Genomic DNA, 72,089 nt, shown 5'->3' on the forward strand with positions numbered 1-72,089 from the left:
ATGTTCTTTATTTGGTCATTTCCTAAATCAGCTTTTAATAAAAGCTAAGGATGTAATCGTAAATTGTATTCTGTGAAGGTATGAAGAATCTTCAACACAGAAAACAAAACCATAAAGTTTTCCCTGGTAGTGGAATGTGGGTCTTGAGATGTGCTTATATGTGCTTATATGCATTTAGTACAGTTCAGTTAAACATTCAAAGGAAAATGGAATGGATTTTACACTGTAGTTAATGCCATTTGTTTGCCATGCCCCTTGTGTATATCTAATTTGTAACCTATAGCTGCATTAAGCTGCTGGATGAGTATTCAGAAAGCTTAATTCTGTCCACATTCATCCAAGATGTGCTTTTTGCCTAATTACATGCCAGACATCTACTTACGGAATTCAAAACAATTATACATTATCTCAACAATCATTAGTAATTACTATGTATCAATGCCCATGTAGGATACAAGTGGAATTAGACATGGTTCCCATACTCATGGAGCTTGTGAATCAAACTATGGCATATTATTATTACCCGATATCAATTCTCATAGTCATTTTTATTACCATGTATCTATTCTATTAATTATATCTTACCCAGGCTTGGTGCCAGTAGCACAGTGGTTACAGCACCAGACACATACTTGGAGGCTGGCGAGTTCAAACCCATCCCAGGCCTGCTAATGAACAATGACAATGGCAACAACAAAAAATAGGCATTGTGGCGGGCATCTGTAGTCCTAGCTACTTAGGAGGCTGAGGTAAGAGAATCGCTTAAGCCCAAGAGTTTGAAGTTGTTGTGAGCTGTGATGCCATAGAACTCTACCAAGGGTGACAAAGTGAGACTCTGTCTCAAAAAAAAAAAATTATATCTTACCCAGTTTCCACAGTATGAAATGTATATTATCACATATATTTACTTCAGTATATGAAGACATTTTCTGACATGACATATTACATATTCCAAGAAGCTCTGTTTTAAATTCAAAGGATATGAGAGAGTGCTGGTATATAGCATTCTTGATGTTATCCATGAAATAGGTAACTAAAGGTAAAATATAGAAGGTAAAAAATCTTCATTAGCTCTATGAAGAAGGAGATCTTTTATTTCATGGTTGGCATATGGATATTCTCTAGCATGAGAAAATATGATGGGAAGGGTACTCAGATGAACAAAAAGAACACATTGAAAATACACTGGAAGAGCATAGACATCATCTGCCAAGTCTTTCAAGTTTTAGTTGGATCTAGTTCACGTTCTTGAAGTTTTCTGACTTTATTAGAGCCAGTGGGATTTTCAGTTTGCATCTATACTTATAAATCTTATTTTAGAGCTTGACACTAATTAAATTTACCAAAATTTTCAAAAGTTTTTAAAGTGTCCATAATTTGAAAAAGAATTTGCTTTTTCCATCCACTGACTTGAAACAGCATGGTTGTATGCATGCAAGTATATAATTAAAATAAGTGGCTACCTAGATCATTCAGTGAGTTATACTACTGATGTAGAGCAAGAAAGTGACAAGAAAAGAATTAGACTGGATTAGTAAATACCTTAAATTTGGGTGCTAGTCTGCCTCAATTTAAATCCCAGGTTAGTCATTTCTTAGCTGGGTGACTTTGATCAAGTTACTTCATTATGTCTTAATTTCCTCATTTGTAAAATAAGGAAAACAAAGGATTCTATATTATAAGGTAGTAGTAAGGATTAAATTATATAGTTTATATAGTACAGTGCCTGGTGCACAGTATGAGTGTAATAAATAGTAGACATTACTATTACTCCCTCCAGGAGATATCTCATCATAAGCAAATAATTACTCATGTCATATGAGCCTTAATAATCCTCACTGCTCTTTTGGCCCATGGCTGTTCACATAGAGGCTTAGCTTGGAAATGGAGGCCCATTTTAACTCTGCAGTTCAACTTCCCCTGGTGTTAGCACCATGGCAGCTATGGCATTTTATACTGATGGAATAGCGATTTGTGGCAGTTCCTGTCTTCTTGATAGATTCCAACTGCTGTTGGAACATATGCTGCTGTGCATGTTAGAACAACAAACAAGCAAGATCTATTTTGATACAAAGCTTAGTGAACAGTGTGACTTTTTTATTTGACAATATAATAATATTTTACCTGAAGATTTTTCATCTTTCTCATTTCTGTCGCATGAAAACAGTTCATATAGATACAAGGAAGTGAGGAAATAACTGCGGAAATAGCTCTAAACCAAATCAAAATATATTTAGTAAACAACTACTATGCTAGGTGCTGTTGAGAATATATAGGTGTATAAGAATGGGCCCTTTATTTAGGGAGAAGGTGATCTGGTTAGAGAGATAAAAGATATGTGGATGCATAGAAACTTAAGCAACAAGTAATGAAGTCCCAGTGTCAGCTGCAACAGGGTAAACATTTCTAACACAGAGAAAAAAATTTTATCAGCTTAAAGGAACTATGTGGCTAGAGGAAAGAAAGAGAAAGATAAATAATCTTCAAATATGGGGTGTATTATCTGGGATTTTATTCAGGAACTATGTGGATCTAAACTAGAAATAAACCTTAAGGATAAGACTGTGAAGGACATTGCATGTCACAATAAAGAACATAAACTTTCTCACTATTATTGGGACCCACTGAAGGCTTTCTAGGAAAAGAGTAATAGGAAGAAAGTGAACATTTAGGAAAAAGCTACTTGAGCCACATTTGTAGGACTGATTAAAGAAGGAAAGGCAAGAATTACATTTATCAGTGTGGGAGTTATCAAAGAAATCTGAATCTGTTGGAAGAAAGGAAGATGAGAGAAGTTGCAATGGAAAAAAATCAAGATTTGTTGACTGACAGGATGAAGTTGGCAAACAAAAATAAGGAGATAAAATTCCTGGTGTTTTTGGAGGTTGGAAACTGTTGAAGCATTTCAAACAACTGTGGGAGCTAGAATATTTGGGCTGGTTTCTGTTTGTTTTGTTTTGTTTGAGGGTTTTCCTTTGTTTTGTTTTGTTTTGTTTCCTATGACAAAGATGATGAAAAGTTGAGTTGTAGTCATATTTGTTAGAAGCAATAATGTAGAAGTATAGAGTTCATGAGACAATAGAAGTTGAAGTTTGGAGAGTTATCCTTAGTGGTGGCATTTCAAAGCAAAAGAGTAGTGAAAGTACGCAAAGAAATAGAAGAATCTAGGTATGAAAACCAAATCTTGGGAGAAGCTAGCAGAGGAGTGATGCATTGTGGGTTGATAATATTCTCACATAATTAAACTTTTCTTGATTACCAGGAAACCCAAAATCAATTTTTGGCCAAAACAGAATATTTGCCCAAATAGCTAGTACATCTCTCTTCTTTCTAATCATTTCAGATTTCATTTTTAGGTTTATTTTAGTCCTCCTTCTTTTATTTGTGGCTCTCTATTTCAAATTGATACAAACATTTTCTGATGATAGGCAGGATATAAATAATAGATGGAGATAAACTGGTACCAGAAAATGATGTGAGGAGACAATTCAATGAAGGCGAATGTCTTTAATGCAGCAGAACTTCTGTAAGGTGACCACCCAAGGGACTGTAAAAACCTGGTCAACATATGGAGATGGTCAACACAAATAATTAGGCCTACTTTACTGATAACATACATGTGGTGCATGTCCAGATTATGAAAATTAGGTCAACTTAGGGAATTGGTTAATGTAGGGAGTTGGTCAACTACAGAAGTTCTACTGTAGTTTAAAATGCAGTAGATTCACAGAGTAAGCACTGAAAAATAGCCTTGCACTTGGCAATTAGGAAGTCATGTGACTTCAGCAATAAAGAAAATGTTGTAAACACTTAGGGTTGGGATGGGGCTGCCATAAAAAAGGAGCGAAATTTGCAAAAGGGAATCAAAAAAGATATGAATAAAACATTTTACAAAACATCGAAGATGGAAATATTTTAAGAGTTCTATGTTAAAAATCAGTTTTTTATAACATAAAATGCTCACACATCTTTCCACATTCGTGAAACAGGTATCTTGATCCCTAGCTGCATTTGCGGCAAGGCCTGCTATGAGAACACATTGAGAACTGGAGGCACAGGAGAACAACCAACCTTTTCTATCTGCTGCATATGTTCTCAAGATGAGCTGAATGGAAAAGTAGGCAGTCCACATCTACAAGACCCAAATGAACAGGTGGAACCCTATCTAGAGGAAACCTTCCTGCTTCTTCCAAACACTACTTCCTGCAGCTTTATCAGAAACAGAGAGGATGGTATTTAAAAGACATGTAACTAAACAAAACAAATTGTACAACAAAATCCTATTTTATTTTGGCCTCAGTAATAATCACCAAACTTTTGCTGCCTGTTCTTTGATAGATCTGCCTCAAAATGCATTTTTTAATCCTTTACTCACAGGGACCTGTTCCAGTCTATCCTCTCCCTGAGGCTTTCCCTGATAAAGATGACAAAGTCTCTGACCAACTCTATGACAATCAGTGACAACGATATTTATTGAATGCCTAATATCTTCCAGATACACCCATAGTCACTCTTTAATTCAATTGCCATAGCAACATCTTGAGATGAGTAATGTTTTTTTCCAATCCTAATGAGAGAAATAGTAAAGTTTAGAGGGGTGAAACACTTCACCCTGTTCACATACCTGGAAGAAGCACAGCCAAAATTATAACCCAGTACTGTCTTTTACAAAAAGCTATCATATCCCAATGAACCTCTTGTTTCAAAAAGTTCTTAAGTGAAACAGCTAGATTTACATTGGCAGTGGATTGTGCTTCTGTTATACTCGCAGTGCTTGGCACAGTGGCTGACACATGGAAATCTAGCTTAAGTATGTTTCTTTCCCTTACTCAATGCAAGCTTTTGTGTTTCTAAGACTCCCTTCCCTTATTTATTTTATTTTTGGAGGATTATCCTCTGCTTTTTTACACTCTTCCTTGTCTTTCTCTAGTTTATTCTCCCTGTCCATCTCCATAAACCACATCTTCATATCATACACATCTGCCATCCTCCATTCTGATAGTTTCTAATTCATGTCCCTCAGATGACTTCATTTCTACATTTTCAGTTCCACAGAGACTCTCTGAGCCTGGCTCAGATCCATGTCCTCTGTTTCCCTGGATCAGCTACTGTATTGCCTTACGGATTCTTTTCCTTGTACCTGCCCATGAAGAATAAAGTATTCATTCCCCAGGGTTTTATTTTTAATGTGTTGTTTTTCTCACTATATCCTTTCTTGGGACAAGTATTTTCTCTCATGGATTCACTGGCTATTATATGCTGATGTTTCTCAAATCTCCAGGTCTGATATCAACAACTTCCTTGTATTTCCCAATCCTATTTGCCAAATCATTACTAAAAATTTCAATCTGTATATCTTGTAAGTAAACATATGAAAAACTCAATTCATTAGCTTTGTCCAACAGATTTGATTTTTTTTGTCCTAATCTTTATAGCTCAGTAAAAGGATTAATATCAACATTTCAGGTGTGGAGATGTCAGGTCCATTTTCACTGGTTCTTGGTTCCCAGTACTGAAGAATGCTTACTAGTAGTGAGTCAATTGAGCAAATCAGCAGACCAAACAGATGCAAGCGGGCAAAGTGTCAAAGTTTATTAAAGCACAGTATATTCCAGAGAAAGAATAGTTCTAATCCCAAGAGTGGAGGAGACCTAGGGTTTAACAAGCTTTCTCTCCTTTATTCTGATTCCCCAATTCTATGTTATGTGGAGGCAGAATACTCATGGTTTTATTGGAAAGAGGTGGAGAACTCCTGTAATTCTAGAAGGTCACAGGGGTATTTGTAAACTGTCTTAGGGCTAACGGCTGTAATTTTTACTATGTTAATAAGTGTAGGTCAATTGAGGATACTATCACCTTACTTGTATGCATGCTCCAAAGACCCTCTTTTGTGGCTTTCGCCTTATCTCCAGTTTGTGGCTTCTCTACCTCTTTCTGGTTGATCAGACCTTGGAGATGCCCTTTCATGGACCAAACTTCTATTCAGTCCTTGGAAGGCCGCTTGACACATCATCCATTCCTTCTGAGAAGCCCTATGTGGTCAATTAATTCCTCTAATTATAGACAAAGCATTCTCTAGTATCATCTGCTCCTCTCCTACCTTATTCCTACTTAACATACTCATTTAACCAAGCCAAAACTCACCTTATCACTCCAGTAAGATCTGGCCCCTGCCTTCTTTTCAGCATATTGTCCTCTAATTACTCAGTGGAAGCTTGCTACTTTTTTATTCATCCATACATTTACCTGTTTGATAGATATGAATGGAATGTCTATCATGTACCAGGCACTGGTTTTTATTGTTTCTCTAACACTTGATGACTTTGTATATGATTCATTTTCTACCTGAATGACCTTCAGGATATAGGAAAACTGCGAGAATGTTGATTCTATTCTCAGAAATATGGAAGTTTTTAAGAGATTTAGTTTAGGAGTTCAGATGATACTTTCCAATGGACTGCATTAAATTTGATGTTCAATTTGAATATTGTTAAGAAGTGATGTCTTGATACTACTAATTGACTAAGTTTCTGTCAAAATAATGGAGCCACATTCTGTTGAATCTAGATATTTCAGCCATTTTATCAAATAAAGGTAATGAAGTCAGTATCCACAAAATGGGATTACATCATCAAGATTTATCTTAAGGATATTTTCACTTATTTCTTGTCACACAAAATTATTTCTGGTTAAAAATATCATTGTAAATATCTTCAAAATTTTCAATTTATGAATATGCCATCAGACGCTTTGTGTGCCAACATAGAAAAGTCAAAGAAATATCATGGATTTTGCTCTTCTGGAATTAGCATCTAAAATTAAAAAGTTTGCATTGGGGGATCTTTTCTGGGTCACTGATATCTTGGAGAATGTCCAAAATTATTATTCTCTCTTTTTAAAAATGCACATTTACATACAAAATTGTACACATAAATTTAGGAGAGATTATGAAAACCATATCTATATTTTGACTTTTTGATTGTCCATGGCTCTAGATTAAATACCCTTAGTGCAGATAAGTTAAATAATTCTATATTCCAATCAAACAAGTTTTATAAGCCTATTTTCCACATCTGGAAAATAGCATTATATGGCTTATTTTGCAAAGCGATTATGAGATAATGTGTACAAAGAATTTCTTCTGTTCTTATAGCAATATACAGATCTCATGCCCTTCCAACTTCTGAGGCTTCATCAATAGCATGGTACCTTCAAACGTTGATAATCTTAACTAAAGGTATTTATACTAATGCATTATGTAAACTTCATAAGAACCACATATCTTTAAAAATATATTTATAGCTGGGCACGGTGACTCAAGCCTGTAATCCCAGCACTCTGGGAGGCTGGGGCAGGTAGATTGCCTGAGATCATGAGTGCAAGACCAGCCTAAGGAAGAGCAAGACCTTGTCTAAAAATACAAGGATGTTGTGGAAGGTGCCTGTAGTCCCAGCTACTTGGGAGGCTGAGGCAAGAGGATCTCTTGAGCCCAAGAGTTTGAGGTTGCTGTGAGCTATGATACCACGGTACTCTACGAAGGGCAACAAAGCAAGACTCTGTCTTCAAAAAAAATTGAAAATTATACAATCAAGTCTTCCTAAAGAATAAGACAAGTGGTTCCAGGTTATGGATAAGATATGTTCATGAGAACACCTCTAGGTCAGATATATATGTAACTTGTATCCCTGATGAATAGTGCATATATGGTGATCATAATAATAACAATACTATAATGGCTTACATGCATTTATTGAAATCCTTCATTATTTCTATCTTTCTTTCTATTGCAATCACCTTTCTCTTTGCTGCAGGCTCACTTGGACTTGTAGTAGGCTTTCATTTTGGAAGCATGCTCAAAAAGGTAAACACAGGTTCACAAAATTGAATAAAATAGTTAAAATAAAAATGATGCTCTGCCAAATGACTATATATCAGGTTTTGTTACACACACAGGAGAAACCAGTTCACAAATTATTAATTCATTTAATTATAAATTATCCTTATGGGGAGCCTTGGGATCCTGTTAATAAGTACAGAATGTTGTAAGTTAGGTCATCTGTAACTCAGTTACCTGTACTGAGTTTTCCTGTACTGAAAAAGATAAGTTACTATGACCCAAACATAATTTTAACTATTTTAGAAAATCTCTTTCCGTATTGACTTTTTAAAATAATAAACACTAGGTTTCTTTAGATTTTGCAAGTAAAGTGCCATGATTCTTTTTAATTTTGAAATTTATCATGAAATGTTACATAATTCACTAACACAGTTTATGCTTTGTTCTGTTCTGATATTTATAAATACACCTTTACATCACATTGTATAGACCCTGCTTTGTAAACTTAACAACATGCTTTGGACAAAACAATTTAATAAGGACATAACCTGCTAACAGTACTATTCTTTTTTTCTTCTATTGTAAGAGTAAAGAAATTTTATCAAGTAATATAGATAACACTAATAAATATCACAGTAATATTTGAAGAACTTCCATATTTCCCCATAAAGGAATGTGATTTGGCAAAAGAGAGGGTCTTTTTCTTCAAGTCCTAGGTACATCACGAAACCGAATGATTCAAATGGAACATATGTCCTTTAATACTGAGGCAAACATAATATATTGATTATAGATTTTGACTTTGAATTTTCAGAAATTGTATAGTCCCATTTAGAATGATATCTTGTATTTTTCCACTCTCAAATGACCAAAATGTGATATAACAATGGTTCAGATAGATAGCAATGTATCAAAACCATATACAGTAGACCTTCCATAGTTGACCACCTACCTAGTTGACCTGATTTTCATAGAAAAGACATGCACCATATGTACATATCAGTACAGTAGGCCTAGTTTCTTATGTTGACCACCTCTGAATGTTTACCAGTTTGTTACAGTCCATTGGGTGGTCAACTTACAGAGTTCCTACTATATTTTGTTAACTAAAATAAAACAATATTTATACTTTGGAAAAAGGAAAGCTTTATTTCTCATAAATGGTAGCAACCTGTTGCATGGCCATTCCAACAGGTTGGGAAGCAGAGCCATGGACAGAATTCAAGCACACATACTTCAAAGAAGGTATAAAATAGAAAATACTGAGTGAGGTAGGCAAATATACATATTCAACAAGCTATAAGAGGAGTCATGAATATTTATGAAGGGAAGTCATTCACATGTAATTGTACCTTGCCTCCCTCATCCTGTCATGTCTGGGAATTCAGTTTTAAGGTGGTTCTGGGATCCTGTTGGCCAAGAGGAGTCAGTTCATTTAGCAGAGGGCTTAGGAAGTCCACAAGTTGATACTCATAAAAATATCATATCTTGCAATAAACATTTCTCAGTGTTGCACTGTATACTTGTTTCTAATTTTTTGTTAACAACTTATTGTGTACGTGTATATAATGTATATTCATGTGGTTATTAAAAGAGGTTTTTGGTGGTATTTTTGAATTTTGTTGATTTTTCAGTATAAACCTCTTTTATTGTTTCGGGTTAATTGAGAGTACAAAGAATTAGGTTACTCCAGGTGCAGTGGCTCACGCCTGTAATCACAGCACTGTGGGAGGCTGAGTTGGGAAGATTGCTTGAGCTCAGGAATTCAAGGCTTGTTTGAGCAAGAGTGAGACCCAGACTCATGAAAAAAATTGAAAAACCCAGCCAGGCACCGCGGCAAGTGCCTGTAATCCCAGTGGCTTCAGAGGCTGAGGCAGCAGGATGCCTACAGCCCGAGTCTGAGGTTGCAGTGAGCTAGGATGCCATTACACTCTGCTCAGGGCATAGGGAAGAAGAAGGAGAAGGAGAAGGAGAAGGAGAAGGAGAAGGAGAAGGAGAAGGAGAAGGAGAAGGAGAAGGAGAAGGAGAAGGAGAAGGAGAAGGAGAAGGAGAAGGAGAAGAAGAAGAAGAAGAAGAAGAAGAAGAAGAAGAAGAAGAAGAAGAAGAAGAAGAAGAAGAAGAAGAAGAAGAAGAAGAAGAAGAAAAGAAGAGGAAGAGGAAGGGGAAGGGGAAGGAAAAAAACAAGGAAAAACAGAAGAATTAGGTTACAGTGCATTTGTTAGGCAAACTCCCTCTTATAGAAAGGATTGGACCACAATAGCAAAAATCAATTCCTTGTAATAAACTTCTTAGCATGTGTTACAAAAAAAAAAAAAAAAAACTTCCCTCTTAGAATTGTGTCCCACCCCCAAGAGGTATGCCATATCCCCCTAACATTGTCAAGTGGGAGCACACCCATATCCCCTTCCCAGTTCCTAGTTCCCCTGTCCCTCATCTTGGATTAATGTGAGGTTTTCTCTCATGTGGGCATGTGTTAAATCATCTACTGCAAAAACATCATATTTATGTCATGTGTTATCTGTAAAATACCAATTATGAAGTCCATATAACACCAAATATAGATTATAACAACCCAGTGGTGGGTTGTCTATGTAGGTAGGAACTCAAGGCATATAAATTAGCCACTTTGAAAACCAAAATAGCTAACTCTAGTGGATGTAGTATAAGCCCAGAGAACTTTTCAAATTTTTTTCTTCTCTCAGAATCATATTCATCTGTTTCTTTCTCAATAACCAGGGGTTAAATGGAAACATACATGGTGAAGCTATAACATTTTAGATATCTCATTATTACATTATCCTTATATTCTTGGTGAAAATCCTGCTCAGTTATAGTGAATGACTTGTACGAGTTCCATTGTATTAAAAAGAGTAGCCTAGTAAACCACATCCAACAGCACTTCAAAAAGATTATACATTATAATCGAGCTAGATTTATTCCAAGGAAGCAGAATGGTTCAACATGCTCAAATCAATAAACATGATACCTCACATCAACAGAATAAGGACAAAAATAATTTCATCATTATAATAGATGCAGGAAAAGCATTTCATAAATGTCAACATCCTTCATGATGAAAATTCTTAGAACTTATAATTCAGTAAATTTGCAAGATACAAAACCATTATACAAAAATAGGTATCATTTCTATACAACAGCAATGAAATAGCGGAGAAAGAAATCTCCTTTACAATAGCTACCAACAATATAAACTAGCTATGAATCAACTTAAAGACATGTAATATCTCAATGAGAAAAACAATAATAAAATACTGAAAAGAAATTGAAAAGGACAAAAATATGCAAGGACAGCCTATGTTCATGGATTGGAAGAATTAACAATGCAGCCATACAACCCAAAGCAACCAACAATCCTATCAAAAGACTAATGCCATTTTTCAGTGAATTAGAAAAAAAAAATCTAAAATTCATATGGAACAAAAAAAAAAAACCCTAAATAGTCAATACAATAATAAACAAAAAGTGCAAAACTGTAGGCAGTAACTACCTGACTTCAACATTACAAGACTATAGTAACAAAAACAGCATTGTGCTAGTTTAAAAATAGACACATAGAGGTCGGCACATGTGGCTCAAAGGAGTAGGTCGCCGGCCCCATATACCACAGGTGGCAGGTTCAAACCCAGCCCCAGCCAAAAAACTGCAAAAAAAAGAAAGACACATAGATCAATGGAACAGAATAGAGAACCCCGAAATGATGCCAATATTTACAAGCAATTGATCACTGACAAACCCAACACATACATACATAGGGTAAAAAACATTCTTTTCAATAAATAGTACTGAGAAAACTTGATAGCTATATGCAGAAGAATAAAACTGGACCTCTATCTTTCACCATAAAAGATCAACTCAAGATGGGTTAAAGATTTAAATATGAGACCTGAAACTATAAAAATATTTGAAGAAAACCTACAAAAGGCCATGCACAGTGGCTCACATCTATAATGCTAACACTCTTGGAGGCTGAGGCAGGTGCATTGCTTGAGCTCACAAGTTCAAGAACAGCCTGAGCAAAAAGTGAGACCCCGTCTCCACTAAAAATAGAAAAACTGAGGGAAGAGGATCACTTGAGCCCAAGTTGGAGGTTGTTGTGATCTATGACGCCACAGCACTCTACCCAGGGTGATAGCTTGAGACTCTGTCTCAAGAAACAATAACAAAAACAAAAACAATAAAAGAAAAAAAACTTACAAAAAACTCTTTTGTGCATTGGTCTAGGCAAAGATTTGTCACTAAGATCTCAAAAGAACGGGTATCAAAAACAAAAATAAATGGCACTTAATTAAACTGAAAGCTTCTGCACAGCAAAAGGAGTAAACACCAGAGTGAATAGACAACCTTTAAACTGAGAGGAAATATTTTGCAAACTATTCATTTATCAGTAGACTAATATCCACCATATAGAAGGAATTTAAATAATTCAACAAAAAATCCCAAACAACCTCATTAAAAGGTGGACAAAGGACATTAATAAACACTATTCAAAAGAAGATACACACATGGACAACAGGCATTTGAAAAAAATACTGAATTCACTAAGCATCAAAGAGGTGTCATCTTATCTCAGTCAGAAAAGCTATTATTTATATATTTATTTTATTCATTTATTTTTACTTGTCAAGACATTTTTTCCTGTTACTATACTAAATAATGATTTTTCATTTTTTTTTATTTCAGATTAAATGAGGGTACAAACGATAAGATTACATTGTTTGCATTTGTTAGGTAAAGTCCAAGTTGTAGTTGAGTCCTTCACCCAGGGGGTGTGCTGTACACCCTCACAGTGTGCCCATTAGGTGAGAACTTACCAATTCCCCTCCTTTTTCCTCTCTCCCTCTCCCCCATTTGCATTTAATTATATTTTTCTCTTGTGTGGGCATGTGTTTCTTTATATTGGTATACTGGTATTGAGTACATTGGACATTGGATACCTGCTTTTCCATTCTTGTGATAACTTTACTAAGGAGAATGTTCTTCAACTCTATCCAGGTTAATACAAAAGATGTAAAGTTTCCATCTTTTCTTATGACTGAGTAGTATTCCACAGTATACATATACCACAATTTATTGATCAATTCATAGGTTGATGGGCACTTGGGTTCCTTCCACATCTTGGCAATTATGATTTAGCTGTGATAAAATTCTAGTGCAAATGTCCTTTGTAAAAGTGAAAAAAAATTATTTTTTTTTTACTTCTGAATAAATAACTAAAAATGGGATTGTGAAATCAAATGGAAGGTCTACTCTTAGTTCTTTGAGGATTCTTTATACTTCTTTCCAAAGAGGCTGCATTAGTTTGTTATCCCACCAACAGTGTAGAAGTGTTCCCTTCTCTCCACATCCATGCCAGCATCTGCAGCTTTAGGATTTTGTAATGTGGGCTATACTCAGTGGGGTTATGTGATATCTCAGGGTGGTTTGATTTGCATTTTTTTATGATTACAGACAATGAACATTTTTTATGTGTTTGATGGCCATTTGTCTTCATCGGAGAAGATTCTGTTCATGTCTCTTGCCCACTTATAAATAGGATTGTTTGCTTTTTTTCTTATTTTTTTTTATTAAATCATAACTGTATACATTGATATGATCATGGGGCATCATACACTCGCTTCATAAACCATTTGACACATTTTTATCACAGTGGTTAACATAGCCTTTCTGGCGTTATCTCAGTTACTGTGCCAAAACATTTACATTCTACATTTACCAAGTTTCGCAAATACCCCTGTAAGATGCACCACAGGTGTGATCCCACCGATCCCCCTCCCTCTACCCACCCCCCATTCCCACTTCCCCCTATTGTTAAGTTGTAGCTGGGTTATAGCTTTCATGTGAGAGTCCCAAATTAGTTTCATAGTAGGGCTGTGTACATTGGGAAGCCTTTTCTTCCATTCTTGGGATACTTTACTAAGAAGAATATGTTCCAGCTCCATCCATGTAAACATGAAAGAGGTAAAGTCTCCATCTTTCTTTAAGGATGCATAGTATTCCATGGTATACATATACCACAATTTATTAATCCATTCGTGGATCGATGGGCACTTGGGCTTTTTCCATGACTTAGCTATTATGAATTGGGCTGCAATAAACATTCTGGTACAAATATCTTTGTTATGTTGTGATTTTTGGTCTTCTGGGTATATGCCCAGCAGAGGAATTACAGGATTGAATGGCAGATCTATTTTTAGATCTCTGAGTGTTCTCCATATATCTTTCCAAAAGGAATGTATTAATTTGCATTCCCACCAGCAGTGCAGAAGTGTTCCCTTTTCTCCGCATCCACGCCAACATCTCTGGTCTTGAGATTTTGTGATATAGGCTAGTCTCATTGGAGTTAGATGATATCTCAAAGTAGTTTTGATTTGCATTTCTCTGATGATTAAAGATGATGAGCATTTTTTCATATGTCTGAAGGCCTTGCGCCTGTCTTCTTCAGAGAAGTTTCTCTTCAAATCCCTTGCCCAGCCTGCGATGGGATCCCTTGTTTTTTTCTTGCTGATGCGTTTGAGTTCTCTGTGGATTCTGGTTATTAAACCTTTGTCAGAGATATACCCTGCAAATATCTTCTCCCATTAAATAAAAACAAAACAGGAGGAATCACACTACCAGACCTCAGACTTTACTACAAATCGATAGTGATCAAAACAGCATGGTATTGGCACAAAAACAGAGAAGTAGATATCTGGAACAGAATAGAGAACCAAGAGATGAATCCAGCTACTTACCACTATTTGATTTTTGACAAGCCAATTAAAAACATTCAGTGGGGAAAAGATTCCCTATTTAACAAATGGTGCTGGCTGAACTGGCTGGCAACCTGCAGAAGACTGAAATTGGACCCACACCTTTCACCATTAACTAAGATAGACTCTCATTGGATTAAAGATTTAAACTTAAAACATGAAACTAAAATATAAAATACTAGAGGAGAATGCAGGGAAAAATACTAGAGGAGAATGCAGGGAAAACCCTTGAAGAAATTGGTCTGGGTGAGTATTTCATGAGGAGAACCCCCCGGGCAATTGAAGCAGCTTCAAAAATACACTACTGGGACTTGATCAAACTAAAAAGCTTCTGCACAGCTAAGAACACAGTAAGCAGAGCTTTTTTTCTTATTGATTACAGTTTTCTGTAGATTCTAGTTAACAGCCCTCTGTCAGATTTGTAGCATGCGAATATCTTCTCCCATTCTGAAGGCTGTTTGTTTTAGTTTGGTACCCTTACCTATGCAGAAGCTTTTTAGCTTGATCACATCCCATTTATTTATTTTTGGTGTTTATGCAATTCCTAAAGGGTTCTTCTTCATAAAATCTTTCCCAAGCCAATATCATTGAGAGTTATTCCCACACTTTTTTCTAGAGTTTTTATTGTTTTGTGTCTTAGATTTAAATCTATTATCTGGGGATAGGCAATTTTTGTAAATGGTGAGATGTTTGGGTCCAGTTCCAGTCTTCTACATGTGGCTAACCAGTTCTCACAGCATCATTTGTTAAACAGGGATTCTTTTCTCCAGTGTACGCTTTCATTTGATTTATCAAAAATGAGATGGCTATAAGCGGCTGGTTTCATTTCTAGGTTCTCTATTATATTCCCTAGAACTATGTCTCTCCTTCTTTGTTTTTATCACTGTACACATGTAGTATAACCTGAAGTCTGGAAAAGTGATGCCTCCAGATATGCTCTTATTTCTTAGAGATTCATTGGTTATTGGGCTTTTCTTTTCTAGTCCCATATGAAACAAAGCACTACTTTTTCAAGTTCTTCGAAGTGTAAGGATGGTGCTTTGATGAGGATTGCATTACATTTGTAGATCACTTTGAGTAGTATGGAAGTTTTAACAATGTTGATTCTTCCCAACCACAAGCATGGTATGTACCTTCATCCATTTGCTTATGTCTTCTGCTATATCTTTTCTCATGGTTTCATAGTTGTCTCTGCAGAGATTATTTATGTCCTTTGTTAGGTATGTTCCTAGGTATTTAAATTTTTTTGAAGATACTGTGAGGGTATTCTGTCTTTGATTTGATTCTCAGTTGCTACTTATTTGTGGACATCAATTATATACCCTGAGGCATTACTCTATTCCTTGATCACTTCCAGGAGCCATGCGGTTGAGTCCCTGGTGTTTTCTAAATATAAGATCATATCATCAGCAAACAGTTTGACCTCCTCTCTCTCCATTTGTATATATTTGATATCCTTCTCTTGCCTGATTGCATTGACTAGAGATCCCAGCACTATGTTGAATAGTAGTGACAATAGTGGATACCCTTGTCTGGTTCCACTTCTAAGCAGAAATGTTTTCAGTTTTTATCCATTCAGTATGATATTGACTGTGGGCCTGTTGTAGATGGCTTCTATTAGTTTAAGAAATGTTCCATCAATGCCTATTTTTTAAGTGTTCTTAAGCATCAGAAAAAAGATGCTGAATTTTGGCAAATGCTTTTTCTGCATCTATTGAGAGGATCATATGGTCTTCGCTTTTGTTTCTATTTATGTGATGAATTAGAATCCCTTGCATACCTGGGATTAAGCCCACTTTATCATGATGATTTTTTTAATGTGTAATTACATTCTGTTTGCTAAGACTTTATTGAATATTTTTGCAACGATATTCATTAATGATATTTGTCTACTGCTTTCTCTTTATTGTTTAAGTCCTCCCTGATTTTGGTATGAGGGAGATATTTGCTTCATAGAAGGAGTTGGGGAGATTATTTCCTTTTCAATGTTTTGGAATAGGTTGTGCAATATAGGCATGCACTTCTCTTTGAAGAGATGGTAGAATTCTACTGTAAAACTGTCTGGTCCAGGACTTTTTATTTGGAGTAATTTTTATTGTTGTTGCAATTTCAGTGCTTGATATTGGGCTATTCAAATTTTCTATTTTTTTTCTGGTTGAGTTTAGGGAGGTGGTGTGATTCTCCGTATTGGTCCATTTGCTCTACATTTTCAAATTTCTGGGCATAGAGGTTTTTTTTTGTATCTCTGTGGTATCTGTTGTTATTTTTCCTTTTTTAAATTTCTGATTGAGGTTATTAGAATTCTTAGTTTTCTGTTTCTAGTTAATCTAGCCAAGGGGTTATTGATGTTATTAATCTTTTCAAAGAACCAACTTTTTGTTTAGCTGATCTTCCAAATGGTTCTTATATTAAGAGAACATAAGAACAGTTATTATTTAAAAGTCAAAAAATAATAGGTGTTTGCAAAGATACATTGAAAAGTGAATTCTTCTGATACACTGTTGTTGGAAATGTAAATTATTGCAACTGTATTGAAAAAAGGATGGAGATTGCTCCAGAAACTAAAAATAGACCTATTATGTGACCCAGCAATCCAATTATTGGGTATCTGCCCCCTATAAAAGAAATTATATATCAAAAAGATACCTACACTTGTATGTTTATCACAGCACTATCTATGATAGCAAAGTTAAAGAATTAACCTATGTCCCTCATTGAAGGAATGGATAAAAGCAGTGTGGCATGTTTACACAATGAAATACTATTCATCCATAAAAAGAATTAAATGAATCATGTCTTTTGAAAAATCATGGATAAAACCAGAAGTCATTATCTTAAATGAAACAAGGCAGCCACAAAAAGTCAAATAATGCATGTTCTCACTCATAAGTGAGTACTAAAAATGTATCCATATGGACATAAAAACTGGAAGGATAGACTCAGATGGGTAAGGTAAAGGGAGGGGATAGATGTTGAGGAATTTGTTGATGGATACATTGTACATTATTTGGGTGATGGATACCCTGCAAACCCTGACTTCACAACTACATAATCTATGCATGAAACAAAATTGAACCTGTAACACATAAATTTGTACAAATAAAAATAAGGGATAAAAAAAAGCATTTTCTCTTGAGGACAAGACCAGACCCTTTCTTAGCTTCTTTTTTAGGGCTTTGTTAGTTTATTTGTTTATATAATTTAATTTTAATTATTTATATAATTTCACATATTTGTGGGACACAATGTGACGTTTCAGTGAATATATACATAGTATAATGATAAAAGTTTAGTAATTATTATATTTATCATTATAAACTATAAAGAATTATTTATAATTCATTAGTGATGATATTATTCAAAATCTTCCCTTCTAGCCTTTTCAAAATATATGTTACATTGTTATTTGCTATAGTCACCTTACTGTGTAACAGAACACCAGAAGTTATTATTCCTCATTTACTGTTAGAACTATTTTGTCATAGTTTATTTTTCAATCTCTAGCACCTTTTGGACTTAATGACTACAGCTGGTTATTGTATGCCCCATTTCTCTATGCAGCAATGAGGAAGTTTTTGCAAAAAAAAAAACGCATGTTATTTAAAAGAATTAGGTGCATTTTATCATTCTGAATTTATGAAAACTGATTAATCATGGGTATTAACATGATCCCTTTGATTCCTTACCAGACATTTTCTGCTTTTGAGGATCTCTCCCAAGTATAGTCATAATCTCACACATTGGCTGCTTTAGCCATACTTTTAAAAATTTCTATGTGCAAACATTAAGAGGAAGAGCTGGCTCACAAACACAAATGTGATTCTCTGCCGCATCTTAGTTCCTACAATGGCTACTGCTGCCAAATATGGTTTCCCACCATACTGATATGCAGCAGCACTTCATGCTAATGTGGTGTAGTGTAGAACAGGCTGATCTCTGACTAGTGGAAGCACAAGGAACATCAATTCACTTTATGCGGATATTTTTATTTAAGATGGATCACAATGTAGAACATGTTTTCCCCCTAAGATTCTAAAATCCTAAATGTATGACCAATTTCATATGATCTATGATGTCTATAGCCCATGAATTAGAAAGTAACATTTTTATATGCATGGACTGAGAAATGGATGCAGAGAAAAATGATATGAATATCACAATCAATTTTCTCTGAGTACTGATATAAATTTCATTTGGCTACGCTTTTCTAAAGTCTTGATTGCATTGTCACATTCAAGATTCCTCAGTAGATATGACTGCACTTCAGAATAAAAAGCCATTCCCAACTGATGATCTAATATACTTTAGTATTTTCTTCGATTGTTAATTAAAATGAGCAATGGCAGAAGAATAAGTTTGAAAAAAATGGACATAGCCATGTTATATCTTTATAGATACTCATTTTTCTGAATTTCCCTTGTAATATATTAAATACTAAAATAAAACATCTTTTTTTTTTCACTTAGAATACTGGTAAAAAAATGTAGTTTCTCTGATTTGGTGGTTTGATAATATATGATTTTTCAGCCATCAAGAAGAGCAGAAGATAATAATACAAACTGAGAAAAATAACCTAGACCCTTATGAGATTACTTATGTAAAAGAGCTATTAAACATACATATTAAATTGCCTTTTGAGAGCAGCCTGAATAAATCCCACACTGATGGGATCTGCCACAGCTCAGAGGCCAATTCTGCTACGGACCGCCCTGTTGGTGGCCTTCAGTCTGAGGGAGTGCAGGGAGAAGGAACGAGGAAAGTTGAGAGGTCGGCACAGGAAAAATGACAGACTGCCACATAGTATGTGATGAAGGAAGCAGCTGTGAATTTATTGGGTACACATGTTGGTATTTATACATTTTTACAGAGCTTACATAATGCAATCTTTTTGCTTACGTGTGCGGGTTATCTTTGCGTTTACAAGTGTGATTTATCATGCATTGTTATGTTTTAACGTTCCGCTTCCGGAGGGTGGCGGTTATTAGTCAACTCTGCCCGCTTCCTCCTATCTCAGTTTCTTATTATCTTTTTAGAACAGCTTGACATCTTCTTTATGTTAATGCTTGACTAATTTTACATTTACTATTTGATCTTATTGTTATTGATAATTATAATTTTGATTTAGAGTAAATTCCTTGACAAGTATTATTTTTCCTATTGATTTTTATTATGCGTGACAATTGGTGAAACAAGATGTTCTGAACAGGACTTTATGGTGGGTGGATGTGTTTCAGTGACTTTGTAACTTATGTAGATAATTTGTATTTCATGTCCTTGGGCTTATCGTCTTAGCTCACTGGTGGGAAAACATTTTTATGTGCTCATTGTTGGTGCCACTGAGTTTAGCAGCTCACAAGGCTGTGCTCTATCTGGATTAGTAGTGCATTGTGCTCATTCTTAGGAAAGTACATATTGACAATTTATTAGAACAAACAGACTTCTGGTACAGGATGACAAACACATGAGTAGACGCCACAATCTTTAAACTTAAGCGGGTAACTGAGTATGCTAGGCAACATTTCTGATGCTGTGCATACTGGGGGCGCTGGGGGCAAAGCTCCGGGGAGCACAAACCACCTTCCCGTCGTTCTGTAACGCGGACAGCACTGCCTCACTACGGCTATATGCCGTGGGTGCGGCATTTCCCCCTTTTTTGTTTTTAAACCGTAGTTTAAAGACTTCTTGGCGTATAGAGATAATAGAGGAAAACAGACACCGTATGAGACATGGTAACAACAACACAACACAAAATAACAGTTAGCTAATAATAGCTATGAGCACAACATACTGGATCTAGTTAAGAGGATTGAGTGCTTTAAACCTATCAGTTAAAGATTGGGCTAATGTATTAAGAGAAGTTACTGGCAAGTGAGTTTGACTTAGGGTTGTAATATCTTGTTGTAAGTCGTGTAAATCATGTGTTATATCATTGTCTCTCTAGACACTTGAAGATGTGCTTGTACTTTGTTCTATGAGTTAGATATATTATATGGTAAAGGTGTAATGCAAATGGTTTGAAATGTTGAGTGATATTTTGTTTGTAGTTTCTGTTGTATGTACTTAATGTTCTGATCTAAAGTTAAGATTATTTTTTTTAACACATTTAATTTAGTTTTAAGCTTATTATCTATATTAGCTTGTGTCATTAATGTTAAAGTTATATTATTGCTAAGAGTATTGACATAGTATGTTGTATGCATTTGTTGTATTAAAGCTGTAGTAGTTACAGTAAAAGTAGTGATTATAGAAATTAAAGCTGTAATGCCTAAAATTAAAGCTGTTACAAATTTCTTAGGCCTAATTAATTTATTAAGTGTTTTTAACACTTGTAATGTTGTATTATTATACTATGGATTATCTTGTAGATTTACAGGTAACATTACATATGAAGGTTTTTTTTACAATTAACATAACATTTACTTGTTTATCATGTTGCATATTAAAGGACGCAATACAATTAGTTATTTTTACAAGTTAAAAGATTTTAAAGGAAATACATAGTTAACTGGATCATATGTAAATTCTTTCACAAATTTTTTTTTATGAGTTTCATTTAACCTGCACAGACCATCTACAAACATTCTAAACTTTTTTGAACTTTTGTCCTGCCTTTTACTTTCTTACATAACTATTTTGTTTCAGGACAAAATTTATCACACAAGATTCTTTCTTTACACAATGTCATTCTCCTTTCTGTTTAATTTCTCTTACTCTCAAAAACTCACTTTCCACTAAACAGGATTCTAGTTTACTATGAAGTCACTTATTCACTCAGTTAAACTGATAATTAGAAGGTTTAAAAGGCAAGAATTTTATCCGTTGATAAAGATTCAGTTTGTAAAAATATTTTTCTTATTTATACAAGTTACTAGTGGCAAAGGGTTAATAATAAAGGTTTTAAATCTCACCCTTGGGATTCTGTTAGTGCTGCTGTCTGGGGGCTGTAACACTTGGGAGGCAGGCCCGCCCCACGAAGGGCAGGGGGGCCCCCAGCTTCCTTCTCTGCTGGGTTTTTTCAGTTGTCTTGGAGCCAGTGGAAATGTGCCCGGTGGTTTTGTTTGTTATCGGCGAGTGTACTTTCATTTTCTTCAAGTGGCGGGTGAGATCTTGTAGTAGTTGCTGGTGCCTTCTTCTGCGTTGTCTTTTCCGAATCTGAGTTAACTACTCCTGGAATAACTTCAAAGTTTTTAGTATAATTTGAACTTTTACTAATTATAATTCCAACCGTTCCAGGTAAAAGTTGCCTTTTCATTGTAGTGGGGATTAAAGTAACACCGTCCTATTTGGATAATAAGACATTCTTTTCATTTGCTAAATTTAAACCTGTACTTTCAGGAGTGCCCCGTGAAAGGTCATGAATAGTAAATTCAGGGGCTTGAGGATTCAATGTAGATAAAGGCTGTGTGTTACAAGCTACAGCCTGTTCTCCTTTGGGGCCTGGGCTGGGAGAATGCCCCTTATCTAGTTTTTTGATCTCTGTACGTCCTGATCCTCAGGATCAGTGTCTCCCTTGTTATTTAAGGGGGTTCCATCCTTATGAAATTTTGATTTACATTCATTTTTCCAATGTCGCCCCTTTTTATAACGAGGGCATAAGCCGGGCGGTTCCCCCCTCGGCTTATTGGCATGGGACTGTTTACAGTCCTTCTGCATGTGACTTGGCTTGCCACAATTGTAGCAAGTGTTAGCAGGAGCTCTCGGCCCCTTACCTCCCTTATTGAAGGTATTTTTAATATAGGCGTTGAATTTCTGTCCTTGCATTGCTGTAGCATAGGCCATACCCTGGGCTATAGCTGGTGAGGCATCCATGCATGCTTTAATATCCTTGGTTAATGTGTGCCCCATGGTACCTGCTGATTGCTCACACTTAACCGGTCAGCCTTTACCGGCGGGACTGTAGCTCCCTGGTGAGAGCCGCCCTCAACCTTGAAAAAGAAAGAAAGAGAGAGAAGATTACCTGTCCTTTAGGTCCCTGTTGAGGCGCCACCTGCTACGGACCGCCAGTCGATGGGTTTCAGTCCGAGGGGGTACAGGAAAAAGAAACGAGAAAAGTTAAGAAGTCAGCGCAGAAAAAATAACAAACTACCACATAGTATATAATAAAGAAAACAGCTGTGAATTTATTAAGTACACATGTTGGTATTTATACATTTTTACAGAGCTTACATAATACAATCTTTTTACTTACGTGTGCAAGTTATCTTTACGTTTACAAGTGTAATTTATCATACATTGTTATGTTTTAACGTTCCGCTTCCGGAGGGTAGCGATTATTAGTCAACTCTACCCACTTCCTCCTATCTCAATTTCTTATTATCTTTTTAAAACAACTTAACATCTTCTTTATGTTAATACTTAACTAATTTTACATTTACTATTTAATCTTATTGTTATTAATAATTATAATTTTAATTTAAAGTAAATTCCTTGACAAGTATTATTTTTCCTATTAATTTTTATTATGCGTAACGATTAGTAAAACAAGATATTCTGAACAGGACTTTATAGTGAGTAAATGTATTTCAATAACTTTGTAACTTATGTAAATAATTTGTATTTCATATCCTTAGACTTATCGTCTTAACTCACTGGTGAAAAAACATTTTTATGTACTCATTGTTGATACCACTAAATTTAACAACTCACAAGGCTGTACTCTATCTAAATTAGTAGTACATTGTACTCATTCTTAAGAAAGTACATATTGACAATTTATTAAAACAAACAAACTTCTAGTACAGAATGACAAACACATGAATAAACACCACAATCTTTAAACTTAAACGAGTAACTAAGTATACTAGACAACATTTCTAATACTGTACATACTGAGAACACTGAGAACAAAACTCCGGGGAGCACAAACCACCTTCCCGTCGTTCTGTAACGCGGACAACACTGCCTCACTACGGCTATATGCCGTGGGTGCGGCACAATTCTTTTATAAATAAATGGTCACTTAGCAAATCAATACCAAGGTTGTTTTTTATCTATTGAAGCTACAGGTTTTATGAAAGCACTTTATGGAAAAGTAAGGACATAAGATCCTGTTTTTATATCATTTTGGGAATTATAGTATACTATGCTAAGTTCTATACAACAGAAATTAATGTGCTACAGACCATCACCTCTCCTCCCATGCAATCCAGTATGAAAAATTAATGTGGCATATGAAACCACAACACAAGGTATAATTAAACAAACACTACAATGGAATTATAAGGAAAATACAGGCTACCGTAATTGCTTAATGAATGCCATATTCTTTTTATTGCTGTCATCCTACCTCTGCAGTTAGAATTACACAAAACTAGAGTTTCCTTTGTCAATTGGAAACCTTATAATACTTGAATGGTGTCATAGTTTTCAATGTTCCTAGAGCTGCAAAAACCCAATAGACACTCTCTATATGAAAAATTATGCATAATAAAAGGGATCTCCAACATGAACACCCAAAGCATAAAGGGACCACAGTAGTGATTCTGATACAAGGCACGACCAGAGTCAGGTTACTTTAATTTAAATCCTACTTTTTTTTTTACCAGCTAAAAGATCTTGGTCAAGTTAATGACCCTTTTTATATCTCCATTTTACCATGTGTAACATGGGGATAATAGTAGCACTTATTAGAATTATGTCAGTTAATTCATAGAAACCAATTAGAAAAATATTCAGCACATAGTAAATTCCCAATAATATGAGTTATTATCATTATTAATGTTAAAATAGAGACCACCATATTTTAATTCATAACCTCTCAAATCTTACTATCCAGTAAAATAATTTCTTAAAGAAATAGTTTCTCTGGACTTCCGATTCCAAAACAGTGTGATAGAAGCAAGCTGACTTCCTTCTCCACCTCCTAAGCATGGAAAACCAAAAAGAAATGTACAGCACTACAATTATCATTTTCAATATCCCAGAACTGAAATACAAGGATTAAACAGTTTCAAAGGCCACAGAGAAGTGGAGGGGGGAAACTCAGGAAAGATGGTAAGAGAATTGGACTTCCACATCCATGTTTCTGACTCTTCTCATTCTGGCTGGCAACAAGTATGCAGAAACTTTCTATGTTGGAAAATGTTAGATTCAAGTGGGCAACCAACTTCCCCATTATATGAGGTTCTATGGCAGGATTTTATCTTCCCCTCCCTTAATCTATGACAAGCATCAACAGTATCTGTAGGGAGAAAGATACTTGAGGACAGGAAGAAACAATCTCCCAACCTGGAAACTCTGCCCTGTAACTCAGCCAAAGGAGACACCAAATCAGAGTGGCTGTTCAGTAGCACCACACTGTAGGAGATACATACTTCTGATCTAGAACCTCTAGCCAGACTTCCCACACTATCAGGATATCCTATTTGGGAACTGCCTCTGTTGATACTGGCATTACTCTGATCAGTTACTAGAGCCAAAGTGAACCTGGGCTTAAGGTATCACCTAGACCCAAATAGGAGGATGCCACATAACAATAAAGAATATTTAAGTGAATGTACTCAATAAAAAACAATATAAGTCAGACATAGAAGACTAGAATAAATAACTATTCCTTCAGTGCAAAGACACAGATATACAACCATAAGAAACAATAGCAAACAGAGAATCATGACCTCTACAAATGGGCAAAGGAACCAGTAACTGACATAATGAGATGGCAATACGTGAGTTTCCTGACCAACAATTCAAAAAAACAGTTTTAAAGAAACTCAGTGATCTCCAGGTTAACACAAAGAAGCAATTCATGAATTTATCCAACCTAATGTGCATAATGCAATGATCCCTTTCTAGTCTATTAAGACTAGAGTATGAATGTTTTTGCCACAACAAATAAGTAAACAAGGAGATGGTTATGTTAGTCAGTTAGATGTAAGGATTCCACATTGTATATCAAATCAGCACATTGTACTCCATAAATGCATTAATGTACACAGTTATGATTTAATAAAGAATTAAAAAAGAAAGAAATTTAACAAAGAGATTGAAGCTTTTTAATAAAGCAAACAGAAATCCTGCAGTTGAAAAACGTATTTCTTGAACTGAAAATTTCATCAGAGGATCTCAACAGCAAAATGTTCAAACATAGGATAGAAAAAGTGATCGCCAAAACAGGTGATTTGATAATACACATAGCAGAAAAATAAAAGAATGAAAATGAATGAAGATTGCCTACAAGATATAGGAAAAAAAAAAAAACTTCCAAAGACCAAATCTAAAAATTCTAAGTGTTCAAGAGTAAGTTGTGCAAGAGTAAGAGGTAGAAAGCTTATTCAAATAAATAACAGAAAACTTTCCAAAATTGCAAAAGGTATAACTATCCAGACACAGAAGGCTGGAAAACACCAAACAGATTTGACCCAAGTAAGATTACCCTTACTCCAAAACTTATAATAATCAAACTATCAAAGTTCAAAGACAAAGAGAGGATCCTACAAGTAGCAGGAGAAAAGAAGCAAATAACATATAAAGGAACTCTATTCACCTGGCATAAGACTGCTCATCAGAAATTACACAAGCTAGATTAGAATGTGAGGACACTTTAAAGAGATGAAAAAACTGTCATTCAAGAATACTTCATTCAGCAAAGCTATTCTTCAAAAATTAAGGAGAGAGGCCTTCTTTCTCCATTACTGCCCCCCATTGCCATTTCCTCCCTCCCCCCACTCTTTTTGTTTGTGGTGCTCCCTCCTTCTCTCCACTGCACTCTCCTCAGAGTCTGTGGGGGCGGAGAAGAAAGGGAAGGGGGTTGTGGATGAATTGGGGTTCTCGGGAGCACCAGCTGCAGCACCACTTCCGGCAAACCCTACCCCTCCAGTGCTCTGGCTAAGGCTGTGGTGCCTCTGCAGCCGTCACCACTGGTGCTCAACATGGCCTTCTGAAGCCACTCCTCAGGGGCAGAGACCCTCCTCCTCTTCCAACTTTCCTGTTCTTTGACCCTTGGTTACCTGTGGCCTGGGAAGGAAGAAGAAACAGTATCTGAGCCTAGGAGTGGAACCTGAAGGCTGGTGATAGAGTTAGTCCTAGTTTCTGAAAGTTCAGAAGCCCTGGAAAGGAGAAAGAATAAGACAAGAGGAAAAGAGAGAGGGGGTAGAATGGAAGACTCTCACTTCAATTCTAACCCGTACTTCTGGCCTTCTATCCCCACTATTTCAGGAGAAATTGAGAACACAATGTTCATCAATAAGATGAAGGTTCAGCTGTTGCCAGAGAAGGGCTGTTGGCTGGCTCCTCCTCACTACCCCACCTTTCTGGCACTCAGGAGGAAGTGTGGACACAGTGCCTGCCTCAGTGTCCTTCCCCTCAGGCATCAATATAGACACAGAATCCAAGTCAGATCAGCTGACCCCACACAGCCAGGCTTCTGTCACCCAGAATATCACAGTGGTCCCTGTGCTACCTACAGGACTGGGGACTACCGGAGTCTCCTGTCCTCAGAGGTGGAAAAGAGAAGGGAGTCAATCAAGGGGTCCAGGTTTGGTAATCACATCCCCCTCAGGCTCTCTTGTGACCACAGCCTCATAAGCTCAGGCCTTCCCCATTTCAGCTCCTATGATTGTCTCAGCTCTTCCTCCTGGCTCACAAGCCCTGCAGGTGGTCCCTGACCTCTCCAAGAAGGTAGCATCAACTCTAACAGAGGAAGGAGGTGGAGGCGGAGGTGTTGGTGGAAGTGTCAGTGTGGATCCTAAGCCCCCCGCCCCACCAAGGGGCTGACAGAAGAAGTGGATGTTGGAGTCAAGGAAAACAAGACAGAGCCACTTAGCCCCACCACACCAAGAAGGTCCCCAGTTTCTCAGGCCATAGCACTGTATGGGTCCTTGGAAAAGCTCCAGGGGAAAAGGTACAGACACTGGGCCCAGCGTTTGGGCAAAAGGCTGGTTAAGTGCTACTCCTGGAGCCCCAAACCTAACTTATCTTTATCAGCTCATCTGGTCAAATGGTGTAAAATAATCATGGGGTGGAATCAGCAGAAAAACTCTGGTAACATGAATAACCAGAGTAGATCAACGACCCCAAGGAAAGATAAGGCGGACACAACTGAAGATCCCATTTATAAACAGATGGCCGAGATGTCAGAAATAGAATTCAGAATTTGGATTGCAAACAAGATTAATAGACTAGAGGAAAATTTGGAATTAGAAATTCCAGGAGCATTTCAAAAGCTGTCTCAAGAATTCAACAAATTTAAAGACAAAATCACCAAAGATTTTGACACATTGAGACAAGAATTTGCAGTCCTCAAAGATCTGAAAAATACAGTAGAATCCCTCAGAAACAGAGTGGAGCAAGCAGAAGAAAGGATTTATAACATTGAAGACAAAGTCTTTGAATACTCCCAAACTCTCAAGGAGGAAGAGAAATGGAGACAAAAACAGATCATTCAGAGAGCTCTGGGATAATTCAAAGAAAACTAATATTCACTTCATAGGAATCCCTGAAGGCAACGAAGTGGCTTCACAAGGCACAGAGGCTCTTCTTCATGAAATTATGAAGGATATTTTTCCAGACATGCCAAGAGATTCTGAAATTCAGATAGCAGACAGTTTCAGAACCCTAGCATGACTCAACCCAAATAAGACATCCCCCAGGCACATCATAATTAACTTCACTAAAGTTAATATGAAGGAGAAAATTCTGAAAGCAGCCAGACGTAAGAAAACCATAACCTACTAAGGGAAGAATATTAGAATGACTGCAGATCTCTCTGCTGAAACTTTTCAAGCCAGAAGAGGGTGGTCATTGGCTTTTAATCTCCTGAAACAAAATAACTTTCAACCCCGGATCCTGTATCCAGCTAAACTGAGTTTTATTTATGATGGAGAAATTAAATACTTTAATGAAATTCACATGTTGAAGACATTTGCCATAACCAAACCAGCTCTCCAGGATATTCTCAGATCTATCCTCCATAATGACCAGCACAATCCTCTCCCACAAAAGTAAACTCACTAAGAAACTTTAAATTAAACTCCAACTTCCACAGTGGCAAAAGGATTAAAAATGTCCACTGGACTTTCATAAAACTCAATACCCAAAATTTTACCGGGCATATCAATATTCTCCATTAATGTGAATGACTTCAATTGTCCTCTAAAGAGGCACAGGTTGGCTGACTGGATACAAAAACTCAGGCCAGATATCTGTTGCATACAAGAATCTCATCTTACCTTAAAAGATAAATATAGACTTAGGGTGAAGGGATGGTCATCTATATTTTAGACAAATGGAAATCAGAAAAAAAGCAGGTGTTGTAATTCTGTTTGCAGATACAATAGGCTTTAAACCAACAAAAGTAAGGAAGGATATGAATGGTAACTTCATATTTGTTAAGGGTAATACTCAATATGATAAGATTTCAATTAATATTTATGCACCCAACCAGAATGTGCCTCAATTTATAAGAGAAACTCTAACAGACATGAGCAATTTGATTTCCTCAAGATCCATAATAGTCAGAGATTTTAGCAGTCCTTTAGCAGTGTTGGATAGATCCTCCAATAAGAAGCTGAGCAAAGAAATTCAGATTTAAACTTAACCATTCAACATTTGGATTTAACAGACAGCTGTTAAATGTTCTACAGAACATTTCATCCCAATAAAGTAAGACTCTATCTCAAATAAATAAATAGAATAAACAAACATTTAGGTAGACTCAGAAGAATAGAGATAAGACCCAAATAAATAAAATAATAAACAAAAAAAGGAGAGATAGCAATGGAGACCACAGAAACAAATATAATCATTGGAGACTATTACGAAGAATTAGAAACCAAAAATTGGAAAATCTAAAAAAGTAATAAAATAAATAAATACATTCCTGAATACATACAACCCAACAAGCTTGAAACATAAGGAAATAGAAAACCTCAATAAACCAATAATAAATAACAATAGCAAACATGTAAAAAAGTCTCCAAAGAAAAGCCTGAAGACCTCATTGATGAAATCTATCAAACATTTAAAGAATTAACAGTAATTATACTGAAACTTTTTGAAAATATTGAAGACAATGAAGTAATATCAGACTCATTGTATAAGACCATCATTACACTGATACCAAAACCAAAGACACAACCAAAACAAACAAACAAAAAACCAACTATAGACCAATATCACTGATTAATACAGATGTAAAGTTCTCAAAAAATACAGGAAACCAAATTCCATAGTACATTAAAAAGACCATTCACCATTATCAAGTGGGATTTCTCCAAGAAATGGTTCAACATAAACAAATAAATAAACTTAATAAATCCCATTAACAGAACCAAGAACAAAAAGTATCTTATCATTTCACTAGAGGCTGAAAAAGCATTTGATAATAAATAACATCCTTTTATGATTAAAGCTATCAAAAACCAGATGTAATCAAATGTACCTAAAAATGATAAAAGCCATATGTAATAAATCCATACTGAATATTATATTGAATCAGAAAAAAATGAAAGCCTTTCCTCTAAGATCTTGAACAAACAAGGATGCCTACTTTCACCACTTTTCTTTAACATGGTATTAGAAATCCTAGACAGAAAAAAAGAAATAAAGGACATCCAAATTGAAAAGGAAAAAGTCAAATTAGCCATATATGCAAACAACATAATCTTACGGCCTAACCTAAAGAATCCATCCAAAAAATTTTAGAACTGTGAAAAAAAATCAAAAAAAGTTCCACAATACAAATTAACATAGAAAAATCAGTGGTATTTACATACACCAACAGAAAACAATTTGAAAAAGAAATCAAGAAAGCAATCCCATTTACAATAGCTATAAAGAATATAAAGTACCTAGTGATACATGTTTGGATGTTTGGCCCCTCCAATCTCATGTTGAAATTTCATCCCCAAAGTTGGAGGTTGGCCCTAGTGGGAGATGTTTCGTTTGTGGGGCAGATCCCTCATGAATGGCTTGGTGCCCTCCTTATGGTAATGAGTGACCCCCCTATTAATTAACGTAAGAAGTGGTTGCAAACCTCTCCTCCCTCTCACTGGCTTCCTTTCTCACCATGTGATATGCCTACTCTCCCTTCACCTTCTATGTTGATTGGAAGATACATGAAGCCCTCCCCAGAAGCAGATGCTTCTTATATAGCCTGCAGAATCATGACCCAAATAAACATCTTTTCTTTATAAATTACCTAGCCTCAGGTATTTCCTTTATTCCTATGCAAAGAGATTAATAATGAGAATTGGTATTAATTCTGAGAATTGGCATTAACCAGGAGTGGGTTGTTGCTGTAAGGATTCCTGAAAATGTAGAAGCTGCTTTGGATCTGGGTAATGGGCAGAGGTTAAAAGAGTTAGGAGGGCTCAGAAAAAGACAGGAAATCGAAAGAACATTTGGAACTTTTTAATGACTGATGAAGTGGTTGTGGCCAAAATGCTAATGGAAATATGCATTCCATTAGTGAGGAAGTGAAGACCAGGCTAAGGAAGTCTCAGATACAAATGAAGAATATATTGAGAAGTGGAACAAAGGTCTAGTGGAATGCAAAAGGTCAATACCATGTAGGTTCTCAGGAGATGAGATCAGATCAAAGAAGAACTAAGAAGTCTAGGGTAGATATGACATGGCTTTATACAGCTCTCTGTGGCTAGTAAGGAAGCATGGGAAGTCTGTACAAGTGGAAAACCCTGTACACTTGTATACCCAAGGGAACAATAGTGGCAGAGTGCCAAGCATGACTTCATTGTGCACAGTTATGGATGTATAAGAAAAACATGGCACTTTCTGGCTCAACCATGGGCAAGGAAGCCCAAGTGACTTTTTTTTTGTCCCATACTCCACCCCATTGTACTTTCTGGCCTCATGGTCTATGTTTGGTTCTTCCACAAAGGTCCCTATGCAAGGAGTGTGGAACACTGCATCCAACTACCACAACAACAATACAAGCTACAACCATAAACAATGAGGGAGCAAGCAATAATGAATACAGCAACTAGCACTGTTCACCAACCACTGGGAAGGGAAGCCCACCACTCCTGCAAAGAGTCTACAGTTAGGCATGTAATACTCTGGGTCTCCTGTGCTAGGGTGTGTAAGGCTTGACTAATATTATGATGTTCACTGGGGTTATATACACAACAGAAGGGCACACACACCTCCTTGAGAGGCAGTAAGCATATCCAAAGACATGTGATTTTGTAGCACTACCTTTGGTTGGGGACCAAAGCTACTGTATATGTCCATTTCACCAATGTATTGGTCCAAATGACCCTATGGACTAAAAGAGAGAGAGGTTACAGGCACTAGCAAGGGGAGGTCAGGCACCTCTGGGAGTACCCAAGATAAGGTTCCATCTGTTCAAAAAACCATGGCTGCCAACAGTGGCTGGCCTAGCGCTTCATCCACACCTGGTCAGTTAGATTGGCAGGTTCAACATGTAATAAAAGCAGGGAAATAATAATGGGTCATAAGGTGATAATATAAATACCCTTGAGAATATCATCCCCGGGGCCTTATCCTGTGTAAAACATTTGTTCTATTGGTGGCTCATGGGGTAATATTCAGATCAACTTCTAGGCCTTTATCCCATGGGGCCAAAAGAGCCACCCATCACATGTGGGGGCCTTTGATATCTCAGAGCCACATCCATTTGGCCCATTGACCACATGTAAAGCCCATTGGGGTGTGCAAGAGTACATTGTTTTTCTTTTTTTTTTTTTTTTAGATACAGAGTCTCATTTTATTGCCCTTGGTAGAGTACTGTGACGTCACAGCTCATAGCAACCTCCAACTCCTGGGCTTAGGCCATTCTCTTGCCTCAGCTTCCTGAGTAGCTGGGACTACAGGCACCTGCCACAACGTCCAGCTATTTTTTGTTACAGTTTGGCCAGGGCTGGGTTCGAACACACCACCCTTGGTATATGGGGCCAGCACCCTACCCACTGAGCCACAGGCATTGCCAAGAGTACATTCTTTATTGCTCCAAATCTGGTTTTAAAGGAATGCCTTTTGTTCAACACTTGCAGTTGAATGGTCACAGCTCCCCTATGGAGAAGAGTCTCCACAGGGGCAAGCCCTCCTTTCATCTGCATTCTTTCAACACACGCAGCACAGTCCATAGCTGCCTTATTCACCCCACCAAAGTGTGATTTCAGCTGGTAGAATGCAAACTAGGGGCTGGCCATAAGCAGCACAAAGTCATTCCAAGGCTTTCAGCACAGCATGCCGGTCTGGGTGGCCAGCCAAAAAGGCAGCTAGCAATCTGGTAGCAGTGTCATCACCAGTTACTACATACTTATACACTCTCAGAGTGAGGCAGAGAGCCAATAATATCTACCTGCCAGCACATTAAAGGGATCTGGCCCCTTCACACCTGTCCCATTGAGGCCACTGGTCTCCACATATGTTTCTGGGAGCATACTACACACTGAACCCAAGCCACTACTATATTTGCATGGGTTACTGAAAAGTTTTGTGCCTTGATTATGGCTCACGCAGTCTTTTGTCCTGAATGCAAGAATAGTCTGTGTAACCATTGGGACACATTCCCCTTAAGAACTGTTTCCGGCCAGCAGACTTTTGCTAGTGTATCTGCCTCATTGTTACCTGGGCATGCCAATGGTGCATGCCCCGTAACGTGTTAGATACCCACTCGTTTCTGGTGTCTCATGTCCCATAGGTCCCTCCATAAGGTTGGTCCCCACAAAGGTCTATGCACGGCTGCCCATTGATTTGACTGCCAAGTGGCTATCCACAGGGTTAATCTCCAAAGAACTGTCCAACTGTCAGTACGTATTACTGGAGGAAGCACTCATTGGCTACCACTAGCCAAATAGCTCTCAATTCCACCCACTGACTGCTCTGTCCAGTCCCTGCATCAAACCATATCATCTCCGACTATGGGTATAAGGCTACTGCTGTCCAAAGTGCCACCTTTCCTTGTCTGGATCTGTCCATAGAGCAGCCATGTTCTGGTATTGGGGCATACTCTTCTCAAAATGGGTTGGCTTCAGGCACACTCTCTACCACCTGCTTTGCCTGTGTCTGTATAGCTATATATGTCACAGGACCTAAGAGTTCCTTAAATTGAGCCCACAATGTGCTCATACTGAGAGTGCTTCAATGCTTTAAGGATATGCCCCATTTTGCTAGGGTTGGGGTTTAGTCAGTGCCACCATGTGGTCACACAGTCCCATCGTGCAGTCATCCTGCTATAGGGTATGTAGTTTGTACCATCACCAGAGCATTGGAGGTTACAGACTCAATGGCTATCAGGGCAGCAGAAACGGCAGCAAGCTGTTTTTCCACTAAGGAAAACAATTGGGGCAAGTAGACTGCCACAAATTATCCATGCGCTACCACAGCCCCTATCTAAAACCTTTGGGGGTAACGTGGACATAGAATTTACATGGATGCCTGGGAGTCAAATACTTGAAGGGCCTGGACTACCCTCATGGTGCATTTGGTGCTGCTAAAGGCAACCTGTGTCTCTTCCGTCTGGTCCCATCAGGCCCTCTTCCAGGTAAGAACTGTGTTAGGTGGGGGGTAAATGCCTTCCAATAGCCCAAGAGGCCTAAGAACATCTGTAACTGTTTCATGGTTGTCAGTGTGGGATAAGCTTGTATTTTGTCAATATCAGCATCAGGAATAATTTTTCTTACCCTATCTGACAACCCCCAAGAATTTGACAGATAAGCCAGGTCCCTGCATCTTGGTGTCACTGAGGCCCAGCCACATCTCCAGAGATGAATCAATCAGTAAGGCAGGTACAGAATTCTACAAGACTGTAAGAATCACTGGTTAACATGATACCATCAATGTAACATGATTTTGGCCAAATCAGGGGCTACCAGGCCATGACAGAGAGTAGAGTTATGCAGGTATTCTTGCTGAAGGACAGTGAATATCCACTTTCACCCTTCTCATGTAAATGCGGATTGATCTTGACTGTCTGCAGCAATATCAATAGAAAAGAAAGCATTTGCCAAATCAGGCACATAATATGCTCCCAGTTCATGACTTAGGCAGTCCATCAGGTTTGCTATCGATCACACTGCTGCATGTACTGGAATACCACCTTATTCAGCCCCCAGTAATTGATGGTCATGTGCCAAGAACAGTTTAGCTTCCATATTGGCCACACTGGGAATTGTAAGGACTTTGTGCTGGGCACACAATACTCACCTTTTCTAATTCTAATATGGTGACCATTATCTCCTCAGGATTGCCAGGCAACTTGTATTGTTTTGAATTGGTTACCCTGTGGAGCACTGGTAACTACTATGGGGGGGCGGGGGTGCCCAGAATGTCTGCACACACCACAGGTTTTTTTTTTTTTTTTTGCAGTTTCTGGCCAGAGCTGGGTTTGAACCCGCCACATCCGGCATATGGGGCCGGCACCCTACTCCTTTGAGCCACAGGTGCCACCCACACTCCACGGTTTTTATTACTCATGTTCCCCAGGTGACTGGTGCCCTCCAGACTCCAGAAAAATAGAGCCACTAGCAGCACCAAACTCCAGCCTGTTAGCTCCGCCAAATTTGCTGTGTTCATCAAAGCCAAAAGGATGGGGCTGCCTGAGGCTTCAGGGTCCCACCCTTCACAGCTGCCTGAGGCTTTGGGGTCCCACCCTTCACATCAGCATAACAGCAAGTGGGACATAGATGGTCATTGGAAATTATTTTGTGATTTTAAGGCTTTCAGACTTGCATGCGGCTTTTTGCTCCTTTCTTTGGCCAGTTTCTCCCCTTTTAAAGGGAAATGTTTACCCTTGAAATTAAATAAATTGTACTTTTACAGGATCAAGTTGTAAGGAAGTTGTGTGAATCTCATATGAGACTATGGACTTTGAACTTTTGAGTTGATTCTTGGCACAAGTTGATTTTGGGGGATCATTGGGAAATGATGATTGTATTTTGCAATGTAAAAAAAACATGAGATTTAAGGGATCAGGGGAAGAATGATATAGTTTTGATATTTACTCAATCCAAATCTTATGTTAAAATTTAATGCCCAATGTTGGAGATGAGGCCTAGTGGGAAAATTGGGGGTCATGAAAGCTAATCCTTAATGAATGGCTTGGAGCCCTCCCCATGATAGTGAGTGAGTTCTGACTGTGATAGTTCATACAAGACCTGGTGTTTTAAAAGAGCATAGCACCTTCCTCCTACCCCATAACTTGCTCCCTCTCTTGCTAAGAGACACACTTACTCCATTATCACCTTTCACCTTGATTGGAAGGTCCCTGAAGCCCTCACCAGAAGCAAATGCCAGTACGCCAGTACCATGCTTCTTTTATAGCCTGTAAAACCATGAGCCAAATAAATTCTTTATGAATTACCTAGACTCAGGTATTTCTTTCATAGGAATGCAAACAAACTAAGACACACAGGAATCTATTTAACCAAAGATGTGAACAATCTACTGAAGAAAAACTATGAAACATTATGTAAGAAATTGAAGAGGATTTTAGATTAGGCAGTTAGTTAGATAAGAGCAGGGTGGGGGAGGGGAGACAAGATGGCGGACTGAAGCCAGCTTTCAACAAAGGCTCCCGTCCAGAAGGAGAGTTAAGGGACAGGAATTTAGTAAGTATCCTGGTGGACTTGAGCCTCACCAAGAGAGAAGGCTGAAGAACGCACATCAACACCGCTGAGGCAAGTTGTGATCACAAGGACGCAAACAAAAGGTACAAAATCCACCACCAAGCGGACGGGAGTCCCCCTCCCCCATGAGACCGGCTCTGGAGCCCCACAATTGAACAAGCGGGCAGAAATTAAAGCCCCTCCCACTATACTCCACGGGAGAGACCTTCTAAAAACTGGACCTACCTCCCCTACTGGGGTGCCGTGGCGTTCTCCTGCCGGACATAGGGCTGAATAAAACTTTGGGAATCCTTTGCCGGCAACCCTGAATCCCCGGCGCTCCCCTCCCGCCCACTGAGGTCTGGAGGCCTGTCCCCCAGGACTTCGGATCCTTGGGTGATTTCTCAAGGGGAGTGGACAGTCCCCGAGTTGCGACTGGTCAGCATTGACTCTGAGGCGCGCCGAGTGAGGAGAGGGCACCAGGCTGAGGGGGAGTCACGCCTCGCGGCACTTCCCTGCGGTGCAGTGCACCAACCCTCCCCGGGCATACGGGGCCCAAGACTGAATCAGACTCTGGCCTCCCCGCTGAGAGCTGAGAACCCCTACTCTCACTCGGGGTCTGAGGGCCTATCCCCCAGGAGTTCGGCTCCTTGGGTGATTTCTCGAGGGGAGTGCACAGTGCCTGAGCTGCGTCAGGTCAGCGCTGACTCTGGGACACGTGAGCGACGAGAGGGCACTCCGCTGAGGGGAAATCAAGCCTTGGCGGCACTTCCCTGCGGTGCAGTGCAGGAGCCCTCCCCGGACCGTAGTATTGTGTGAAACTGAATGAAATTCTAGCTTCCCCCCGCCCCACTCCCAATCCGGGTCTGGGGGCCCATCCCCCAAGAGTTCTGATTCTTGGGGGATCTCTTAAGGGGTGTGGACCCAGCACAAACTGCGGCCGCTCAGTGCTGACTCTGGGGCGCGGGACAGAGGAGAAAAGGGTCGCCTGAGTGCCCACACCAGAGCAGCAGTTCCCTGGAGGTAGATCAACAGCCGTTTTTTCTTTAAGGGCAGAACGCTCACTTCTGGATATTCTGAGGCCACACCCCCTGTCTCCCTGGGCAACCAGAGGAGGCCACCGGTGACACGGCTCACAAACCCAGAAGCCTCCAGGGCGGGGCTGACCCAGAGAGGTGTTCAGACGCAATTCTCCAGCAGCAAAGACGTTTGAACTCAAAACAGCCCGTCTCCTGTAGGCGACGACAGGAACAGAGACAGAACCTCACAAAGTTGTCTGTTCTGTTCTGTTCTGTTAGCAGCATCCATCAGGGACGGGGCTAAGCCTGAGTGAACACCTCCTTCCCATCACCTGCATCAAACACTCAAAGATGTCAGGCCCCATCTCCTCCTGCTAGATAGCGGCAGTCTGCGGGGGCCTGGCAGACTTCCTTGCGATTCAGGCAGGTGCAAACCCCTGGAGTGTCTGTTCACTGCAGGCAACTGGGTTAGCCATCTGCAGAGATACCAGTGACTGGGTCCGACGGAGGGGCAAAGTGGGGAAGGAGACGTCAACCTTCCCAGACTGCTCTGTTTGCGGGGTGGCTCCTCCTGACTCCACGCTGCACTGGGGTGAGCTGTCTCAGAGGAGTCACCAGGCCCCTGTGATCCAGTTCCCAGAGACCTCTTGAACCCTTCCACCTGAGACAAGTGCCGATTGAGACAGTTGATTCGGACCTTTTGAACTGGGCTAATAGACTGAGGACTTTTCAGGTGGTGCCCTGGGTGTGCGATTGTAGGAAGGTTTGATTCTCCTTTTCCAACTGGGGCCAGAGGTGGGCAGGCGGGGTGACTTAATTGCTGATTTTTCCACACAGCTGAGACTTCAAGCCAGAGTAGAAGTTGCAATAGGATCGAACAGAAACCAGCTGAAAACAAGACAGAACCACTTTGCTCCACCACACCAGACAGGGCCCCAGTTTCTCAGGCCACAACACTGTACGGGCCCTCGATAAAACCCCAGGGGAAAAACCAAAGGGAGTAAACCATGGGGCGGAATCAGCGGAAAAACTCTGGTAACATGAATAACCAGAATAGATCAACCCCCCCAAGAAAAGATACGGCAGATGTGATTGAAGATCCCATTCATAAACAACTGGCTGAGATGTCAGAAGTCGAATTCAGAATTTGGTTTGCAGACAAGATTAATAAAATGGAATTAGGAATTCGAGGAGAAATTCAAAAACTGTCTCAAGAATTTAACGAATTTAAAGACAAAACCACCAAAGACTTAGACACACTGAAACAAGAACTTACAGCCCTCAAAAATATGAAAAATACAGTAGAATCTCTCAGTAACAGAATGGAGCAAGCAGAAGAAAGGATTTCTGACATTGAAGATAAAGTCTTCGAACGCTCCCAATCTCTCAAAGAGGAAGAGAAATGGAGAGCAAAAACGGATCACTCACTCAGAGAGCTCTCAGATAATTCGAAAAAAAATAACATAAGGGTTATAGGAATTTCGGAGACTGATGAAGTGGCAGCCAAGGGCACAGAGGCCCTTCTACATGAAATTATGAAAGAAAATTTTCCAGACATGCCTAGAGAATCTGAAATTCAGATAGCAGACAGCTTCAGAACCCCAGCACGATTCAACCCCAATAAGCCATCTCCCAGACATATCATAATTAGCTTCACTAAAGTTAACATGAAAGAGAAGATTCTCAAAGCAGCCCGGTGAAAGAAAACTATAACGTACAAAGGTAAGAATATTAGAATAACTGCAGATCTCTCTGCTGAAACTTTTCAAGCAAGAAGAGGCTGGTCATCAACTTTTAATCTCCTAAAGCAAAAAAACTTTCAACCCAGGATCTTGTATCCAGCTAAACTGAGTTTCATCTATGATGGAGAAATTAAATACTTCAATGACATTCATATGTTGAAAAAATTTGCCATAAGTAAACCAGCTCTTCAGGATGTTCTCAGACCTATCCTCCACAATGACCAACCCAATCCTATACCACAAAAGTAAACTCACTCAGAAACTTCGGATCAAACTTCAACTTCCACACTGGCGAAAGGATTAAAAATGTCCACTGGACCTTTGAAAAACTCGATACCCAAAATTCCACCAGACTTATCCTTACTCTCCATCAATGTGAATGGCTTAAACTGTCCTCTAAAGAGGCATAGGTTAGCTGACTGGATACAAAAACTTAAGCCAGATATTTGTTGCATACAAGAGCCACATCTCAACTTAAAAGACAAATACAGACTCAGGGTGAAAGGATGGTCATCCATATTTCAGGCAAATGGTAATCAGAAAAAAGCAGGTGTTGCAATTTTATTTGCAGATACAGTAGGCTTGAAACCATCAAAAGTAAGGAAGGACAAGAATGGTCACTTCATATTTGTTAAGGGTAATACTCAATATGACGAGATCTCAATTATTAATATCTATGCACCCAACCAGAATGCACCTCAATTTATAAGAGAAACTCTAACAGACATGAGTAACTTGATTTCCTCCAGCTCCATAATCGTTGGAGATTTCAACACTCCCTTGGCAGTGTTGGATCGATCCTCCAGAAAGAAGCTGAGCAAAGAAATCTTAGATTTAAACCTAACCATCCAATATTTAGATTTAGCAGACATCTACAGAACATTTCATCCCAACAAAACTGAATACACATACTTCTCATCAGCCCACGGAACTTACTCCAAAATTGATCACATTTTAGGTCACAAGTCTAACCTCAGTAAATTTAAAGGAATAGAAATTATTCCATGCATCTTCTCGGACCATCATGAAATAAAACTTGAATTGAGTAACAACAGGAATCTGCATACCCATACAAAAACATGGAAGTTAAATAACCTTATGCTGAATGATAGCTGGGTCAGAGATGAGATTAAGAAAGAAATCACCAATTTTTTGGAACAAAATGACAATGAAGACACAAGCTATCAGAACCTCTGGGACACTGCAAAGGCAGTTCTAAGAGGGAAATTTATAGCACTGCAAGCCTTCCTCAAGAGAACGGAAAGAGAGGAAGTTAACAACTTAATGGGACATCTCACGCAACTGGAAAAGGAAGAACATTCCAACCCCAAACCCAGTAGAAGAAAAGAAATAACCAAAATTAGAGCAGAATTAAATGAAATTGAAAACAAAAGAATAATACAACAGATCAATAAATCAAAAAGCTGGTTTTTTGAAAAGGTCAATAAAATAGATAAACCTCTGGCCAACCTAATCAGGAAAAAAAGAGTAAAATCTCTAATATCATCAATCAGAAACAACAAAGACGAAATAACCACAGACTCATCAGAAATCCAAAAAATCCTTAATGAATATTACAAGAAACTTTATTCTCAGAAATATGAAAATCTGAAGGAAATAGACCGATACTTGGAAGCACGCCACCTTCCAAGACTTAACCAGAATCAAGTGGAAATGTTGAACAGACCCATATCAAGTTCAGAAATAGCATCAACTATACAAAACCTCCCTAAAAAGAAAAGCCCGGGACCAGATGGTTTCACGTCAGAATTCTACCAAACCTTTAAAGAGGAATTAGTACCTATATTACTCAACCTGTTCCAAAATGTAGAAAAAGAAGGAAGACTACCCAACACGTTCTATGAAGCAAATATCACCCTGATCCCCAAACCAGGAAAAGACCCAACAAGAAAAGAAAATTATAGACCAATATCACTAATTAATATAGATGCAAAAATATTCAACAAGATCCTAACAAACAGAATCCAGCAACACATCAAACAAATTATACATCATGACCAAGTTGGTTTTATCCCAGGGTCTCAAGGCTGGTTCAATATACGTAAATCTATAAATGTAATTCAGCACATAACAAATTAAAAAACAAAGACCATATGATTCTCTCAATTGATGCAGAAAAAGCTTTTGATAATATCCAGCATCCCTTCATGATCAGAACACTCAAGAAAATTGGTCTAGAAGGGACTTTTCTTAAACTGATAGAGGCTATCTACAGCAAACCCACAGCCAATATCATATTGAATGGAGTTAAATTGGAATCATTTCCACTCAGATCAGGAACCAGACCAGGCTGCCCATTGTCTCCATTGCTTTTCAACATTGTAATGGAAGTTTTAGCCACCGCAATTAGGGAAGAAAGGGCGATCAAGGGTATCCATATAGGGTCAGAAGAGATCAAACTCTCGCTCTTCGCAGATGATATGATTGTGTATCTGGAAAACACTAGGGACTCTACTACAAAACTCCTAGAAGTGATCAAGGAATACAGCAGCGTCTCAGGTTACAAAATCAACATTCATAAATCGGTAGCCTTTATATACACCAACAACAGTCAAATTGAAAAAGCAGTTAAGGACTCTATCCCATTCACAGTAGTGCCAAAGAAGATGAAATATTTGGGAATTTACCTAACAAAAGACGTGAAAGATCTCTATAAAGAGAACTATGAAACTCTAAGAAAAGAAATAGCTGAAAATGTTAACAAATGGAAAAACATACCATGCTCATGGCTAGGAAGAATCAACATTATCAAAATGTCCATACTACCCAAAGCAATATATAATTTCAACGCACTCCCTATTAAAGCTCCACTGTCATATTTTAAAGATCTTGAAAAAACATTACTTCGTTTTGTATGGAATCAGAAAAAACCTCGAATAGCCAAGACATTACTCAGAAATAAAAACAAAACAGGAGGAATCACACTACCAGACCTCAGACTTTACTACAAATCGATAGTGATCAAAACAGCATGGTATTGGCACAAAAACAGAGAAGTAGATATCTGGAATAGAATAGAGAACCAAGAGATGAATCCAGCTACTTACCGCTATTTGATTTTTGACTACTTACCGCTATTTGATTTTTGACAAGCCAATTAAAAACATTCAGTGGGGAAAAGATTCCCTATTTAACAAATGGTGCTGGCTGAACTGGCTGGCAACCTGCAGAAGACTGAAATTGGACCCACACCTTTCACCATTAACTAAGATAGACTCTCATTGGATTAAAGATTTAAACTTAAGACATGAAACTATTAAAATACTAGAGGAGAATGCAGGGAAAACCCTTGAAGAAATTGGTCTGGGTGAGTATTTCATGAGGAGAACCCCCCGGGCAATTGAAGCAGCTTCAAAAATACACTACTGGGACTTGATCAAACTAAAAAGCTTCTGCACAGCTAAGAACACAGTAAGCAGAGCAAGCAGACAGCCCTCAGAATGGGAGAAGATATTTGCAGGGTATAACTCTGACAAAGGTTTAATAACCAGAATCCACAGAGAACTCAAACGCATCAGCAAGAAAAAAACAAGGGATCCCATCGCAGGCTGGGCAAGGGATTTGAAGAGAAACTTCTCTGAAGAAGACAGGCGCACGGCCTTCAGACATATGAAAAAATGCTCATCATCTTTAATCATCAGAGAAATGCAAATCAAAACTACTTTGAGATATCATCTAACTCCAATGAGACTAGCCTATATCACAAAATCTCAAGACCAGAGATGTTGCCGTGGATGCGGAGAAAAGGGAACACTTCTGCACTGCTGGTGGGAGTGCAAATTAATACATTCCTTTTGGAAAGATATATGGAGAACACTCAGAGATCTAAAAATAGATCTGCCATTCAATCCTGTAATTCCTCTGCTGGGCATATACCCAGAAGACCAAAAATCACAACATAACAAAGATATTTGTACCAGAATGTTTATTGCAGCCCAATTCATAATTGCTAAGTCATGGAAAAAGCCCAAGTGTCCATCGATCCATGAATGGATTAATAAATTGTGGTATATGTATACCATGGAATACTATGCAGCCTTAAAGAAAGATGGAGACTTTACCTCTTTCATGTTTACATGGATGGAGCTGGAACATATTCTTCTTAGTAAAGTATCCCAAGAATGGAAGAAAAAGTACCCAATGTACACAGCCCTACTATGAAACTAATTTGGGACTCTCACATGAAAGCTATAACCCAGCTACAACTTAACAATAGGGGGAAGTGGGAAAGGGGAGGGTGGGTAGAGGGAGGGGAATCGGTGGGATCACACCTGTGGTGCGTATTACAGGGGTATTTGCGAAACTTGGTAAATGTAGAATATAAATGTTTTGGCACAGTAACTGAGATAACGCCGGAAAGGCTATGTTAACCACTGTGATAAAAATGTGTCAAATGGTTTATGAAGTGAGTGTATGATGCCCCATAATCATATCATTGTATACAGTTATGATTTAATAAAAAAATTAAAAAAAAAAAAAAGAGCAGGGTGGATGGCAGTTGTGGATAGGCAAATTGGGACTGGCTTCGGTCCAGCTGACCTGGGCTATCTCGGGAATGGGGCTAATTGCTAATCGAGACGTTGTAAGTGCAAGACCTTACCTTACAGGTGGGTTGCCATGGGGAGTTGATTGTTTTGGCAGGACTAATTAATGTCCCTGGGATTTTTCGATATGGACAGATAGATAAGAATTGTTATGGGAACAGAGTTGATTGAGACCAAAAACATTACAAAAGCAGCTGACACCCCTCAAAAGTTATGTATAAATCAAAACAACAGTGTAGCTCAATTTATGTTTCTCAGAATGAGTGTAGAATTCAATAAAATTGTGTTTTTGTTTGTCTAATCTGGCTATAAATAAAAAATAATAATTTGACAAAAAGTTTCAATGATTCAAAGTTTTACATACCTTTGGGTGACTTTTTTTTTTTTTTTTTTTTTTTTGTAGAGACAGAGTCTCACTTTATGGCCCTCGGTAGAGTGCCATGTCATCACACAGCTCACAGCAACCTCCAACTCCTGGGCTTAAGCGATTCTCTTGCCTCAGCCTCCCGAGTAGCTGGGACTACAGGCGCCCACCACAATGCCCGGCTATTTTTTTGGTTGCAGTTTAGCCGGGGCTGGGTTTGAACCCGCCACCCTTGGTATATGGGGCTGGCGCCTTACCAACTGAGCCACAGGCGCCGCCTGTGACATTTTTATTTTGATTACCCATTCAACAGTTACTTGTAGAGCCTAAGGATGCACTGCTCTCCTATTGACATGAAAGTCAACCTGTAGGCAGACGCCTTTCTGTGAATACCCTGAACATAAATCAGGCAGAGTGGGCTTTTCCAAAAGACCTCAGCAAATATAGATGAGAGTTAGGGGAAAAGAGTGTTCAGGAATAAGCAGTTCCTCAGTCTCAAGAGGCTTACTGCGAGTGTTCCACAGTCAAGTAGGGCTGATGGCTACTATATTGGGCAGCACAGAATACTTTTATGACCATCACAGAAAACTTCATTGGACAGAGCTGCTCTAGGATTTCAAGTAGGAGTTGGTTCCCATCTTCGCGCACACGTAAAACTCTCCTGAAGTTGTGACATCTGTTATGAAGATAATCGGTTTCTCCCACATAATTTAATCAGTGTCAGAATTTACCTCTTTCTTTGGGTAAGACAGTGTTTCTTACATGCATAATCTAACCTCTACCTGGTACAGGTTGATTTTCTATGTCTTCATCATATAGCAACTACCACATCACTCTAGTGAGGTTATCTGCTTCAGTAACAAGGTTGTTCCTGTACAACCTTGTTACTGAATCCCTCTCATTGTTCCTGTACAACCTTGTTACTGAATCCCTCTCCTTGGAGGTGAAGGTTTATAATTCTAGCAGCACTGAAGGAAAATTGCTTCAGTGTCCATTCAAAGATGAGTCATCCTGGTATTTTCCTTTATTTTCCTAAATTAGTCTTCCTGCACACACATTATCCTGCTATGATTGTGCAATCCTCACTGTCTTGATTCTATTAACTTCCTTTGATCCTTTCTTAGATTTTTGCATAATATGGAAATTTAACACTAAGCTATTTGGCTGGGTAAATGGAGCTCTTCCTCAACTTCTGAGGTTGCACTTATTTCTGGCCTCTTAGTTTACAGTCTTCACCAAGTACATAAGCACGAATTATTTCACAGAGTTCCACTTTGAGGAGAATATTTTGCTCCAACTACAGAGAAATTTCATTAATGATTCAGCCTTGCTCATGGTTTTCTGCACCTCCTATATACCTATAGTGTTCATTAAAAATTAAACAATCTAGACTGATTTCCTACAACCTTGAAGAAGCTCCACTAACTTATAGATTCAGGTGCTTCAGTGTGTGGCATTCAAACTTTTTGAGCCTGACCCTCTAGTGACCTGTTGTATGAATATGCACACACACACAAACTCAACAAATGAAACAAAGTATCAAAGCAATATTTGCCCTTACTTCATATATATAGTACTTTAAAATAGTTTATTTTAGTTTTTCTTTTTTTTTTATATTATTTTTTAACTTTTTTTTTTTGGCCGGGGCTGGGTTTGAACCCGCCACCTCCGGCATATGGGACCGGCGCCCTGCTCCTTGAGCCACAGGCGCTGCCCTAGTTTTTCTACTAATTTTTTAATGTTATCACCATATAATGGGTTGGAAACTGGTATAATACACAGAGTGCCAAAAAATATACATATTTTAAGAAAAGAAAAAAATGTTTTATTATTTTTTTTATTAAATCATAGCTGTGTACATTAATGCGATCGTGGGGCACCATACACTGGTTTTATAGACCATTTGACACATTTTCATCACACTGGTTAACATAGACTTCCTGGCATTTTCTTAGTTATTGTGTTAAGACATTTATAGTCTACATTTAGTAAGTTTCACATGTACCCTTATAAGAAGCACCGCAGGTGTAATCCCACCAATCACCCTCCTTCCACCCATCCTCACTCCTTCCTCCCCTCCCTCTCCTCCACATGTGTGGGCACGTTCACTAATTTTTTTGATTGAAGAAGGAATTATTTGATAATTCAATCACATGGTTCTAAGTTTTGCTCACATTTTCTAAATCTTCCTTGGCTACTACTGGTAAGAGAATTTGAGTTAATTTTAGGCCACATGCTTTGTTAATGTCTGGCCAATTTCCCACTCTCTTGACCACAAATTAGGGCTAGGAATTCGTGTTATATAAGAAAATAGTAGATTCCATAAAAATGTATTTGAGGGCAGAGAATTCCCCCAAGGAAAGGAACATAGCAAAGCATGGTCACTGAGGGAATTATGAACAAGGCAATGACCCATTTTATATTCACTACTATTATGAAAGAATGCACATGCAAAAAAAAATTGTTGAGAATAGCTTCTCTGCAACCGGGCACGGTGAGATTGGGGAAAGAAGACTCCAGGCATCTCTGGCAGCGAGAGTCTTCTGGAACCTGGGAGGAGGAGGACAAAAGCAGTGGCAAGTGGTTGCATTCTGTTGGTCTGAGGCCATGGCTGCTGCAGCTGTAACTACAACAGCAGGGAGATTGCAAACAGGGAAGGCCTTCCCTATGGGTTGTTTTGTTATTTTGGACTTGGGCACTGGGTTGAATTATCTTGGGAGAACTTGGGCAAGAGTGTGGATGACTTTAAGTGTTTTCTAGGGCCCCAGACAGAGCCGCTGAGCCATGTGGAGTTAATATTGTTCTGTGGGCTGAGTGCAGAGCCTTTGTGGGTGAACTGCCCCTGAAGTCTCCGCCCTCAGGGTCACAGAGTGAGGCTCAGGCTGGGAGAGGTTGGGCGAATGATCTAGTGACTGAGAAGTGCCAAAAGCTGGGACTGGGACACTGGGGAAGAGCAGAACTTTCAGTGTTTGGCAGTAGGAGGGCTGCCTGCAGCCTCAACCCTCAGGGGCATAGAGTGAGACCAGTTTTGGTGTACTAGATAAGCAGGCAGCCAATTCAGGAGAGATCCCAGTGACAAGTGCTTTCCTGGGAAAACTTCTGCTTACCAAGGTGAAGGGTTTAAAGTGTCTTTTAAGCAGGCTGAGGAGAGATTTAGGTTCCCAATGCTGCAGGGTTTGAGAAATCAGCAGAGGCCTCCATTCTCCATCTCACATAGCTGTATCAGCATTGTGATTAACATCTCATACCCCAGAAGATCACCTGTTGCTCAGACAATATTCACCAAGATATATATACTGCTTTGGTTTGGGGGGGGGTATTATTTCAACATTTTCCCCGTAAACTTTTCTTTCTTTTTTCTTTTTTTCTTCACTTTTCTAATTTAAATATAATTTTCCATTGTTGCCTTCTTTAATAATAAGAACTTCATTTTTACTAGTGTTTCTGACCCTATGATTTGGTTTTCCCGCTAATTTTATCCTGTAAGGTTTTCTGTTTGTTTGTTTTGGTTTGATTTATAGTATTTTTTTTCTTTCCTCTCTATTTGGTGGAGGTGGGGTACCATGTCTGCTCAGGCTGGAAAACAGCTGCTGACCTCAAGGGAACCACCCAACCCAGCACCCCCAGAAGTTGGAAGTTTTTAAGGTTGGGTCAAAGTACCCTACTGTACACCTTTTCTACTCCTGTCTCCCTCTTTCTGTGCCTCTCTTCTTTTTGTCAATATTCCCTTTTACTCACACTGTATCCTTCCTCTTTTCTTTCTTATAAATCTTTTTTCCCTTTTTGCATTTCAATCTTTTCATCCTTTTGGTCTTGTACCAAAAGGACTCATCAAAACCTTAGGCCAGAGGCACAGTAACTAAAAAAGCAAGAGGAATTGAAAGAAAAATTAGGGCAAGGAAACAGATAAAAGAAAACATTCATGAGGAAGAATCAGCAGAAAAATCCTGGTGACATGAAAAACAGTCCAGAGCAAACCCCACTGCCCCCCTGGGGCCCAAGGGACCATGAGGTAGTTACTGCAGAGCATTCCATCTACGAAGAAATGTTATATTTCTTCAAGTGTTTTCCTGCACTTTCTTCTAGTATTTTAAAGATATTTGGAGATCACTTAGGCTTCAAAAAGTAGACCTGTCATTTGATCCTTCAATTCCTCTACTAGGTATATATACAAAACACCAAAAATCACTTTATAACAAAGATATTTGCATCAGAATGTTTATTGCAGCCCAGTTCATAATTGCTAAGTCATGGAAGAAGCCCAAGTGTCCATGGACCCATGATTGGATTAATAAATTGTGGTATGCCATGGAATATTATGCAACCTTAAAAAAAAAGATGGAGACTTTACCTCTTTCATGTTTACATGGATGGAGCTGGAACATATTCTTCTTAGCAAAGTATCTTAAGAATGGAAGAAAAAGTATCCAATGTACTCAGCCCTACTGTGAAACCAAATTATAAGCACCCACACTTCCATAGGAAAGCTATAACCCAACTATAGCCCAAGATGAAGGGGAAAGAGGAAGGAAAGAGGAGAGAATTGGGGAGGATGGGTGAAGGGAGGGTAATTGGTGGGACCACACCTATAGTGCATTTTACAAGGGTACATATTAAATCTACTAAGTGTAGAATGTAAATGTCTTAACACAATAACTAAGAAAATACAGTGAAGGCTATGTTAACCAGTTTGATGAAAGTATACAAATTGCATATAAAACCAGCACATTATACCCCGTAATTGCATTAATGTACACAGCTATGACTTAATTAAAAAAAGAAATGTTAGAAATGATAGAAGGGGAATTTAAAATACAGATGATGAAAACAATGAAGGAAATTGCTGAGAAAGTGGAAAATAACCAAAATGAAATCCAAAAACAGAATCAAATAAGAGATAAATGATATGAAGAATATAGAAAGGATATAGCAGAGCTGAAGGAATTGAAACAATTAGGGAACTTAAAGATGCAATAGAAAGTATCAACAACAGATTAGACCATGCAGAAGAAAGAGTCTCAGAGGTAGAGGACAAAGGTCTTGAGATAACTCAGATAGTTAAAGAAGCAGAAAGGAAGAGAGAGAAAGCAGAATGTTCACTGACAGAATTATGGGACTTGATGAAGTGTTCAAACATACAAGTTCTAGGTATCCCAGAATGACCCAGGGAATGGAAACCATACTAAAGAACATTATAAATGAAAATTTCCCAAATATCCCAAAGATTCTGACACACTTCTCACAGAAGGATATGGGACCCCAGGTCGCCTCAACTCTAATAGAGCTTTTCCAAGACATATTGTGATGAACCTGTCCAAAGTCGAGAAAAAAGAAAATATTTTGCAAGCTGCAGGAATAAGTACCAGGGGTGAAATCCATCAGAGGGACTGCAGATGTCTCTAATGAAAATTTTCAAGCCAGAACACAATGATCATCTACCTTTAATCTACTTAATCAGAACAATTTACAGCCCAGAATTCTATATCCTCCTAAACTAGCTTTAAAATTGATGGAGAAATAAATTCTTTTACTGATATGAAAACATGGAGGAAATTTGCCACAAGACCAGCTCTACAGGAAATAAATACTTCAACCAGTTCTACACACTGACCATCACAATGACTACCAGCAAAGTAAGTACCCAGAAAATAAAGGACAAAACCTAGCTTCCACAATGATGCAAAAGATGAAACTAAGCAATAGACTGTCACAAAATAAGATGAATAGAATGCTACCACACTTACCAATTATATCAATAAATGTCAATGGCCCCACTAAAGAGGCATACATTAGCTGATTGGATTAAAAAACAAAAGCCATCCATTTGCTCTCTGCAGGAAACAAACATAGCCTCAAAAGACAAATTAAAACTCAGAGTTAAGGGTTGGAAGACAATTTTTCAGGCAAATGGAATTCAGAAGAAAATAGAGGTTGCACTCTTATTTTCAGATACATATAGATTTAAAGCAACTAAAGTCAAAAGAGACAAAAGATGGTCACTTCATATTGGTCAAGGGAAAAATACAACAAGAAGACATTTCAATTCTAAGGATTTATGCACCCAACTTACATGCTCCCAGATTCTTGTAAAAGATCTTACTTAGTCTGAGTAATATGATATCCTATAACACCATAATAACAGGGGATTTTAACACCCCTTTTACAAAGCTGGACAGATCTTCTAAACAGAAATTAAACAAAAATATAAGGGACTTCAATGAGACGCTAGAACAACTGTGCTTGATAGACATATATACAACACTCCATCACAAAGCTAAAGAATACACATTCTTCTCATCAGCCCATGAAACATTCTCTAAAATTGATCATATCCTAGGATACAAAACAAACCTCAAGAAAATCAAAAGAATTGAAATGCTACCTTGTATCTTCTCCAATCACAAGGCATTAAAGGTGGAATTCAACCCCCCAAAAATGTTCAACCCAACATAAAGGCATGGAAATTAAACAACCCTATGCTGAATGACAGTTGGGTTCAGGAAGAAATAAAAGAGGAAATCATTAACTTCTTTGAGCATAACAACAATAAAGACACAAGCTACTAAAACCTGTGGGATACAGCAATAACACTCCTGAGAGGAAAATTTATTGCTTTAGATGCCTACATCTGAAAAACAGAAAGAGAGTGCATCAACAACTCACAAGCCATCTTATGGAATTGGAAAAAGAACAATCTAAGCCTAACCAAGCAGAAGAAAAGAAATATGCAAAATTAAATCAGAGATTAATGAAATTGAAAACAGAGAAATACTTCAGAAAATTAATGAAACAAGGAGTTGGTTTTTTGAAAAAATAGATAAACCTTTGGCCAAACTAGCTAGAAACAGATAAGTAAAACCTCTAATAACCTCAATCAGAAATCATAAAGGGGAAATAACAACTGATGCCACAAAGATACAAGACATTATCTCTGAATACTACAAGAAACTCTATGCCCAGAAATTTGACAAAGTGAAGGAAATAGTTGGAATCACATCCTAGACTTAGCCAGGAAGAAATAGATCTGAACAGACCAATTTCAAGCACTGAGATCAAAGAAACAATAAAAAATCTCCCAACCAAAAAACGCCCTGGTCCAGATGGTTTCCCACCAGAATTCAATCAAACCTTCAAAAAGTACTTACTCCTTTACTGCAGAAATTATTTGAAAAATTGAGGAGGGAGGACTCTTCCCCAACACATTCTACAAAGCACACATTACCCTGATGCCAAAACCAGAAAAAGACCCAACTAAAAAGGAGAACTTCAGACCAATTTCACTAATGAATTTGGATACAAAAATTCTCAACAAAATCCTAGCCAATAGATTACAGTTTCTCATCAAAATAGTCATACATCATGATCAAGTAGGTTTCATCCCAGGCATGCAAGGCTGGTTTAACATGCACAAGTCCATAAACATAATTCACCATATCAACAGAAGCAAAAACAAAGACCATATGATCTTCTCAATAGATGCAGAAAAAGCATTCCATCAAATCCAGCATCCTGTTCTAATTAGAACACTGAACAGCATAGGCATAAGTGGGGCACATTTTCTACAGTGATGGAAGCTATCTATGACAAACCCACAGATATTTTACTGAATGGAGTAAAACTGAAAGCTTTTCCACTTAGAACTGTAACCAGACAAGGTTGTCCTCTATCACCTTTACTATTCAACGTAGTGCTAGAAGTTCTAGCCAATAAAATTAGGCAAGATAGGGAAACAAAGGGCATCCAAATGAGAGCAGAGGAGGTCAAACTCTCCCTTTTGCTGATGATATAATCTTAGAGAACCCCAACAACTCAACCACAGGACTCTTGGAAGTCATCAAAAAATACAGTAATGCTCAGGATATAAAATCAATATCCACAAGTCAGTAGCCTTTGTAAATGCCAGTAACAGCCAAGATGAAAGGCTAATAATTAAGGACACAATTCCCTTCATGGTAACTTCAAAGAAAATGAAATATCTAGGAATATACCTAACAGAAGAGGTGAAGGAACTCTATAAAGAAAATTATAAAATCCTAAGAAAACAAATAGCAGAGGATATTAACAAATGGAAGAACATACCATGCTCATGGCTGGGAGTAATCAGCATTGTTAAAATGTCTATACTTCCCAGAGCAATCTACCATTCAATGCCATCCCGATTAAAATACCAACATCATACTTTCAAGACTTGGAAAAAAGAATTCTTCAATTTGTATGGAACCAGAAAGAACCCTGTATATCTAACGCACTTCTTAGTAATAAAGACAAAGCCAGCAGTATCGTTCTACCAGCCATTTGAGTATACTACCAGCTATAGAGATCAAAACAGCATGGTATTGGCACAAAATTGGAGATATTGACATTTGGAATTGACTAGAATACCAAGAAGTAAAGCTAACATCTTACAGCCACCTGATATTTGATAAGCCAAATAAGAACATACACTAGGGAGAAGAACACCTACTCAATGAATGGTGTTGGGAGAACTGGATAACCACATGTAAAAGACTTAAACTGGACCCACACCCCTCACCACTTACAAAAATTGACTCAAGCTAGAGGAAAGATTAAAGTCTAAGGGATCAAAGCATAAAAATTCTTGAATAAAGTGTTGGGAAAACACTTGAGGATATCAAACTGGGGAAAGATTTTATGAAGAAGACTTCTGTGGCAAATGCAACAATAACACAAATAACAAATGGGACTTAATTAAATTAAACAGCATCTCTACAACTAAGGAAACAACAACCAAATCAAATAGACAACCTTCAGAATGGGAACAGATATTTGCATTTTATGAACTGGACAAAAGATTGATAACTAGTATCTACAGAGAACCCAAATTTATCAACATGAAAAGACCCAACAATCCCATATATCACTGGGCAAAAGACACAAATAGAAACTTCTCAATAAATATTTATTGCGTACGTACCATATGGTAGGCATTGTTCCAGATGTGGTGAGGGGATACAGCAGTGAACCAAAAAGACAAAAATTTCTGTTTTCATGAAACATATATATTTTGTTCAAAATGGAATTTGTATCTTTTAAAATTTCAGATTAATATGAGAGTACAAACACTTAGGTTACAATGTTTGTATTTGTTAGGTAAATTTCCTGTTGTGGTTGTGTCCCACACCCAGAAGATGTACCATATACCCATACATTTTGCTCATTAGGTGAGAGCACAACAATCTCCCTCTCTCCTCCCATTTTACCACTCCCCCAAACTCAATTAAATTGAGTTTTTCTCTTGTGTGGGTGTGTATAAAATAGTCTATTGCCTTCATGTTAGTATTAAGTACATTAGATACTTGCTTTTCTATTCTTGTGGTACTTTACTGAGAAGAATGTGTTTCATTCTAACCTGTGTTAACTCCATCCCGGTTAACACAAAACAAGTCTCCATCTTTTTTTATGGGTGAAATATATATATATTTTTATATATATTTCATATATATTTATAAATATATATATATTTATGGGAGAAATATATATATTTCTCATAGTTTATTAATCCATCCATGGGTTGATGAGAATTTAGGTTGTTTTCACATCTTAGCAATTGTAAATTGAGCTGAAATAAACAAACTAGTACAAATGTCCTTAGGATAAAATGATTTTTTTCTTCCAGGTAGATGCCTAGTGATGGGTTTGCAGGATCAAATGGAAGGTCTACTTTTAGTTCTTTGAGGATTCTTCATACTTCTTTCCAAAGAGGCTGCAATACTTTGCAATCCCACCAACAACATAAAAGTGTTCCCTTCTCTCCATATCTGTACCAGCATCTGCAGCTTTGGGACTTTTTGATAAGGGTTATTCTCACTGGAGTTAGTTGATATCTCAAGATGGTTTTGATTTGCATTTATCTGATGATTAGGGACAAGATCACTTCTTCATATGTTTTTTTAGCTTCCACCAGACTTCAGCTTATATTACAAGTCCACAGTGATTGAAACATATTTTAGCAGACACAAACAATAAACAAAAGCAAAATTATACAGCAAGGGGTAAAAAGTGTAATTATGTGTAAGGAATGGAAAATAGGAGAGAAAAATACAGAGGAACAAAAGATGGACTAGTTTAAATGGGCTAGTACTATAGAGAAACTGAGAAATTGATAAAGTTTAATAAACTAGATCTCACCAAAATTTAAAACTTATGCTTTGGTGAAGATTCTATCAAGATGATGAAAATGGGAGAAAACAGAAAGACTGTTGGGAATGTCTCCAGCCATGCATGTCAGCATTTTTCATATTACATGGCTGGATAATTTATGGACAGCCCTTGTATTCATAAACTGCATATCTGACAGGGAATTAGTGTCCAGAATACATAACAAATTCTCAAAACTCAACATTAAAAAAAGAAGCACTACAATTTAAAAATGGACAAAAAAGGAAAGGATATTTTATCTAAAAGGATGTACAGATAGTGGTGGCTGTGGTCATACAAAAGCACACATGTAATAAAATTGCAAAGCATGAAATACACACACATGTGTGCATGTGAAACCAGTGAAATCCAAATAAAGTTGATGTATAGACATACGAGAAGATATTCAACATTATTAGACATTTAGGAAAATGCAAAGTTAAACTGCAATGAGATATTACTACATACCTCTAAGAATGGCTAAAATAAAAAAAGTAAAATATGGGGCAGTGCCTGTTGCTCAGTGGGTAGGGCACCTGCCCCATATACCGAGGGTTGTGGGTTTGAACCTGGCCCCGGCCAAACTGCAACAAAAAATAGCTAAGCGTTGTGGCAGGCACCTGTAGTCCCAGCTACTTGGGAGTCTGAGGCAAGAGAATCCCCTAAGCACAGGCTGCCGTGAACTGTGATGCCAAGGCACTCTACTGAGGGCAATAAAGTGAGACCTTGTCTCAAAAAAAAAATACTGACAATACCGCATGTCAGTGAGAATGTAGAAAAACTGGATCAGTCATAGTTCTTCAGTAGGAGTGTAAAATGGCATAGACACTCTGGAAAACAGGTTGGCAGTTTCTTTGGAAACCAAATATGCAGCTACCCTATGACCTATCAGTTGTACTCCTGGACATTTATCCCATTGAAATAGAAACTTAGGTTCACATAAAAACTTGCATACAAATGTTTGTAGGAGCTTTATTTCTAATATCAACAAACTGGAAACAACCAAGATATCCCTCAAAAGATGAAGGGATAAACAAACAAAAAGCATCTTACAACTATGCCACAAAATACTGCTTTGTAATAAAAAGGAATAAACTCTTCCTACATGCAACACCCTGGATGAATCTGCAGTGAATAATGTTGAGTGGGCTGAGTGTTTGATGGGGAAGCCAATCATCAAAGGTTTATATGGTTGGATTTATATATTCTTCTTGAAATGACAAAATTATTGAAATGGAGAACAGATTAGTAGTTGCTAAAAATTAAGGAGGGTGTAGAGACAGGAGGAATGTGGATGTGGCTATAAAAGAACCACACGAGAGACCCTTATTATATTAAATATATCTCCACTGTGGTAGTTGTGGTCACACAAAACCACACATGTAATAAAATTGCATAGCATTAAATACACACGTGTGTGCATATGAAACCAGGGAAATCCAAATAAAGGTGATGAATTTTATCAAAATCTACTTCCTGGTTCTGATATTGCAGTATAGTTACATAAGATGTTACTAAGATCAGACAATTAAATTTGTGAACTCATCCTAGACAAGTGCTACATACCTTGTTGCTAAACATCACTATGGTCACCAGATGGCCAAGGGGGGTACTTTGAAAGTGACTGTAGTGATATTCAGCAATAAGTTATGCATCTTTTCTAGCATGAGTTCAGCCTCATGAAGTGTCAAACTACTTGAAAGGCAAATGAGATCTACAGGTATTGTTTCTTATAATTTCAGTGTATTCATAGTTATCTCAAAATAAATAATTAAACAAATATGTGGATCATTATGAAAGTTTTGAGATACACAAAAATCAAGAAACAAATTCCATGGACAGAATTAAATGAAGCACTCACAGCAACACTAATAAGCCAAGCAAATTGAAACTTGCACAGGTGAATCAGAAAGGATGTTGCCAAGTATGTTTCTTGGATGTGAACTAAAGGACCATAACACAGTCCCAAAACTTTAATAGTGACCGGTGTGTATACAGTACACATACATACAGACATATGAATGTTTGAATCTATGTGTGTAAGTTTGCTTACTACTGGTATGCTTCAAAATATGTGTATGTCAAAACACATATCTACTTCACTGAACAAAGAAGGGTGAAAGCATGGGCACTCTCTCAACTTCCTGCTGTGAAATTCACTAAACTACCTGCACCCAAAACTATTCTTTCTGTTTCCTCTTCACACAAAGGATTAACCACCAAATATTTTGTCTTCCACTCTCTCCAACCTTCACAGGGATTTTTCCTTGGCAAATTTCCCTTACCTCTCCAGCATTCTTGATTGATCCCCTCTATTGCAGAATTTCCAGGAGCATGCACACATGTTCAAGTATCTTATATGAAAATAATAACCACACCTTCTTTGATTTCACTGCACCTGCATTCCAGCTACCAGTCCATCTCTCTGCCACCCTTCAGATAATAACTTTCTTTAAATGCTGTCTGTATTCTCTGTCCACTACTTCATCACCTGCTCTTCTCTCTTTGATTTGTCCATTTCCAAATCCTACCATTCCTCTGAACCTGTGCCTGTCATGGACACCTATGATCTCCGTCTCCGTTATCCGAGGACAGTGGTCACTCTTCTGTCTGAATGTTACCAGACTGCACAGCAGCATTCCACACAGTTGATTATTCCCTCCTCTTTTAGTAAAAAAAAAAAAAAAATCTTGGCTTCCATGATAACACACTCTAACACATTCTGTTTGTTTGTTTATATTCCCTAGCTCTTTGCTATTCATTCTCAGGTCTCTCCTCTACCCCCTCCTCAGTTGTACCTCTTAATGTCAAAGTACCCTATGGCTCAGTAGGAGGGACCCTTGCTTTCCGTCATTAACTTAGTCATTGACTTATTCCAGCCCCACTGGATATTTTTTTAATCACTGATGCTACCAGTTCCCTTATTCTATTAGGGTGCTTGTTCTATACTTTTGAATAGTCTTTACCTAAACCTTCAGTGGTTTCCCCCACACCCAACCCCGCGACATGTCCAGTCTCTCCTCACATGTCTCTTAGACATTGGATCTTCTGTTATTTATATTTTAGTTCATGTATCCTCATTGAGGATATCCCTAACCAACCAGTCTAAATTAGTTCTCCTCTTCCAATCATTCTCTCTCACACCTTATCTAATTTATTTTCTTTCTAATACTTTTAACTGAACTCATCTTGTTTATATTTACTATTTATTTGCTCCTACCTCCACTAGGATGTAAATTTAATGAAAACAGGGTATCTTATGTCAAAATCCTCAGAATCTACCATAGTTCCTGACCCAGAGTTGGGATTCAGTAAATATATAAGAAATAAATAACATAATACATTAGAAATACACCTTTTAAATTCAGTTACTGTAAAAATGAACAGATTAGTTGGTCTGCTACATGTGTGCTTCATTTACTGCAGTGGGTGGCTAATATAATAGGAATTGCAATTTCACAGTGTTCTTAGGTAGTATACCTGCTATCATGTGTTCGACATGTTCAGTTAATACTTCTTCAACATGTCCAGTTAGAGAATTACAATAGCCTTACAGAATGGAATCAGAAAGTCTTTGTTCAACTAAAGGCTTTGTATTTAAACCTAAATTGGATTTAGAGTGAGGGCTTGGGGGCTTCTTTATTTTTTAGTCAAAGGGCAGGTTTTTTGTGTTGCCTTTCTGTACCATTGCAAAGATATCAAACATTGAGCACAGGGACCAAAGTGAAATAAAAAACTACAAAGCTAATGATCATGGCTTTAAAGTAAATAAAATAATCAAGAGCACAGCCACAGGGAGTCAAGCAGCACATGGAGCCGACCATGGCCAAGTCAGAGGCTCCCATCCTGAAGGAGAGTTAAAGGATAGAAATTTATCAAGTAACCTGGTGGATTAGAGCTGCGCCAAGAGAGAAGGTTAAAGAATGCACATCAACCCTGCTGAGGTGAGCTGCAACCCCAAAGAGACAAACAAAAGGTACAAAATCCATCACCAAGTGGATGGGAGTCCCCCTCCCCTATGAGAACAGCTCAGAGTACCCCACAAACAAATGAGCAGAGTTCAAAAGTCCTCCCATTACATCCCATGGAAGAGACCCTCTAAAAATTAGACCTACTTCCCCTACTAGGATGCAATGGCCCTCTCATGCCAGGCATAAAACTGTATAAACCTGTATATATTTTCTAACTGCAATTCTGAGCTCCCAGTACTGCACTCCACTCTCACTCTGAGGTCTGGAGGCCTGTCCCCCAAGAGTCCAGATTCTTGGATGTTTTCTCGAGAGGTGTGGGCAGGGCCTGAACTGCTGCTGGCCAGTGCTGATTCTGCGACACAGGAGTGAGGAGAAGATGGTCAGCTGAGAGGGAACCACACAAGGAACAGTGGTGCCCCAAGGCGCAGAGCAACAGCCATTTTGGGCAACAATAGGGATCACCCCTGGATATTCTGGAGTCACACCCCCGTCTCTCTGGGCAACCAGAGGAGGCGAGGCATCTTTTCAGGTGGTAACCACTGGCAGAACAGGTCTGGAATAGAAAAGCAGGCCCAGTGAGTAAGGAGTTTGCCTGAGGTGGTACCGGCCTGGGTGGAGCGGGGACTAGAAAACGCACGAGTAGTGCCAGCAGAATCCCAGGGCAGGGGTGACCCAGAGGACCACTTTACTGAGCATAAGATGCACCCAGCCCCGAGGGGATCATCAGCCTAGACAAAGGAGGGCCAGAGGCTAGAAGTGACAGCTAACCATGCTGCGAGTACAAACTACCAGGCAGCTGCAAAGACAGGGCCTGAGGCACAGATTCTGTGAACTCAAAACAGCTTCTCTTCTGCAGGGGAATTTAGCCAGGACAGAAACAAATTCCGCAAAGTTGTTCTGGTCTGTCAGTAACATCAATCAGGGGCAAGGCTAGAAGTGAGTAAACAGCCTCAGCCTACATCAAGAGCGTGAGGTTCTCAGGCCTCACCTCCCCCTGCCAGATAGCGGCAGAAAGCAGCAGCCTGGCTGAGGGGACATAGATCTCCTTGTGATTCAGGCAGGTGTAAACCCCTGGAGTATCTGCTCATTGGAGGCAACTGTGTCACAGCCCTGCAGAGTTATCCACAGGGATATGTCACACACCCTGCAGATTGGGTGTGACAGGGGTACAAGGTGGGGAAGGAGGCATCAACCTTCCCAGACTAATCTGTTCGCTGGGTGGGTCCTCCTGACCTCATGGAGCATTGGAGCAAGTCATATTTGAATTGTCAGAGGACTCCCATAATCTAGTTTCCAGAGACCTTTTAAACTCTCCCACCTGAGACAGGTGCTGACTGAGACAATTGACTTGGACCTTTTGAACTGAGCCAATCCCTCAAGGACTATCCATGTGGTGCCCTGGGTATGTGGTTATAGGAAGCTTTGATTTTCCTTTTCCAATTGTTGCCTGTGGGGGGCGAGGTGACTTAATTGCTGGTATTTCTCCACAGATGAGACTTCAACCCAGAGTAACTGTTTCAATAGGGTCAGACAGAGACCAGCTGAAAGCAACACAGAACCACTTAGCCCCACCACACCAAGAAGGTCCCCAGTTTCTCAGGCTGTAGCACTGTACGGGTCCTCAGCAAAGTTCCAGGGGAAAAGGTACAGACACCAGTCCCAGCATTGGGGCAAAGGGCTGGTTAATGACTACTCCTGCAATCCCAAACACAACTTTTCTTTATCCACTCATCTAGTCAAATGGTGTAAAATAATCATGGGGTGGAATCAGTGGAAAAACTCTGGTAACATGAATAACCAGAGTAGATCAACCCTCAAAAAGGAAAGATATGGCAGATGTAACTGAAGATCCCATTCATAAACAGATGGCCAAGATGTCAGAAATCAAATTCAGAATTTGGATTGCAAAAAAGATTAATAGAATGAAGGAAAAATTGGAATTAGAAATTTGAGGAGCATTTCGAAAGTTGGAATTAGAAATTTGAGGAGCAATTCAAAAGTTATCTCAAGAATTCAATGAATTTAAAGACGAAACCACCAAAAATTTTGACACATTGAAGTAAGAATTTGCAGTCCTCAAAGATCAGAAAATACAGTATAATCCCTTAGTAACAGAGTGGAGCAAGCAGAAGAAAGAATTTCTGACATTGAAGACAAAGCTTTTGAACACTCCCAAAATCTCAAACAGGAAGATAAATGGACAGCAAAAACAGATCATTCTCTCAGAGAGCTCTGGGATAATTCGAAGAAGGGTAATATCTGCCTAACTGGAATCCCTGAAAGTGATGAAGTGGTATCAAAAGGCACAGAGGCTCTTCTCCATGAAATTATGAAAGAATTTTCCAGACATGCCAAGAGATACTGAAATTATAACAACAGACAGATTCAGAACCCCAGCATGACTCAAGCCAAATGAGACATCCCCCAGGAACATCATAATTAACTTCACTAAAGTTAATATGAAGGAGAAAATTCTGAAAGCAGACAAACATAAGAAAAACATAACCTACAAGGAGAAGAATGTTAGAATGACTGCAGATCTCTCTGCTGAAACCTTTGAAGCCAGAAGAGAGTGGTCATTGACTTTTAATCTCCTAAAACAAAATAACTTTCAACCCTGATCCTGTATCCAGCTAAACAGAGTTTAATTTATGATGGAAAAAATTAAATACTTTAATGACATTCATATGTTGAAGAAATTTGCCATAACCAAACCAGCTCTTTAGGATATTCTCAGACCTATCCTCCATATGACCAGCCAAATCCTCTACCACAGAGGTAAACTCACTCAGAAACTTTTGATCAAACTCTAACTTCCACAGTGGCTAAAGGATTAAAAATGTCCACCGGATTTTCGAAAAACTCGATACCCAAAATTTTACCAGAATTGTCAATATTCTCCATTAATGTGAACGGCTTAAACTGTCCTCTAAAGAGGCACAAGTTGGCTGACTGGATACAAAAACTCAGGCCAGATATTTGCTGCATACAAGAATCGCATCTTACCTTAACAGATAAATATAGACTCTGGATGAAAGGATGGTTGTCCATATTTCAGGCAAATGGTAATCAGAAAAAAAGCAGGTGTTGCAATTCTATTTACAGACACAATAGGCTTTAAACCAACAAAAGTAAGGAAGGATAAGAATGGTCACTTCATATTTGTTAAGGGTAATACTTAATATGATGAGATTTCAATTATTAATATTTATGCACCCAACCAGAATGTGCCTCAATTTATAAGAGAAACTCTAACAGACATGAGCAGCTTGATTTCCTCCAACTCCATAATAGTCAGAGATTTCAACACTCCTTTGGCAGGGTTGGATAGATCCTCCAATAAGAAGCTGAGCAAAAAAAATTTAGACTTAAACCTAACCATCCAACATTAGGATTTGGCAGACATCTATGGAACATTTCATCCCAACAAAACTGAATACACATACTTCTCATCAGCCCACGGAACATACTCCAAAATCGATCACATCTTAGGTCACAAGTCTAAACTCAGCAAATTTAAAGGTATAGAAATTATTCCCTGCATCTTCTCAGACCACCATGGAATAAAAGTTGAACTCAGTAACAACAGGAATCTGCATACTCATACAAAAACATGGAAGTTAACTAAACTTATACTGAATGATAGCTGGGTCAGAGATGAGATTAAGAAGGAAATTGCCAAATTTTTGGAACAAAATGACTATGAAGACATGAATTATCAGAACCTCTGGGATAACGCAAAGGCAGTCCTAAGAGGGAAATTTATACCACTGCAAGCCTTCCTCAAGAGAAGGGAAAGAGAGGAAGTTAACAACTTAATGGGACATCTCAAACAACTGGAAAAGGAAGAACATTCCAACCCCAAACCCAGTAGAAGAAAAGAAATAATCAAAATTAGAGAAGAATTAAAATGAAATAAAAAACAAAAGGATTATACAACAGATCAATAAATCAAAAAGTTGGTTTTTTGAAAAGGTCAATAAAATAGATAAACCTTTGGCTAACCTAACCAGGAAAAAAAGAGTAAAATGTCTAATCTCATCAATCACAAATGACAAGGACGAAATAACAACAGACTCCTCAGAAATTAAAAAAATCCTTAATGAATATTACAAGAAACTTTATTCTCAGAAATATAAAAATCTGAAGGAAATTGACCAGTACTTGGAAGCACATCACCTTCCAAGACTTAGCCAGAATCAAGTGGAAATGTTGAACAGGCCTACATCAAGATCTGAAATACCATCAACCATACAAAATCTCCCAGAAAGAAAAGCCTGGGACCAGATGGCTTCATGTCAGAATTCTACCAAACATTTAAAGAGGAACTAGTACCTATTTTACTCAACCCGTTACAAAATATATGAAAAGAAGGAGTACTACCCAACACATTCTATGAAGCAAACATCACCCTGATCCCCAAACCAGGAAAAGACCCAACAAGTAAAGAAAATTATAGACCAATATCACTAATGAATATAGATGCAACAATATTCAACAAGATTTTAACAAACAGAACCCAGCAATACATCAAACAAATTATACATCATGACCAAGTGGGTTTTATCCCAGGGTCTCAAGACTGGTTCAATATATGTAAATCTATAATATAATTTAGCACATAAACAAAGTAAAAAACAAAGACCATATGATTCTCTCAATTGATGCAGAAAAAGGGTTTGATATTATCTAGCATCCCTTCATGATCAGAACACTTAAGAAAATTGATATAGAAGGGAGATTTCTTAAACTGGTAGAGGCAATCTACAGTAAACCCACAGCCAATATCGTATTGAATGGAGTTAAATTGAAATAATTTCCACTCAGATCAGGAACCAGACAAGGATGCCCATTGTCTCCACTGCTCCTTAACATTGTAATGGAAGTTTTAGCCATTGCAATTAGGGAGGAAAAGGCGATCAGGGGTATCCATATAGGGTCAAAAGAGATCAACCTTTTGCTCTTCACAGATGAGATGATTGTATATCTGGAAAACACCAGGGATTCTACTACAAAACTCTTAGAAGTGATCAAGGAACAGAGCGGTGTCTCAGATTACAAAATCAACATTCATAAATCGGTAGCCTTTATATATACCAACAATAGTCAAGCTGAAAAAACAGTCAAAGACTCTATTCCATTCACAGTAGTGCCAAAGAAGATAAAACATTTGGGAGTTTATCTAACAAAGGATGTGAAAAATCTCTATAAAGAGAACTATGAAACGCTGAGAAAAGAATTAGCTGAAAATGTTAACAAATGGAAAAACATACCAAGCTCATGGCTGGGAAGAATCAACATTGTTAAAATGTCCATACTACCCAAAGCAATATACAATTTTAACACAATCCCTATTAAAGTTCCATTGTCATACTTTAAAGATCTTGAAAAATAATACTTTGTTTTCTATGGAATCAGAAGAAATCTCGAATAGCCAAGACATTACTCAGAAATAAAAACAAAGCAGGAGGAATCACGCTATCAGACCTCAGACTATACTATAAATCGATAGTGATCAAAACAGCATGGTACTGGCACAAAAACAGAGAGGAAGTTGTCTGGAACAGAATAGAGAACCAAGTGATGAACCCAGCTACTTACCGTTATTTGATCTTTGAGAAGCCAATCAAAAACATTCATGGGGAAATGATTCTCTATTTAACAAATGGTTCTGGGTGAACTGGCTGGCAACCTGTAGAAGACTGAAACTGGACCCACACTTTTCACCATTAACTAAGACAGACTCTCACTGGATTAAAGATTTAAACTTAAGACATGAAACTATAAAAATACTAGAAGAGATTGCAGGGAAAACCATTGAAGAAATTAATCTGGGTGAATATTTTATGAGGAGGACCCCCTGGGCAACTGAAGCAGCTTCAAAAATACACTACTGGGACCTGATCAAACTAAAAGTCTTCTTAACAGCCAAGAACACAGTAAGTAAAGCAACCAGACAGCCCTCAGAATGGGAGAAGATATTTGCAGGTTATGTCTACGACAAAGGTTTAATAACCAGAGTTCACAGAGAACTTAAACGTATAAGCAAGAAAAGAACAAGTGACTCCATCTCAGGCTGGGCAAGGGACTTGAAGAGAAATTTCTCTGAAGAAGACAGGTGCACAGCCTACAGACATATGAAAAAGTGCTCATCATCCTTAATCATCAGAGAAATGCAAATCAAAACTACTTTGAGATATCATCTAACTCCAGTAAGATTAGCCTATATCCCAAAATCCCAAGACCAGAGATGTTGGCATGGATGTGGAGAAAAGGGCACACTTCTACACTGCTGGTGGGAAGGCAAATTAATGCATTCATTTTGGAAAGATGTTTGGAGAACACTTAGAGATCTAAAAATAGATCTACCATTCAATCCTATAATTCCTCTACTAGGCATATACCCCAAAGACCAAAAATCACATTATAAAAAATATATTTGTACCAGAATGTTTATTGCAGCCCAATTCATAATTGCTAAGTCATGGAAAAAGCCCAAGTGCCCATCAATCCATGAATGGATTAATAAATTGTGGTATATGTACACCATGGAATATTATGCAGCCTTAAAGAAAGATGGAGACTTTACCTCTTTCATGTTTACATGGATGGAGCTGGAACATATTCTTCTTAGTAGAGTATCTCAAGAATGGAAGAAAAATTATCCAATGTACTCAGCCTTACTATGAAGCTAATTCGTAGCTTTCATATGAAGACTGTAACCCACCTATAGCACAAGAATATGGGGAAAGGGCCAAGGGAGGGGAAGAAAAGGGGAAGGCTGGGGTGGAGGGAGGGTAATTGGTGGGGCCACACCTACAGTCATCTTAGAATGGGTACAGGAGAAACTTACTAAATGCAGACTACAAATGTCTACATATAATAACTAAGAAATTTCCGTGAAGCCTATGTTGAACACTTAGATGAAAATATTTCAGATTTTATATGAAACCAGCACATTGTACCCCTTGATTGCACTAATGTACACAGCTATGATTTAACAATAATTAAAAAAAAAAGAATGGAAGAAAAAGTATCCAATGTACTCAGCCCTACGATGAAACTAATTTATGGCTTTCATATGAAAGCTGTAACCCAGTTATAATCTAAGAATATGGGGAAGGGGGAGAGGGAGGGGGGAGAGGGAGGGAAGGGAGGGGGGAGAGTGGGTGGAGGGAGGGTGATTGGTGGGATTACACCTACGGTGCCTCTTACAAGGGTACATGTGAAACTTACTAAATGTAGAATGTAAATGTCTTAACACAATAACTAAGAAAATGCCAGGAAGACTATGTTAACCAGCGTGATGAAAATTGTCAAATTGTATATAAAACCAGTGTATGATGCCCCATGATTGCATTAATGTACACAGCTATGATAGAATAAAAAAATAATAATAATGAAAATATACTAGCATGAAAGCAATACTAAATCCATCATCAGGGAGCACAGGGGTCAGGGAAAAAAAAGAAATATTATTACTCATGAAGGCATAAAACAAGAAACAAATACTATAGCTTCTAATTCATCTAATATCACTTGAAAAACAATTTCTAAGATACATGAAACTTAACTCATTATGTTTTGATATTTTTATTTGCTGCATGAAATTTTTTTAAAAAAGGTGTTGCATCCTTTTTTGACTGGCAAACTCTTTACTTGTTCACACTCAAAAGCAACATGTTTTACTTTGTGAAAGCTCCTAACTTTTCTTCCCACTCATTAGCAGAAGCTTCCTGACACTCAGTCAGGAATGCTGGGGAAGAAATTTCATAGCTCACAGTCAGATGGAAACTTTTATGATTTAAAATATTATGCTGATTCATTTAGATTCTAATGACCTTTCAAATAAAAGCACCAATTATGCCTGATATTTGACAAGTTAAATAGGCAGCATGTGCAATGACAACTGTAGAGAAGAGTTTCATCATAGATTTGACACTCCCTTCACCGCTTCAGCCTCAATTTTCTAATCTTTAAAGTGAGGTGGTTGGCTCTTATTATATTTCTAAAATAAGTTCTGCCTCGAAAATTCAATGATTCTATGAATAGGCTTCAATTAACAGTAGTATAATACAAAAATGCCCTGGAATCTAGTGATGGTTAAAGATGGAACCTTTATTAAAATCATACAGACTGAAGAACATACACTAACATTCTTCCCAAGTAGTCTTACCTATGGGCTTTAAGGACAGCATTTACAGCTTAGATAACCAGGAACTTTATGTAGTTGACTATTTGCATTCAGTAATCCTAAAGTTACCTCACGGGGCTGCCAAATTCCTTCCTAATGTATTATTTTTTAACACTAAAACACTGAAATTTAATGTTCGAAAATTGGAAAACTGCAACTGAAGTGTAAATGTAATGTGTGGAGATGTATAGTGGTAAGCTGATGAAATGCTCATTTCCTAACTTTGTATGTTGTCATTGTTTGTTCTCGTTTTGTTATAGGTAGTATAGACAAACTTACGAGCACTGAGTTAGTTACCAAGACATTCCCAGATGATGTCAAAAGAGAGGAGTCCCCTTGCTGTCCTTGCCTCTGCTTTTAGAGAAATTAATAAACTTAGCTATCTATTCCAGTGCCCACATTTTCTCTCTAATTCGCTATTATAATGGAATTTCTAGCCAATCCTTTACTTTTTGTTCCATTTACTTTATCCCTCTTGGTTCTCTGTTAGACAAGGTTAAAATAAAGCCCATCAGCTTAAGTAATTCAAATCAAGCTGCCAAAACAATTCAGCAGGAAACAAAATGAGGAAACTCTGTCACCCCTCTCCTTCCCCTTGCATCCTCAGTTTCTTAGCTTTTACTTGTACGATTCCAGGTGTTCCCTGAATTAATCCCTGTGGTTTTAAAAAAGAAATGACATTTTTAAAATAATGTCTTTGATTTTTCTAATTGCAAAAGGAAAAAAGTTTAATATGGAAAATTTGGAAAATATAACAATGTAAGAAAAGGAAACAAAAATTATTACCATCACTGAGAGAGCCCAGAATTTGAAATAATGGAAGGGCTTGCCCCCTCATGAGATTATAATATGAATAAAGTGAGGCATCCTTTTTTGACATTTAAGATTAGATCATAAATGGGTCCTTTGCCATTATGTATTTTTCAAAAATATAGTCTTACTGGTACCATATCATCCTGTCATATAAATATACAAAAACTGACAGTTAACCAACCCCCAAAAAAGCTAATTGAAATGAATTATTAAAGCTGTCTTTCTCTTCTTTCCACCATTCTTGATGGTAACAAAGCAGTCAATGTAGTTTGATTTGTGTTATTTCTCCTTTATAGGCCGTAATGACAGGCATCCCATTATCATCTGTCCCTGGTAACAAAAGTGAAAATCACACCGTCCTCTTAATTCCTTCTCAAATGCTTCTGTCACTTGTTATATCTTCAGGGCTTCTCCTATGTGTGGTATGGAATCATTTAGTAATCAGTGGAGAGGAAGTGACAGGACTTTGGACAGGGAGCACTTGATGATGGTAACTCCACCCCCACCTTCAGAACACAAGACAGAGAACAGAGGTCATACTAATAATGTAAGTAAGCCACAGACACAGCATCATCAGACCTACATCAACCAGCATATCAGAAATGCTGTTTGTCTCTCTGCCTGGATCCCCTCATAATACATCTTTGGAAAATGGGTCGATCTCAAGCTTTGCTCTCCAAACCATCAGTCCTCAGGGTCTACAATCAACCATCAGAGAAAATCTGATGTCTTCTGACAAGGAAACTTGCAGAGAGTGCTAAAGAAGAATAACTCCTTCAATATGTGGTCTTTATTTTGATAGCATATTAAATATTATTCTTTTAATGGAATATGAACTTCCTTCTTCCTGATTCCAATGAAGAGCAATAACCCCTTTCCTTCCTCTTCACCATATTATCAATATGATATATGCCATTAAGTGGGGTCTTACTTAGGTACCTGGTTGTTCTCAGTTCATGCTTCATCAAGTATAGTCCAGCCTATCTTCCATCAACAATTATGTAGTGCATTTAGCATCTTCAAAATTGGGTTTAATCCAACTTGAAGTTTCTCTTGTATCTCACTTTTTCAAAGCTCTAAAGATTTACCAACCAGGGCACCTAATCCCATACCTACAAAATTCTAAATATTGAATCAAATTTATAACTTCTTCAACTTCTTATAACATAAACCCAAACACAACAAACTTAACAAAAATCATGTCTCAAGAAAACCTACATCAAAATCTTGACCTGCATTGTTATTGGCAGCTAAAGATAAAAGCATAGGTTTAGTATTACTTGGATGAGGGTATTTGAATGGGGCAACTGGGAGAAAAGTGGATAAACTCTCTGAGTTTCAACTTCACTATGACTCCATTCCATCTACCACTGTTTACCATACTTTATAGATGGTGAATTAACACTCAACTTGGAAAATAATCCAATAGAGAGGCTATTTGTGATAGTCAATTTTACTTCTCCTTGAAGAAGTCTCCTTCCTACCTGCTGTCTGCTCAGGTAGTGGCAGCTGAAAAACCCTCACACTTTGGTAAAGTTTAGAAACATGTCACAGTTGTACCCCCTTCTTTCACTTAAAGTTATTTTAATACTGTTTCCGTTTTCAATTTGCAAGTGGTTCTGAAAGAAAAGAAGGTTTTTATAAAACAAAAGCAAAACAAATAAACAATAAAAGATTAGTAAACCATCAAATAGAAATTTTGGAAATTAATAATTTAAGTACATTTCAGTAATTGGTTGAACCATTAAATGGACACAGCTAAAAAAGACATAACTTTAACAAGGCAATCAATCTGAAAAACTATTCCAGAATGTGACACAAAGAGATTAAAAAAGACAAAAAGAAGAAATACAGATAAAGTAAGAAATGTTGAGGGGACAGATCTAATAAATAACCCATAGGAGAATAGAAAATGGTAGAGAATGAATATTGGATTTCTCAGAATTGAAGAAATATCTTATCTATACTTACTTCTAACTTCATCTCTTACCACACTCATCCTCATTTACTCTGCTCCAGTGACACTGGACATTTTGCTGTTTCTCAAATATAGAAATATTATTCCCATGTAAGGGCTTTTGCACTAACTCTGCCCTCTTCCTGGAACTTTCTTAGCACAAATTGCCACATGGTTGGTTGCCTCCCTTCCTTCAAGTCTTTGTTCACATGTTACCTCCCAAGAGAAACTTACCCTGACCACCCTATCTAAAATAGTTTACACATGCACACATGTATACGTACACATAACCATCAATCTCTGTTTCTTTATTTTGATTTATTTTTCCTCATAGCACATACACCTAAAATTATGCCATCCATTTTGTGTTTATTTCCTGTTTCTTTCTTTAGAATGCAAGCCCTAGGAAGACAAGGATGCTGGATCTGTTTCATGGTTATGTTCTCAGGACTTAGCTGGCTGGAACACAGTAGCATTCAGTGAGGCTCTCTTGAGTAAATAAAGGACAAATTGAAAAATCTCATCAAGTGTCATGTGAAGCCACCACCATAACCAATTGTGACATAAACACATTGTGGTGAAGCCTCAAAATATCACAGATAAGAAGAAGTAGGTACACAAGGGAAAAAGTAAATTGCCTCCAAAAGGTTAATCAGATTGTGGAAATTTTCTTTTATCAGGAACTTCAGTTTCCGGAGACAATGGACCCATTAGAATGCAAGCTCCAGAAAGACAGAAATTTTACTTTCTTTTGTTCTCTGGTGTATTCTTTATTTTTTCTAAAGCTGGGGCAGTGTCTAGTACATAGTAGGCATTCAATAAATATCTGGTTAATGTTGAATAAATAGAATAATATTCACGAGGCACTAAGGAAAATACTTTAAAACTATAATTATATATATGCCCCTCGGCCATATTAGTAGTGATATAAAGATGCCGGCAGACAAAAAAACTCAGAGTATTTACCACCAACTGATGTGCATGTGCACACATACACACACACACACACAAGATAAGTGACTCTATGTGTAGGTAGTGACATACCTTTGGGGGCAGGATACAATCATTAGAGGGACTTTACCTAACAAATGCAATCAATGTAACATGGTTCTTTGTACCCTCAGTGAATCCTCAACAATAAAAAAAGCATAAAATATGAGTATAAACTCTAAAAATTATAAATTTTTATATGTAAAATAGCTGCATTGTTTCATTCTTTATATACAAATCATTCATGGTGTTTAGAAAAATTAAAAAATTTAAAGTCACCCAAAATTCTTTCACTCTTAGAAACTTGATATTTTGTTGACTGTTCTTTCATATATTTCCATTCATTTGTATAAACAAAAATAGAAACGTATATACATAACATCCTATATTATAGGCCATTTTTCATGGACTACTTCATTTAAATTAATTTTTGCATTTTTCTGCTACCTTCTACACCATCCCCATCTTCTCACTCCCTCCCATTATCCTTTTTTTTTTTTTGAGATAGAGTCTCACTTTGTCACCCACAGTAGAGTGTGGTAGCATCACAGCTCACAGCAACTTCCAACCCTTGGGCTTAAGCAATTCTCTTGCCTCAGCCTCCCAAGTAGCTGGGACTACAGGTGCCTGCCACAACACCCGGCTACTTTTTGTTGCAATCCTCATTTCTGTTTTAGCTGGCTAGGGTCAGGTTCAAACCCACCACCCTCAGTATATGGGGCCGGTGCCCTACCCACTGAGCCACAGGTGCCACCCCAATTATCTGATTTTATTAACACATCATATGTCTTACCCAAATGCCCATTGACTGATGAATGGATAAAGAAAATGTGGCACATTATGTAATGGAATATTACTCAGCTTTAAAGAAAAGGAAATCCTGCCATTTTTTACAGTATGGATGAACCTAGAAGGCATTATGTTCAGTGAAATAAACCAGGCACAGAAAGGCAAATACTGCATCATTCCACTTAAAAGTGATATCTAAAATTGTCACAGTCATAGAAGCAAAGAATAGAGTGGTGGTTAACAGGGAATAGGGGAAGCAAAAATGGGGAATTTTTGTCCAATGGGTGTAGAGTTTCAGTTATGCAAGGTGAATAAGTCCTAAAGCTCAATTGCAAAACACAGCACCTGTACTTAATGTACACACCAAATGTAAGAGGGTAGAGGTCATGTTAAGTGTACTTACTACACAAATAGAAAGTAGACATAAGAAAAATTTGGAGGTGATATGTATGTCTATTATTGATTATGGGGATGATCTCACAGGTATATGCATATTTCCATACTCATCAAATTGTATACATTGAATATGTGCAGTTTTGATAATCAATTATACCTCAGTAAAGCTGTTCAAACATTTAAAAATTCTCCAGATCTGTAGTTATATCCTGTCTCAATTTCAAATATTATATATGTGTGTTTTCTCTTTTCCTATTTTACTTTTTATTAGTTTTTATCAGAGGTTGCTTATGTTATTGATCTTTCCAAAGAACCAAGTTTCAGATCAACTTACAGATTTTATTGCTTTTCTTGGTCTAATACTATATGACTTCTTACTTGTGTCTGTTAGCTATTTGATAGTTCCTTTTCCCTCTTTCCAAGGTGATTATTTGTACATTCTCTTTCTTCTCCCCTCAAACCTAGAATATCTGTTCATCCTCTATACTCTAAGGTAATGACCTTTGCTTTAATTCATTGAGAAATTGAAAATAGTAGAAAAGAATTTGCAGGAACTCCAAAAACACATTGGCCCACATGCCTACCCACATTTGGACCCACACACTCTTTCGGGTTGGTATGGATAGACTTTTCATGCTCTTAGCTAATGCCAAACTTCATTGTTTTCTTGCATCATCATTTTTTCCTCTCTCCTGTAGCATCCCCATCAACATACAAACATAATTATCTTCAATCTTAAAAAAGAAATAAGTAGGTTAACGTCAAACATTACATCCTACCCATCAACTCTTTTCCCTGCTCTTCCTTACAGAACAATGCCTATAAAAAGTTGTATTTTATCAGGGCTTACATTTCCTCATTTACATTCTTTCATCAACCTGCTCCATTAAAGTTGAATTTCTCATTGTTCCACCAAAACTCCATCTCTCACAGTCTACAGTGACCTGCGTATTCTGCATACAATGGTCAATTCCCAGTCTTCCTCTTCTATAATCCA

The sequence above is a fragment of the Nycticebus coucang genome, chromosome X, assembly GCF_027406575.1.
Source record: "Nycticebus coucang isolate mNycCou1 chromosome X, mNycCou1.pri, whole genome shotgun sequence".
Classification (NCBI taxonomy): domain Eukaryota; kingdom Metazoa; phylum Chordata; class Mammalia; order Primates; family Lorisidae; genus Nycticebus; species Nycticebus coucang.